At 34.3% G+C, this 72089-nt stretch overlaps 1 protein-coding gene and 3 pseudogenes across 1 annotated transcript; all 4 read left to right on the top strand.

Moving 5' to 3' along the window:
• The first annotated feature begins 24846 nt into the window (after positions 1-24846).
• LOC146906034 (F-box/kelch-repeat protein At3g23880-like) lies at positions 24847-26025 on the top strand (annotated as a pseudogene).
• A 5085-nt stretch (positions 26026-31110) lies between these two features.
• EMB1220 (pre-mRNA processing ribonucleoprotein binding region-containing protein) lies at positions 31111-37839 on the top strand. The gene is made up of 8 exons (XM_085722570.1): positions 31111-31252; positions 31341-31406; positions 31503-31640; positions 33672-34561; positions 34667-34737; positions 35465-35567; positions 35715-35790; positions 37383-37839. Exons 1-8 carry the CDS (start codon positions 31250-31252, stop codon positions 37488-37490), a joined length of 1455 nt encoding a protein of 484 aa, XP_085578696.1. The 5' UTR covers positions 31111-31249; the 3' UTR covers positions 37491-37839.
• A 7551-nt stretch (positions 37840-45390) lies between these two features.
• Positions 45391-45702, top strand: LOC146906032 (feruloyl CoA ortho-hydroxylase F6H1-3 pseudogene; annotated as a pseudogene).
• An 8451-nt stretch (positions 45703-54153) lies between these two features.
• On the top strand, positions 54154-54733 carry LOC146906031 (feruloyl CoA ortho-hydroxylase F6H1-3 pseudogene; annotated as a pseudogene).
• The last annotated feature ends 17356 nt before the right edge of the window (positions 54734-72089 follow it).

Here is a 72089-nt window from a genome sequence, read left to right as displayed (position 1 = left end):
TTGGTGGTTGATCTCGCTCGCCCTTGTTTTAAATCAGTTCAGTAGTTTACCAAAATCCAGGATAAACACACATTAAATTTGTATTTCACATCACGAGGAGACAAGAAAGCAAAAACTAGCAGAAAATAGTTGAACTAATCCATATCACAAGATCATATTCCTTCAATAACGTGTGTTCCTCTATCTTAAAAATATGTTGCTGCAACTGTTGCAACAATGGTGTGAAGATGGAAAGAAATTGGAAGGTTGGAAGATTAAACACCAAGTTATTAAACATTGATCTAGTGTTGTGTGAATTGAAAAAATAGAGTGTGGGGGTCTCACATAAAATAGAACACACACATTAGTAGTGTTTAAATTGTAGTATTTAATTTTAAATACTTGATAATGATGAAAATAATAATTATTATTATTCTTTATTCATGGATATCACTTCCCATAATTTTAGGTTATGTTTGTTGTGATAAGATTGAGAATCCAACTGAATTTCCTATCTTTCCTTCATTAGTTTGTTTCAGCTAATCTTGTGGGTTTTCTTCGTTTTGAACTTATCCGATTAGTTTGTTACTTGAACTAATATGTGGGTTGCTTAATTTTTAAGTTTACTTAATTCTTAAGTTTCTCCAAATTAGTTACAAACTCTCCTTATAAAAGGAGAGCTCACCTAGTTCAAAAATGACACCAAAGAGTTTCATTGAGTTGTCGGAAACTCTTTCTCTCTTCTCCCTTTCTTGACTTATGTTGATGAGTCTTTCTTCTCTTCATCTCCTTTTTCTGTCCCTTCGAAATTAAGAGTGTTCTTAAGACCATAGTCCCTTTTCGGTTTAATGTCCCTTCAGAATTAAGAATGGTCTTAAGTTCATAGTCCATTCGATAATATAAGTCCCTTCGGAATAAAGAGTACTATTAAGATCATAGTCCCTTTTAGAATAATAATGTCCTGTCGAAATTAAGAATGATCCTAACGGTATATAAATATTCTTTCAATATTTTTCTATTTGAGGAGAAATTAAAAAGTGGAAATGGTGGTATCACCATATCTGAGTGGTCGTAGAGCCATATTGATATTTTGGAGAAATTAAAGTTAGAATGGTGCAAACACCATATTTGAGTGGTCTTAGTACCATAACAGAGTGGTAACAATACCATATTGCCGCGTCATTTTTCGGAGGTCAAGCTATTAGGTTAGCATAGACTCACTATTTTTATTTCACGACTGAACTTTTAATTTTTTTGAAAAGGGGAAAAAAGTTCAAACTACTCGATATTTTGAAAAGATTTTAGGTTCAGGGGTTAGTTACATAAAGGGAAGGTATTAACACCCTTTATGTTCGTAGTACTCTACGAGAACCTCTTGATTTTATTGAACTTTTTGTGTTATAAACTTGCTTGCTTTTTTTTTAAAAAAATGGAATTTTGAAATGATTAAAAAAGGAAGACCTAATTATCTACATTTTATTGATTTGAGAGGGCGAGTGTCCTTTGCCTACGTACCCGTGAAGGATCGAAATCACGTAGTTCGGGGTAGAAATTGACGTTTGATTGGTTTTGTGTTTTTTATTAGTTTTGAAAATGTTTTAAAGAGAAAAGCCAAGTGGCAAAAAGTATTTTTTTATATTGAAAGAAAAATGACTTATAGTAGAATTAAAATTGATTTGAAATTTGATTAAGAAAGAAAATAAAAAGAATGCTCGCTTGATTGAGAAATCAAGGTTTATTATGAAAATATTTTTTGTGATTTTTGATTATGTGAATGTTTTTGTTGTTTTTGAATAATAACTAGACTAAAAATAAACTAACGTAGCAATAAAATAAAAGCGTAAGAATTTTGTAGTGACGTTGGATCACCACAAAATCACCTAACCTAATCTATTTTTTTTTTTTTTTGCATTTTTGGATATATAAAGCGGTAAAGAAATAAAACACACACACACACACACACACACACACACACACACACACACCTTTTCTCATTTATATTTACATTGGACCTAAATACATTCTAATTGCTGGAAAATAAATGATAATAATTGAAATACTAAATAAAAAAAATGCTAAAAAGAAATAAAATGCAAGAAAATAAAAGAAAATAAAAGGAAGGGACAACCGAAGGGACAAAATTACCGAAGGGACTTTTCCGAAGGGACAGAAAAAGAGGGAGAAGAAAAGAATAGCTCGTCAACACAAGCTAAATGAGGGAGAAGAGAGAAAAGTTCTTTGACAACTCAAGAGAACTTTTGGTGTGTTTTCAAGTGTGGAATGAGGGCTCTATTTATAGGTGAGGTGGTTGATGAGAATGGAAAAGTGGTTTAATGGCTTTTGATGGGGAGTTGAATGAGACTGATGGTTTTGGAATGTGAAAGTTGACATGAGGAATCTTGGTCATGAAGGGTGGCGCGGCTAAGAAAAAAAATTCTTTTGGACCCTGTACAAATTATTTTTAGACCTATTGGATGGTTTACTAATTAAAATAAAAAAGAAAATAACCTAAAAAGAAAAGTGGACATAAAAAAAATTAAAAAAATGGTAAAATAAAAGATGGAAATAAAAAAAATAAAAAAACTAAAGATAAAAATAAAATAAAATAAAAACTAATAATAATAAAATAAAATAAAATAAAATAAAGGAGAGAAGATGGTCCGATATCGGAAAAAAATGAGGTATTTTAAAATACCCCTCTACCGAAATTTCCTTTGAAAAGTCAGAGACTATTCAGGGTCAAACGGCGTATGAATTTAGGGTCTTAGGTCAAAAATTGGGGTATGACAGATGCCCCTATTTAAGTTTCTTCGTCCGAAGACTTGAAGATGAAATCTTTGGTTTGATGGACCGAAGAGACTTAAATACAAAAGTACACCAATTTTGGACCTAAGATGCTGTGAATTGCTCATGATGAAGTATGAATGCAGGACGGCAAAGACGATACGACTTTGATGAGAAAGAACAATGGGATACCCAAATTCGTTGAAGAAAGGGATCTGACTCCGCTGAGGGGTAGTGTAGTTTCACTGGGGAAAATTATTGTCTACTATCGTATTGATAGTTGTATAAAGACAAAAAAAATGAAAAAGACATCGCCTACTATCTGTAAGATAGTTGTATGAAGACATATGACTTGTGTTACCTTACTACCCGTATGATAGTTGTATGAAGGCAAGATGAAAGAAGACATTGTCTGATACCCGTAAGGTAGTTGTATGAAGACAAATGACATAGATTACCTACTACCCGTATGGTAGTCGTATGAGGGTAAGATGAAAAAAGACATTGTCTACTACCCGTAAGGTAGTCGTATGAAGACAAATGACATAGATTACCGACTACCCGTATGGTAGCCGTATGAAGGTAAGATGAAAAAAGACATTGTCTTCTACCCGTAAGGTAGTCGTATGAAGACAAATGACATAGATTAACTGCTACCCGTATGGTAGCCGTATGAAGGTAGGATGAAAAAAGACATTGTCAACTATCTGTAAGATAGCCGTATGAAGACAAATGACATGGATTATCTACTATCCGTATGATAGCCGTATGAAGGTAAGATGAAAAAGACATTGCCTACTATCTGTAAGAGAGTTGTATGAAGACAAATGACATGAGACATCCTTTGACCAGACACACTGGGGATGACACCTTTGAAATTGATTTGATTAGTGACATCACTTGAACAGCTATGCTGGGGATGACACCATTGAAATTGACTTGATTAGTGACATCACTTGAACAGCTATGCTGAGGATGACACTTGTGAGAGAATGAAAGGTAAACTCAAGCGGTCCGTTGTTTAGGACTAGCAGCTTGAAACAAAGATAAAAAGATATACTCAAGCGGCCCGTTGTATAGGACTGGCAGCTTGGAACAAAACAAAAGATAGACTCAAGCAGTCTGTTGTTTAGGACTGGCAGCTTGAAACAATTGGAGTTTGAGACGAAAGGATATGACCAAACAAGACTTTGGGTGACTGATGCAACCATGTATGAATTGGTATTGTGTAAATGCTATGTATGAATATGTGAAAGTATTAATGTATGAATGTATAAATGTATGAATGTATGAATGTATGAGTACAACTTGTATGACTTTATTCATTGTATGTGATAGATGAACTCGATGAGACTAGACATGACTGGTAAGATGGGAGGCAGACTAACATCGCAGTACAAACACTCGGCAAACTTCCTTGAAGATGATACTATCGTGAACAAATCGAGCACGACATAAGGTAGTAATTGGTGTCTCCAGGGAATAAAGCCTGTTGTTGACCAAAAGTCTGGAAGAAGTCGCCATTTGTAAACCAGCGCAGAGTGTCCTTCCACTGGTATGCCTTAGCAGTCCATTTTTTTTTTGAAAATCCCTAACTTTTGCTTGGACCGCCCTTTCCGGTTTTCAGTCCACCGGGAATGTATTCCTTTTTTGTGCCCCTAATTTTTGCCTGAACCGCTCTTTCGGGTTTTCAGTCCACCGGGAATATATTCCTTTTTTGTGCCCCTAATTTTTTTGCTTGGACCACCCTTTCGGGTTGTCAATCCACCGGGACGCTCTCTATTGCCTAAGCCACCTTTTGAGGTTTTCAACTTAGCGAGCTTTGATTTTTTTTTTGGTAATTTTTGTATTCTTGGACTGTGACAGCATCTTGCTCAAAGCAAAGGTCCCCTCCATAATACTTAGCAATGTTTCTCATCCGGAGTGTAACTGTTCTCGAGGCGGACGTTCATGTACGCTTCACCTACTCACGAGTTCAAAGAGAGTGTGTTTGTTGTTTACACTTTTTAAAAGATGTAAAAAAAAGTTTTGGATTTTGAAAAATTTTGCTTCAAATATTGCCATCAAAAATAGAAGAAATTTTGCAAATAGAATAAATGAGAGTTCCAAATAAATTGGCGCATGCTCAAATTTGATGAATTGAGTGGTGGCCTGCCAATGGCGTGGCCCCACGGATCTTTGAAAAATTTGGAAAATGGTAAATATATGGGAAGGTACATTGAACACAATAACCGTTATACTCCCTGACAACTTTGAATTGCCCCTGTTCCGAGTCTTTGATCTGCAGATGCTTTGAATCAGAGGTCTTTTGATAGCTGGATGCCCCATGCTTCGAATTGGAGGTTCTTTGATAGCAGGTATACCCCATGCTTCGAATTGGAGGTACTTTGACAATAGTTATGCCCCAAGTGGATTGTGCCTGACCGGGTGCAGTTACTTTGTCATGATCCTTAACTTTTGCATAGATTGCCCTTTTGGGTTTTCAATCTATCAGGATAATCATTTTTGTTCATGTCTCTAATTTTTGCCTGGACCGTCCTATCGGGTTTTCAGTCGACCAAGACGCTCATTTTTGCCTAAGCCGCTTTTTAAGATTTGCAACTTACCGAGCTTTTATTTTTTAACAGAGTATTTCTTGACTGCATCGACATACATAGGACGTGTGAGTTTGTCACCATCCATAGTTGTAAAAGTCATCGTACATGGGCCTTTATAATTAGGCGTCCACTTGCCCCTGGAGTCTGGTTGGAAAGCAGTACAAAGTTCCCTTCTTGAAATTCACGAGGACAAACCTTTTTGTTAGTTGCTTGTTTCAAACTTCTTTTGATATATTTGTACAAGGTCGTCATGTGTTTAAATTCGATCAAGCTTGGACTTTAGCAGAACTCCTATTGATGGGACTTCGACCTCCACATGTTGTATATTGGGGAAGGAGGGGGGTTGCCCCTGTTGAAATGTGTTTTGAAACACGACACCTATATAAGGCGATGGTGTTGTCTCATGCCAGTTTGTGTAAGTGATCGCCCTCTTCTGGACAATCTTCTTTGATATTTGTTTGCAGCTTCGACGGCTAAGATGCCCCAGTATGTGTTAGATTTCATTGGGAGTCTCTTCATTCTCTTCTTCAGCTTCGGACACAGGGAACTCAAAGTTGGAAGAGAGTACATGGTTAATGTGTTCAACGGGTTTATTAATGCATGATTTGATTATTGATTTTGACAAGTCAGTATAAATTATGATTATGCAGATATTTGGGAATGATTATTATTTTTTGGTTTTTTTGTATTACCATTTTTCCAGAATAAGCACAAAATAAAAACAAAGTCGGGATAAAAACGACTTTTTTTATCAATGATGGAAATACTTAAAGCAAAGAGCCCTACACAAATTCACTTTCGTCTCGGGCGGGATGAAAGGATTTTCGAAAAGCAGCAAACAAACAACAAACACATTATTTGAACAGATAAGTAGTAGAAGGAACATCAAAAGCGACCCAATTGCGGTTATCCACTCCATGTGTCACAATATAGTCCGGCAGTGGATTAACGTGCACGTCCGAATTCAATCTTGGAAAAGCAAGATATTGGCTTCAATCAGCTTCTGGACTTCAATCTTCAAAGAGAAATAGTTCTCGATGTCATAGCTGGGTGCACCTTGATGGAAGGCACATGAGAGGTCAGGTTGTTACCAAACCGGCAACTCGTTAGGCACCCGAGGAGGTGCTCTAGTTTGGACAAGGTTCTTCAGGAGCAAGATGGGAAGCAGCTCTGCATATATCATTGGGATTGGGTCAAACTGCATCCTTGGAGCCTGTTGTTGAGGCTGCTGTTCATGTTGGCGTTCAGGCCTTTGTTGGAACTGCGGCGGATTCTGAGAAGCTACCAGTGAAACCACCCGGGTACTCAGTCTCTCTAACTCGTCCTGGAGTGTTGTTACCTATTCACAAATGCTTGTGGATTTGTTGTTCAACCCGATACGTTCACTCATTTTGTTTGCACGAGTGTTGTAGGTGCGAGTTGGCTTTGGACTAGGACAGTCGGACCACTTTTTGAAACGGGTCGACCTTTTACGGAAAGAAAATTTGTGTAAGACTCGGAATATGAATGCAAAATGATGGATTATGCTTATGCAAAAATGGACACATTTTATTTAATCGAAGGACTTGTTAAAGTGATTGTAAACATCATAAGGAACATTGTTTCATTTGATAATTTGAAAAAAAAAAACAGTTTCCTTAAATAGCAAAGGTAAAGTCAAGAAAAAAGACCCCAACAAAAGCTAAGGTCTAGTTAAGACTTTTGAAGATGTATTCCTTGGTGTCCCTCTTTATAAGGTCCACACCTCTGATGTTTACAAGAACTTATCTAAGTCCTTCGATTTTAATGAATTTTTTTGTTATGGATGAATGCATGTATGCATGATTATGCTACACAAACGGTGAAAACATGGTGAGGTTAGGTCCATAATGATGGTGAGGTATGGTTTCATATGTACCTGTATCACAGGTTCTACCAAGTTCTCAAAGTCTACAACCACTTCCAAACATTATCGGATTACGGGACTACTCCCAGTCCAACAACATTCGTAGGAAAGTCTCGTTTGAGTGTAGTATCGCGTATCAACCAATTCAAGACTACTCTTGATTAGCCACCGCACTACGTCCTAAAAGGCCAAGATGGGTTGAAGGTAACTAAAGGCCCTCAACTTCGACGATCACTTGAAAATAACAATGCCAATCACGACTACTCATGTTGACATAATATTACTTCCAAGATACCTCCATTGAGTGGGGTTATCACATGTACCATATCCCGAAACTTACTCTCGGTATGGGACTTTGATTATACCACCATCCTATCTTATGTTTCCCTCAAGTCCGGGTGTAGGACTTATCTCACCACTCACGTTTAAGAAAGGAGAAAGAAGAAGGAAGAACACATACATACACGAATTTCCATCTTTTATTTTTTTTGATTTTTTTGGATTTTTTGAGCAAGTTTAAAGCACAAAATTTTAAACAAAGCCAAGTTAGGCTTAACCCTCTTAAGGCATGTCCCCAGTGAAGTCGCCATTTATGTCGCGTCATTTTTCGCAGGTCAAGCTATTAGGTTAGCATAGACTCATTATTTTTATTTCACGACTGAACTTTTAATTTTTTGAAAAGGGGAAAAAGTTCAAACTACCCCATATTTTGAAAAGATTTTAGGTTCGGGGGTTAGTTACATAAAGGGAAGGTATTAGCACCCTTTATGTTCGTAGTACTCTACGAGAACCTCTTGATTTTATTTAACTTTTTGTGTTATAAACTTGCTTGCATTTTTTTTAAAAAATGGAATTTTGAAATGATTAAAAAAGGAAGACCTAATTATCTACATTTTATTGATTTTGAGAGGACGAGTGTCCTTTGCCTACGTACCCGTGAAGGATCAAAATCACGTAATTCGGGGTAGAAATTGACGTTTCATTGGTTTTGTGTTTTTTATTAGTTTTGAAAAAGTTTTAAAGAGAAGAGCCAAGTGGCAAAAAATATTTGTTTGTATTTTTTATATTGAAAGAAAAATGACTCAAAGTAGAATTAAAATTGATTTGAAATTTGATTAAGAAAGAAAATAAAAAGAACGCTCGCTTGATTGAGAAATCAAGGTTTATTATGAAAATATTTTTTGTGATTTTTGATTATGTGAATGTTTTTGTTGTTTTTGAATAATAACTAGACTAAAAATAAACTAACGTAGCAATAAAATAAAAGCGTGAGAATTTTGTAGCGGCGTTGGATCTCCACAAAATCTCCTAACCTAATCTAATTTTTTTTTTTGCATTTTTTTATATATAAAGCGGTAAAGAAATAAAAGACACACACACACACACACACACACACACACACACACACACACTTTTTCTCATTTATATTTACATTGGACCTAAAGAGAAATGATAACTAAACACAATTTTTTAGACACAATACAGACACCACCGTATAATTATACGGTATTTTCCTTTTTTTTTTCTTTCTTTCTTCCCTCTCCATCTTCCCCTCCCTTCTTCTGCAACTATTCTCTCTCAGTCCTGCATCTCTCTTCATTTCAACTTTTCCTCTCCAACAGAGAGATACGTCAGAGAGATGGAAAACAGAACAGATCTTGGACGGCGGCGGCTGAAAGGATCTTGGAAGGCGTGATCAAATCTCCGGCGACGTGAGAGAGAAGATGATGTCGCCGGTAGGGTAAGATCTAGATCTGAGAGAGACGGTGGTCAGTGCCGGACGACCGCCGCGGCGAGGAGGAGGGTGAAAACAACGGCGGTTGTGAGAAAGATGGTGAAGGAGGACGTTGGTTGTGAGAACGACCGCGGTTGTGAGAAAGACGACGGAGGAAGACGTTGGTTGTAAAAACGACGACGGAGGACGGTGGTGCGGTAGTGAAAGAATGGTGGGAGAATGTGCTTTGTTTAGACGCAGAGAAGGGAAGAAGAATAGAGATGTGGTGTATTTACAACAATGCCCCTGCTTTAATGTTAAAAAGTCTAAATTACCCATGGTGTCTGTATTGTGTCTAAAAAAGTGTGTTCAGTTATCAATGCTCGGACCTAAATACATTCTAATTGCTGGAAAATAAATGATAATAATGGAAATGCTTAATAAAAAAATGCTAAAAAGAAATAAAATGCAAGAAAATAAAAGGAAGGGACAACGGAAGGGACAAAATTACAGAAGGGGCTTTTCCGAAGGGACAGAAAAAGAGGGAGAAGAAAATAATAGCTCGTCAACACAATCTAAATGAGGGAGAAGAGAAAAAAGTTCTTTGACAACTCAAGAGAACTTTTGGTGTGTTTTGAAGTGTGGAATGAGGGCTCTATTTATAGGTGAGGAGGTTGATGAGAATGGAAAAGTGGTTTAATGGCTTTTGATGGGGAGTTGAATGAGATTGATGGTTTTGGAATGTGAAAGTTGACATGAGGAATCTTGGCCATGAAGGGTGGCGCAGCTAAGAAAGAAAATTCTTTTGGACCCCGTACAAATTATTTTTAGACCTATTGGATGCTTGACTAATTAAAATAAAAAAGAAAATAACCTAAAAAGAAAAGTGGACATAAAATAAAATTAAAAAAATGGTAAAATAAAAGATGGAAATAATAAAAAAAAAACTAAAGATAAAAATAAAATAAAATAAAAACTATTAATAATAAAATAAAACAAAGGAGAGAAGATGGTCCGATATCGGAACAAAAATGAGGTATTTTAGAATACCCCTCTGCCGAAATTTTCTTTGAAAAGTCAGAGACTATTCAGGGTCAAACGACGTATGAATGTAGGGTCTTAGGTCAAAAATTGGGGTATGACACATATGAAAGTGGTTTCAGTATTAAAGAGTGGTCTTAGTACCATATTTGAGGGTGTAATTCTCGAGCGGTTTTCTACAGTGCAGTAGTTAATCGCACAATTGTAGATGGGCTTGTTTTATCCTGAAGGCGGTGTGGTTGATAGTCTGTCTTGCACAATTTTGGGCAGTGCCACAAAACGTCTTAAAGAGAGCGACCTGGTCGTGACTCAACCTATTAAGAACTTCGGTAGATAATAGAATTTGGAAATCCAAATACAACAGTTTGGAAATCCAAAAACAACAATTTTAAGACTTTTAAATCTGCTATGCCTATCAAAGAAGTTACTTATTGAGTTTAAGTTGTCCCTAAACATATTAAGAATAAATCAAGCTATAGAAATACATCTTATAACTGAACACGACGAAGTGCTTGTTGTAATCAACTAACACTGTGGAATATCTCTTTTTGGTATAGTGTGGAGTTAGTTGTGGGTATCTATAACTGTCCATGGACATCAACGTGGAATAATCCCAAATTCCCTAAGTTTCATGGACGCTGTTATCTTTTGTGTTAAGGGAATGATAATGGAGCAAGATCATTTGAAATAAGCATACGGTTTTAATGATTTTGGTTCACACGTGCTACTTTAAGATTTGTCTTGAAGTGAAAATTGAATCTATGGACAAATTATAGCCACTTCACTTGAAAACGGTAACGATAAAATTATGCTTCTAAAAATAATGAGAGTTCAAGGCTCCAAACATAGAAAGGAATCTGAATTTTAGAATTACTATTGTAACACCCTACTTCTATTAAGCGGTAAAATGCGCGAATATACAAATATATTCTAGAAATAGATGTTACGTCTTCCAAAGTAAAACATACATGCATAAAGATCATGTTACATCACATAGCAGCGGAACACATATATAATCCATAACAACAACAAATCTCAGAATAAAGATACAAAAATAACATCCTCCAATCTCACATACAATAATATCTCAAATCTCAACATAATAATGTCTCAACACCAAAACTACACAATCAAATAGAAATCCAACGTGCAAGAACTACCCTAGATCAGAACCCTAATCTAGACACTGCACATAAAAAGAGGAACTCCGCTCCTCGGCAACATCAAGCATATAGTCTAAGCATCCTGCACTCCATCTACCCGTCCATACGGAAAGGTAGGTGGTAAACCACTGATGGTTAGCATTACATCATCATAATCCATATAAGATTAAACAAGAACATTGGAAATGAAAGATATACTCAAGAACGAAGGACAACAAATCATACATGTATTCACAAGTATTCACAACACTTATATCATTCAATATCATCATTCCAAGTTCGTATCAACAAGTGTATCATACATGTATCACATATACATAACCATCCCTCCTAGAACACTAGCATCACATGATTATTATCCCTCATCACTTACATTTCAAGCTATCACATTATTAACATGGCATAGCAAGTATATCCAATTTCTAAACAAATCATCGATATAAGTTCATCAATTATCAATCAATGGAAGGATTACTCACCTTATTCTCCACTAAGCATACTTAATTCAAAAGTATAATTCATCATTTCAAAGTTATAAGCAAGCAATCATCATTATCAAAGAAATCATCACATCTTATGTATATACATATACATTTCTCACCTCATCGTTATTATCAAATTAATTATCATCTAATAGGTTCACCAAGTGTATAAGCACGAACAAGTAAGACATGCAATTAGAGCATAGTTCGATTATTCACAATCATCAACAAAATTCACAAATGTACATATACACCAATCCACACAATCACAACATTCACCAAATTTCACCAATCCACAAATTCACCAAGTCATATATTCAATTATGACACAACTCATCAATTATTCAAATGCATGCAATGTTCTAGACTCTTCTAGACGCATGCGGTACCAAATCACCTCAAGGTCGTCACCTTCGATGCAACAAAAACACCGTAATCACCTCAATTGGATATAAAATCCGCCACCATCAGTCATGAATGCATGAACATATGACTCGACTCAATGCATGTTCACACAAACAATAATCACCTCACCATCACCATCAGTTTACGTACATGCATTCACCAACAAGATCACCATCAATATTAGCATGTATGAATTCACCACCAACAATCAACATTTAACATGTTCAATAAATAACATAACATAAACATGTTCATCACCATTCAATTAGTATATATATGCATCGACAACAATTCACCACCACTTGACATATATACAATCACCAACAACATCCACAATTCAATCAACATATAGTTGTCACATATATACATCATCAATCATCTCTACATAAATCAACATATAGTTGCCACGTCTCCACATAATTCCTTACAATCCAAATAAAGGAACAAATACAACATATGTTCACAAACATCATATTCATCACTCAACAACCATTCATACATCATCTCATAATCATATTAATCTATTCATAAAGGGTTCATAAGCAATTGGCTCTCAAAAATCATTTTCTACCAAGTTCGTCTCCAAAAATCACAACATTGAAAATAATTGAGCACCTAAGCCAAAACCAAGTAAACGAGCTCAATTGCCTATGCCATGTATCCTCACAAGTCATACATATGTGCAGTAGAGGTTACTTAAGCATTTCATCGGCCAAATACGATGAATTCATAAAAATCACAAAGTTCGTCTCACCGAAACACTTTTCAAGAAATTTTCTATTTTCTAAGCAAAACAAGTTAAATCCCTCACATCATAGTTTAAATACTACTAAACACCTTAATTGAACTCATAAAACATAAGTTTGAAGTTTGGAACCAATCCATAAGGTTTGGGTCGACTTAAGAGTAGTTATGCGGAATTTTTGTAAAATTTCACCAAGACCACCTTGGAGTATTTTCATCATAACTCAAAAACCAAAAATCATTTTCAAGTCAAACCAAAGCCTCTGGAAAGCTAACAAAATTATCTACAACTTTCATGTTTACACTGAAAGCCAATTCAAAACAGAAACGTGCGAAAAAGACGCAAGAACGCGAAATAGGGGATGCTGCCACTGTGCAGCTTGCAACTGCGAGTAAATTACTCGCCATTGCGAGTTGTGAAAGTTAGCTATCGGGAAAAACCTCATTTTCACCCCAAAACCCCAATTTTGACTTCCCAATACCCAAATTTGATCCCAAGGTTTGTCTAAACATTTCTAAACATGAAAAGACACTCAAAATCATATAAAATTTGCCCCAAAACATTCTCTTAACAAAAATCATCATTTGACCCATTTCTCATCAAAACTTCAAAAACAACAGAAATTCATAGCAAACTCCTCAAATATGATTACCCAAGGTTTTAATCATCAACAACATCTCTCAACAACATCAGCAACCAACTATCATGAATTCATCACAACAACACCTCATATCACCATTTTTGGACAAAAATGCAAAGCATACATATAACCACAATTTAAGCATGTAATTTCATCATCAACCACTCAATTAACATTCAATTTACACACTCAAACATTGCATCAAAACATGAACACGAATTTACAATCAATTAGGTTCAATTCATCAATTTCACAAATGGGTAAAAATGAAAAGTTATGAATTATGGTTGAATTCTAACCCTCTTATCTCTAGCGCCAAGAATCTCTAACTCAAGCTTCAATTTAGCTCCTAGATAATGAATCCCTCTTGCCTCTAACCCTTGTTCTTGTTCTTCCCTCTAGCCTCTATCTCTTCTCTTCTCAAATGAAAAATGTTTGTGAAAGAACCCTACTCCTCTACTAACATTAGTTTATATAGGCTCACTTAATTCGGCTTATCTCACAAACCTTAATGGGCCTAACCCATTTCTATTTCAACCTCAAAAATGTTACTACTCACTTAACGGTAAAATATAACACTAACGGTCACTTAACGTTAAATAAAATAATTACTACACCCCTTAGTAACTTAGTAAAATAATACTCTCGCTAAGCACTACTAATAACCTTCAGCAAAAATTACAAAATTACCCCTACTCTCAAAATGACCAAAATGCCCCTAAGTCCAAAATGACTAAAATACCCCTCTAATACCGAATTCTATGATTCCCAACCAAAAATACACACAGAGGCAATAATCACATAAGAGCACATATAACACAATTAAAAATAATAAAAATAAATCTAGTCGAAAAATCGGGCTGTTACACAAATTTAAAGAGAGATTTGTGTACCATGCATTTTTAAGGGAAAAGACTGCGCCTTTGATGGTATGATCAAAATTAAATTCTCCTTCTATTTTATAAGTTGTGTGATTTTAATATTTGACACATCAAAACTTTTCATGTGAACAAGTGTTTAATTTTAAACTTGAGTAACTTGGACTTAATTCCAACGTTATATGATTAGACAATTTTATTTATTGCAGTCAAGATATATGAACCAAAAGTTCATATAAATCAGAATTCAGAGGATATGAACCTCTAAACATAATAAATTATGATATGTGCGAACATGATGGCGCATAAACTAGAAATGATAAAATGATAAGAGAAAAATTGATACGCTTGATATGTGCAATTTTTATAATTGAAATTTATAGAGTACCAAAGTCTAAGAACGAAAAATTCTAAGTAAGAAATTTTTGAAGAAAAGACAATCTAACTTGTCTTATTTTTGAACTTGGAATTGTCTGGACTATATTTAGATTCTGGACTCCAAGAGAGTTGAACTCACTAGTAGAGCCTATGAATGTGAATTCATTAGGTATGCTATAAGCAACTAAACATGTATGTTTATGTCCTAAATGTTAAAGTGATCATAGAATTAAAAGATGCCGATTTCTATGAAAATATTTACCCCTTTAAATAAAGAATAGTGGGTCGGGGGCACTAGTGGGGGCTCTAATGGGAGCACGAGATTAGTGGGGGCAAAATAAATTCCATTTTAAAAATTAAGAACTAGTGGGGGCACTATATCTGATCACATTCCAGTAATCAGAAATAGTTATGAAAACATCAAACGAGATGTTATAGAACCTCAAAGAGGTAAGAAAGCTATAATTGCTAAAGAGTATGAATCTTATGGTTAGCCTTAAAGAAGCTATACCCTTAATGGATGCTGAATTATGGCTAGAAGCAATAAACTATGAAATGGATTTTCTAGAGTCTAACGAAACATGACACTTAGTTGACTTGACTCATGGTTGCAAACCAATCGGTTGTATTTGGATTTGGAAAAGGAAACTAAAACCTCATGGGACGGTTGATGAATACAAGACTCTCCTTGTAGTCAAAGATTTAAGAAAAGGAGAAAAATATAGACCTCTTCGATACTCATTCACTAGTCACTAGAATCATATCCGTAAGAGTACTAGTCCCTTTAGCCGTCGTTCATAACTCGATAGTACTCCAAATGGATGTGAAAGTTGCCTTTTTTATGGTGAATTAGAAGAAGAAATCTATATGAAACTACCTGAATGTGTTTTGCGATTCATGGACAAGAAAACAAAGTCTGTAAGTTAGATAATTCTTTGTAAGGTCTAAAATAAACTCCTAAGGAATGACATGAAAAATTTGACATTCTAATGCTATCGAATGAGTATAAAGTGAATGAAAGTGACAAATAGTATTTGCACGATCATATGTCTCTATGAAGACGACTTGCTCATATTTGGTTTAAAGATTCATGTGAAATCATTGTTTATCAACAACATTGATAAGAAAGACCTGGACAAAGTTGAAGTAATTCTTGATTTCAAGATTACTAGATCAGAAAAGAGAACATTTTTTGACAAATCTCACAAAGTTGAGAAGATCTTAAGGAAATGTAATTATTTGACTGTAAACTTGCAATCATATATTATGATCCAAGTGTAAGAACACTTGAGATGGAGTTAGAAAAACAGAATATGCGAGCATCATTGGCAGTACTCAGTTATGCCACTGAATGTATTAGACCCGACATTGCCGATGTCGTGAAACTCTTGTGCAAGTTTACTAGTAGACGGATAAGAAACATCGCCATGCTATTGAAAGAGTCATGAGGTGCCTTAAGAAGACAATGACTCTAGGATTACTTCATGAGGAGTAACCTATTGTACTTAAATGGTACAAGATATAAAATAGAACATCCTTCAGATGAGTATTTAGCGACCAGTGACTGCACATTGAGCATCACTGGAGTTGTTTGTTAAAACAAATGATATTGACTCAGTTCACTATGGATTGAATCTGAGATGAGAACACTAGAGAAAACTAGTGAAGAAGCAAGTTGATAAGATGGTTGTTAGTTGAGATCCCTTAGTGGGTAAAACCGTTGCCAAAAGTGTTAGTTCATTGTGATAGTCTGCAGCTATTACAAAAATTGAGAATCGTTAGTATAATGGAAAGAGACGATAATTAAGGCATGAACACATAAAGGGTTAGAGAGCTAGCTACTCTCAAAAGGAACGGTTAAAGTAAATCATGTACGTACTGATAAAGAATTAGTCAATCCTTTGACGAAAGGAATTAATAAAAAGAAAGTCCTAAACACATCCAATAGGATGGAACTAATGCCCAAAGGTCACAAGTGATGGTAACTCGACCTACATGACTGGAGATCCCAAGAAATAGGTTCAATGGGTAATAACAAGTCATGAGTGATAGAATATGCTATGATAAAAGTATGAAAGCATGATTCCTGCAGCGACAGAAGGATGAGATAATAGAAACTCTTAATGAGATCTATACTTTATGTTGAGTGGTGTACATAGCTACATGAGTACTCTTGATAGACTCGCCTATACGAATGTGGAACAGAGGCCGGTTCCTATGGTATTCAGGGCAGAATACCTAGAGCGTTCGTTAAAACTGGGATATGTAATGCCCTATTTCTATTAAAGTGATAAAACACACGAATATAACAAATATTCAAGAAATAGACGCTACGTCTCAACAAAAAATCCAAAATCCAAACATACATGTATGTATATATATATATATATATATATATATATATATATATATATATATATATATCTCAATAGTCACATCGGATATAAATCAAATAACTCCAACATATACATGCCATGATCAAATAATACCTCAACTAAAAATCCTCCAAGTCCGACAAGTGGACAACATCAACAAGATAAAATAAAAACCAACAAGGCATAAAAGACTCTACGACCTAATTAGAGCCTAAAACTACGACGCCAGGCGATAACGGAGAAAGCTCCCGCTATCCAAGCACTCACCTCAAAGCAACTACTCCTGCACAACGTCTTCCCATCCATACAAACAGGTAGGCGACAAAAACCACTGGAGGTAAGCTTTACATTAATCATAATCAACAAATAATAATTGGAATGAATAAAACAATTCAATCTTCAAATAGTTTGCATAAACAATTAACCTCCAGGTATACATTCATACCTCCAATCCAAGTATCACAATAAGCACCCATCAAATGCACATATCACCAACAAACATTATTCACGTTCACAACATGACTTCATATCATTATGCAATGCGTTTAAACTCGACACATATATGCATGCGGTACCGTAACAACAGTCATTAGATGCCAACCGCACATCTATGTAAGAGTACTCCTCCTCTTACATAAAAAGAGTACACCTCCTCTTACAACAACTATGTAAAAGTACACCTCCTTTTACATTTCAACATATGTCTCAATATGATATGATGCATGGACATACAACAACGACCCGATAATGCACAACTTCAACATAACAACGACAATGTAAAAGTACACCTCCAATTACATTGACTATCTCAACGATAATTGCATTATCAAGTATACATGTCCACACATTCAACTATCACAATTCACATAAGAGTCATCATCACACACATCATCATAACTTACCAAATATCATAACAATTCCATATACTCTCATAAACCAAGTAAAATGGAACAACACATCATTTCATGATAAACACCATATTCAATCGTCCACGATCATCCACATATCATCAATTAATCATATAAAATCATCCACGAAAGATTTATAATGCAATTGGTTTAAAAGAACCATTTTCAACAAGTTCGTCTATAGGTATCCCATTTTCAAAATAATTGAAGTATTGAACCAAAATCAAACAAACAAGATCCAATGCCTCAACTAAGTATTCCCTTAGGCTACATATAAGTACAATAGGGTATACTTGGCGTTTCACCGGCTAAACACGACGAAATCATCCAAATCGTAAAGTTCGTCTCACTTTATCATTTTCACAAAAGAATGCAATTTTCAAAGCAAAACATGTTAAGACTTGATGAAACCAATCACAACCATTTTTAAAAAATCATATAAACATTATACAACCTTAATCCTACTTCATTTTTTTGGATAAAACGAGTTTTCGGAAAATCGGCGTTCTTGGACCATTTTTCAAAAGTTTAAGTTCAATTCACAAACCAAGTCCAATTCAATTCAATGAAGTTCTAGTAGGATTAAATGTATAAACAGAGGTTAAACAAGTCAAAAGAAACGTTTTAGAAAGCTCAGATTGGTCCCCAAGTACACGAAACAAAAATTCAAAAGTGGCTGAACCTGTGCAGGTTCGCTTGAGCGAAGGTCTGGTTCGCTTAAGCGAACTGAAGTCAGAACCTACATGTTGGTTTGCTTATGCGTTCGCTTGGCGTTCGCTTAAGCGAACTATCATAGTTCTGCAGCAAAAATGTTACAGGTTCCACCCCTTTTCACCCCAAAATCCCAATTTTGAATCATTCCAAACCCCAAAACTTAATCCCAAAGATGTTTATAGGTCATATATACTTCAAAACACTTAAACATGTATACAACTTACAATCACAACATCAATTCATCAAAATTCACCAATTCACCAAAACTCTCACAATTTTCAACAACAACAAATCTCCTCATAAATTCACCAATTCATGATACATCAACCACACATCTAACAACAACAACAATAACATATGATCATGAATTTATCCACAATTTAACAACTACCACATCATTCATCATCAATTTCATTCAAGAACATGTCCTATGCATATAAACCCATTTTGACATACAAATTCAACAACAACAACACAATTACCATCCAATTCATGTACATAATCATGTCATTAAAATTAAGCACGAATTTCTACATCTAAAAATCAAATTAACCACTTAACCACAATTATGCAAAGAATTAGGGTAGGAATTAAACTACTAGATTATGATTAAAGACTAACCCCCTTAGCTTAATTCTTCACAATCACCAACTAAGGCTTCACTTTAACTCCCAAAGCTGGAATCTCTAGCTCCCTCTAGCCTTCTCTAGATCTCCTCTTCAAACCCTTATCTTCTCTCTATATCTATCTCTTCCCAATTGTGAAAATGTTGGTAAAACCCTATTTCTCTACAAACTAGATTTTATATAGGTTCCACCTAATTGGGCTCAACTCACAAGTTCTAATGGGCCTAACCCATTTCTATTCTAACCCAAAATGTTACTACTCACTTAACGGTAAAATGTAATACTAACGGTCACCTACCGGTAATAAAATAAATTACCACAACTCTCTAGCACTTAGTAAAATAACAACCCACACTAAGCACTAAAAATAATTCTCAACGAAATTACTAAATTACCCCTACTCACAAAATGACCAAAATAACCCTAAGTCCAAAATGACTAAAATACCCTTCTAACACCGAATTCTACAATCCCAACCAAAATACACACAGAGGCAATTAATCACATATGAGCACATATAACACACATAAATAAATAATAAAATAAATCTAGCGAAAAATCGGGCTGTTACAGGATACACGTGCATGGCCATAAACACATGGGCTTTTAGAATACACCTTATGAAAAGGTTTGTGTGCGGGTTCTATGTCTGAGATAGAGTTCAATGTTGTAAGCAACTCTTGTAAATCGGAATATTATCCGCTATGCAAAAGTTCAAGTTGTATCCGACACCTTTGTTTATTAGCAACCTTATAGAAACGTTTTGACGTTATTATTGAAACCATTTTTTAAATTCAAGTGGGGGGATTGTTGGAACAATGGTGTGAAGATGGAAAGAAATTGGAAGGTTGGAAGATTAAACACCAAGTTATTAAACTTTTATCTAGTATTGTGTGAATTGAAAAAATAGAGTGTGGGGGTTTCACATAAAATAGAACACACACATTAGTAGTGTCTAAATTGTGGTATTTAATTTTAAATACCTGATAATGATGAAAATAATAATTATTTTTTGAAGGAATGAAAATAATAATTATTATTATTCTTTATTCATGGATATCACTTCCCATAATTTTAGGTTATGTTTGTTGTGATAAGATTGAAAATCCAACTGAATTTCCTATCTTTCCTTCATTAGTTTGTTTCAGCTAATCTTGTGGGTTTGTTTCTTTTTGAACTTATCCGATTAGTTTGTTACTTGAATTGATATGTGGGTTGCTTAATTTTTAAGTTTACTTAATTCTTAAGTTTCTCCAAATTAGTTACAATCTCTCCCTATAAAAGGAGAGCTCACCTAGTTCAAAAATGACACCAAAGAGTTTCATTGAGTTGTCGGGAACTCTTTTTGTCTTCTCCCTTTCTTGACTTGTGTTGACGAGTCTTTCTTCTCTTCATCTCCTTTTTCTGTCCCTTCGGAATTAAGAGTGTTCTTAAGACCATAGTCCCTTTTCGGTTTAATGTCCTTTTGGAATTAAGAATGGTCTTAAGTTCATAGTCCCTTCGAAATAAAGAGTACTATTAAGATCATAGTCCCTTTTGGAATAATAATGTCCCGTCGAAATTAATAATGATCTTAACGGTATATAAATATTCTTTCAATATTTTTCTATTTGAGGAGAAATTAAAAAGTGGAAATGGTGGTATCACCATATCTGAGTGGTCGTAGAGCCATATTGATATTTTGGAGAAATTAAAGTTAGAATGGTGGAAACACCATATTTGAGTGGTCTTAGTACCATAACAGAGTGGTAACAATACCATATGAAAGTGGTTTCAGTATTAAAGAGTGGTCTTACTACCTTATTCGAAGGTGTAATTCTCGAACGGTTTTCTATAGTGCAGTAGTTAATCGCACAGTTGTAGCTGGACTTGTTTTATCCTGGATGCGGTGTGGTTGATAGTCTGTCTTGCACAATTTTGGGCAGTGCCACGAAACGTCTTAAAGAGAGCGACCTGTACGTGACTCAACCTAGTAACAACTTCGGTAGATAATAGAATTTGAAAATCCAAATACAACAGTTTGGAAATCCAAAAACAACAGCAACATATGATCTACTCCAACCATCATACATAAATTATTATTGGCTTCAACGATAGAAACCATGTAATGAAAGTTTCAAAAACTTCATGAAAAATCAAAACGATCACTAAAATTGTCTTCGCTAAGGCCACCTGAAAGTAAATAAAATAAAATATAAGTACATTAATAGATTTCTCTGTATTCTATCTCATCTTACATTCAAAATATCCAAAATAAAACCCATAATCCATTCATGCTCCAAGCTCCTCCAACTTATTACACTTGATAATAAACAATGTCAGATGAGAAATATTATATCATTGAGTTGATATCCAAAATAAACAATGTGAAATGAGAAAAATAGTTGATACCAAAAAAAAAAAAAAAGAAACAGAGGAATCTAAAGCCAAGGAAAGAAAATGTTGATACCAAAAGCTAAGAAAATAGGCTAATAAAAAGAGAGAAAATAGGCTTATACTTATGAAATGAATCTAGGAAGATACTTGATAATACTAAGACTTAGGACACCAATTATTATAGCACGATCGGGTGTCAATTGAGACACTATAAAGCTATATTAATTTGGGACCGCGAAGACACTAATTGATGTATCACTAACAAATACCAATTGAGACATGTAATGTTAGATTAAACTCTAACTTTAAATATACCAATTGATGTATCACTAACATATATCAATTGAAACACGCTAAGACTATACTAAAAACTAAACTAGGACACTAAGACATAGGGATGGCAAAACGGGTCTGACCCGCCGGGCCGGCCCGTTTGGCCCGCTATTTTTGGCGGGCTGAGTCGAAGTTTTGAACTCGCTTTCTATAGTTGGCTCGGCTTGTCTCGCCTCGTTAAAATACGGGGCGGGGCGGGCCGGCCCGCTTAACTCGTTGGAAATGGGACGTGCATGGGCCGTGGCAGGGCGGCCCGCTTAACTCGTGTTTCAATTTGTTATTTTAAGTCTTATTTTATGTTTTTTGATTTTTTTGGGTTGCTAGATATATTTTGAGACTTATTTTATGCTTTTGGATTTATTTTGGTCGTTGAGTTTATTTATTTTGAAACGTATTTTATAATTTGGTTGTTGGATTTATTTTATTATTTGTTTTATGTTGCGCATTTACCTTATTTTGCTATTAGTTATGATGTTAAATTCGACAATTCGATAATTATCTTGTTTTTCACAAATTTACTTGCTACCTATTCTTTTATATTTTTTTACGATAAAAGCAACATAGTTTTTTTTTTGTAACAATTAAGTTGTAAAAAAAATAAAAAATAAAAAGTTTTTGTTTTGGCGGGCCGGCCCGCAAACTCGCAAGCCCGCCACTAAACGGGGAGGGGTGAGATTTTGGACTCAGTCACAAAATTTGACTCGTCTCATCTCGTTTTTAGCGGGGTTAGACGGGACATGCCTAAATGGGGCGGGCCGGCCTGCTTTGCCATCCCTACTAAGACATTAATTGACATACCACCATCAGCTACCAATTGAGCAGAGACCCAAAACAAAACAAAAAATGTACAAAAGAAACTGACACAACAAGAAGTAAGCACTTCAAGTGAAGAAATAAGTACACAGACAATAATGAAATCTACCCGAGAAAAGTTAAGGGGGCCGTTTGGATTAGCTTATTTTAGAGCTTATATAGAACAGCTTATGCAAATAAATAAGTCTTTATGTATTATTTATAAGTTTTTAAGGTAGTTTATGAAAAAACAATTTATGAGGATATGATTTTCGTTAGTGAGAGCTAATAAATTAAAATAAAAGCTTATTTATTTACATAAATTATTTTTCATAAACTATTTTTCGTAGGTGCGTCTCCCTAAGGGCGTCGTCTTGACAAGCTTCTAGAAACATCTAGAATGCTCCAGAGTGACTTAGGGTCCAAGCTGCTTGGGGCTTAAGTCACCAAAATACAAACCCACGAAGGGTTATAAATACCCCTATTGAGATCATTTTCAAGGCATCACATAAACATTGTAAACCCTATATTTTATTATTATACTTTTGCAGGTACAAAAATGCTTCCGATTATATTGTTTGCAGAAAGATTCAAGATACTAAAAGAGCAACTGAAAATTTCAACTAGAAAGGAATTAGATTTGAGTTTAATTGTAGATTGATTTTTCCGGTATGTGAGGTAGAAGAAGAGAAATTCTAATATGGTCACATGACCAAATAAAAAGTGTTTGGTCACATACACATAAAGAAATATTTTTTTAATAGTAAAGAGGAAATTGATAATAAAAAAAATGATTGAATATTTTAAGGACCATCTTTTCATGTGTGTGTCTCCAAATACTATTGATTTGGTCTTGTGACAATGGAAGAATATTTGGACCGAAAGGTATAATAAAAAGCTGACACACGTAACCTTCAATTTTTTTTTATATTATTTACACCATAAGCCCCAACAATAATTAACTAAAAGTGACTGGTTGTAGCAAGTTATTTATTGATGTCCTTCCATGGTCCTTTTCATTTGGGGTCATATTAAGGGCTTCGCCAACACTTATATAATGTTTTTTTTTTTTTTTTACAGGTAGTAATGTTATATTTTAGGTTCTTGTTAACGAATGTTTGTAGGACACTTTTTAAAAATTTTAAAAAGAGAAATTATTCCATAAAAACAAGTTAAATTAGGCATGGCAATGGGGCGGGGTGGGGACGGGTTTTACCTTCCCCGTCCCCATACCCGATTTGAATATACTTACCCGTTACCCTACCCATACCCAACGGGGATGAGAAATTGAATCTCATCCCCGTCCCCGACGGGTTCGGGTATCCCCGCCCCATCCCCGTCCCCGCATTGAATAATTTTTTAATAAAAAATATAAGTTTTTTTTCCATCCCCAAAAGCAACGTTGTAATACATTATCCAACAATACGCCCATTTTAACATTTGTTAGACAGATTGATTCAATTGATCCTTTAAATATCAACGGTAGTTTTTATTGAAATGACAATTATCAAACAAAATAACATGACATATCATCATAAAGTAATTTTTTACATTTGGGATGGGTTTGGGTGTGGGTACCTATATACCCGTTACCCGTCCCATACCCGTTTTTTGAAATCGGGGAAAACCCATACCCATACCCAAACCCAGTCAAAACGGGGAAAACCCGTCAAATTGGGTTTGGTTCGGGCGGATAACCGCAGGTATGGGTTTTGTTGCCATGCCTAAGTTAAATGTTTCAATTTACAATGCATTGATTAAATAAATTTACAAAAAAAGTTACATTTTAAAGGTTTTAAAGAGTGCCCTGGGACATTTGTTAACATTTCCCTGTATTTTTCCTTAAAAAAAAAAAAAACATTTCCCTATATTTTATTATTATATAGGGTCTGATTTTTACCAAAATTATAATTGCTAAAATAAAATCATATACGATCTTTTAAAAGTACTTCACCTTTTTGTACTTTGCTGAAGAATCAAATATTTTCTCCCAACACGTTAGGGTTCCAATCGTATATCTCTGCGGCTGTCATGAAAACCGAACCACCAAAGTCGCGGCGTCGTAGCCGTCAATCCAATCCCTCTCATTCAGCAATCCTCCCGGACGACCTTATCTTTGAAATCCTATCCTGGCTTTCGGTGAAACCATTGATGAAGTTGAAGTGTGTTAGTAAGTCATGGAACACTCTAATATCTGATTCTAAATTCGCAAAAATCCACCTTCATCGATCTGCACGACACTCACACTCTTATGTAGTCACTCACGCTTCCTATCAGAAAGGTGATTACAGTTTCATACCTTTTTCCGTTGGTGATTTACTTGAAAACCGTTCGTTCACCCCTCCTGAGGATCCTTACTATCAACTAATCGACAAGGACTGTCGTCATGTTGTTGGTTCCTGCAATGGATTGGTCTGCTTGCTCGGTTATTCTCCCGCTGAGATGTGGTTCCGTTTCTGGAATCCTGCCACCAGAAAAATATCTGATAAATTAGGGTATTTTCATGATGATGTCATGTATCCATTGAAATTTTGGACGTTTACAATGGGTTATGATAATTCAAGTGACGCTTATAAGGTTGTGGCCTTACAATATTGTAGTCACTTGACAACGAGGGTGCGAGTTCTTACTTTCGGAAATAATATTTGGCGAAATGTTCAAAGTTTCCCTGCAAGGGTTCTTCACTTTTCTTATGATAACAGGGAGTTCCGTGGTGTACATTTAAATTGCACTGTTAATTGGTTGGCAGTTATTATTGACGACGGTAATCATGCAAAATATGTGATTATTTCGCTTGATCTAGCTACAGAGACACACACACAATTGCTGCCTCCTCCAAGTACTCCAAATACGTCGTTACAAGATGTACCGCCTGGTGTTTGTTTCTTGATGGATTCCCTTTGTTTTTACCATGATTTAAAGAAAATTGATTTTGTTATATGGAAGATGACAAAATTTGGAGATGAAAAGTCATGGACCCAATTCCTTAAATTTAGCTATCGCAATTTTAAGATGAACTTCAAATCTGGTTTCTCGTGTTTCAACCTTTATGAGAATGATGATACATTGGTATTTGCACACGACGACCCAAAAAACCGAGCAATTTTCTACAATTGGAGAAATAATTGGGTAGCGAAAGCTAGAGTACACGAAAACATACGTTGGTTCTCTATAAACAATTATGTTGAAAGCTTGGTTTCAATTTGTTAGTAAGTCCTTATATCGTGATATTCTTATTTGAATTTGTGTTGATTCACATACTCTTGTTTCGGTTTTGTGTTTATTTACTTTACTTCAAAATTTGTTGTAAATATCATATGATGAATCAATTGTCTGACCTGAATTCCAAGTTTAGTACTCATTTCTGTAACTATGTGTTATTCTCTTGCCAACCAAGAATGCTTTTGGAGTTATAGATCTACAAAGTCAACTTCAAGCAAATCCAACATTATTGATGTTGCATGTCAAGATGGTAGAATGAAGGAGGCTTATTGCAGCTACATTATCATTAGTTATGGTATTATTGTTTTATACAAGACATTATTGGTCCTCTTGATGTCTATTAGCGTTTTAATTAGTTTGTAGCAATTATATTGGAATATTTGTAGCAACTTATTTGCTTTATATGAGTGAGTTGAGTATAGTCTTTCCATGACCATTTGAGTATGATATCAATATATGGTTAAGTTTCACAGTACTGAGTGAGTATGATATCAATATGTCTTGGTGATACTTTTACTAAACTGTAAAATAATAATCTTAATTGATAATAAAAGAAAGTTTCGTATTCTTCAAAAAAAAAAATATATTTCGTCATGTGTGTATATGGTTTCTAGACAAGGTGTTATATTGTATATAACTATCCTTACATGTAGCATGAATGCACAAGTTTGGTTGTGTACTTATTGAGAATTGCATAATGTAAGGCTCCTATACTGGATTTGGAGACATACTTAGTGAGTTTAGCATTAGTGATCATGTGGGAGGAATGTATCCAAATCCAGTACAGATCCTACTTTCTTTCAGCTCATTGTGAAATTTGTGAAAAAGCTACTAGAAATAGCTTTGCATTTTGAGGTTAAAAATAAGTTTATTAACCATTGATGATAGAATATTGTTCATTTTGGAAAAGCTCATAGGAATAATTTTTATAAGATGCAATTATTCATATTGTCCATGCAACGAGTCGGGGTTGAATTTAGTATTTTGTATAACGTCGTTGCATGTCTAACACTCTTTTACATTATATTGACTTATATTGAATAGGACATAAGGAATTTCAAATTCTAAATTTGTCCATAAATTTAACTTTAAGAAAATAGAAAAAATCATCATAAAATGTATTATTTTGGCCAAATATTATATTATGGTTCTCTATGTTAAATGATTATAACAAGTTAGCTGTTAACTTTTTTTTTTTTTTTTTATAAATTTGTCCTTTAAGTCAAAATATATGCACTATTATCCTATTTCTATCAAACTAAGTTAAAAAGTGTTTATGTGGATGTTTAATGTTAAGTAGGTATGTCATAATTCATCGCTATCAAAATTAGGGTTCATATGTGTGTTATTCAATCTCGATTTGAAACAAAATTGATCAATTACTTGATTTATAATATTGTTGATGAGATACTTATTTGTAAAGTTATTGCTTGAATATTATAGAATAAGAATAAGAAAATGTGAACAACAATGCATTGGTCCAAGTGACTAATTAATCCCCTTAAGCATGTAGTAAGGGGTTCGTTTTTTGACTCATGCATATGAAAAAAATACGGTTGGGGGGAGAGAACTCACCTTATGTGCCATACACAGGTTCCCCAAGAGAGATTAGTAAAAGAAATATATGTAAGTAATCATGTTTGATGTCATAAACATTTTTGAACCTACCATCTCAATGTTAAATAGTCCCATAAAGCACTGTTTAAGGAAGTTGGCTGAAAAACCGGTGGCAGTGTAAATATTCTATGACTTAAAAAATTAAGGGTGAAGACCCATTATGGTCCTTGACAAATTCTGTAGGGCTCAAACTAGTCCTCAACAAATAAAAAGACCCTATCGAGTTCCTTACAAAATTAAACCGAGACAATATGTAATCTTTAATTCTATTTTCTATAGGGCGTGAATACCATGCATACACAATTTTAGTTATCCTTAATTATATGTTTAACGCGAACAACGCCGGGTAATTACACTAGTTATATGTATAGATAATAGATATTTTGCACTTTCATATTGTAACAAATTATACTTATCTTTTTCAATGATACCAACAATATAACAAATGGTTAATATGTTTTTGGTCCTTATAAATATATCAATTTTTCGTTTTAATCCCTTTAAAAAATTTCTTCGACTTTTAGTCGCTATAATATTTTCAATCACCACTGTTGGTCCCTATTTTTAAGTCAACTCATATGCAATCTTTTTATTTTTTAATTAAATTGTGCAGAAATGTGTATAAGTATTATAAAAATCTCTCAAAAAAATTAGAATTTTTTTACCAAATCATGAATTAAATATAAATTTTTACCAAAAATATAAAATTCATATTTAATTCATGTTTTGTTAAAAATTCTAATTTCTTTTGGAGAGATATTTATAATATTATAAACTTTTCTACAAAATTTTATTTCAAAATATGAATTCTACATGTGAGTTTACTTAAAATGAAAGACAAAAAATGAATATGAAAAACTTTTGCGGACTAAAAATTGAAATTTTTTTTAGAAAGATTAAAATAAAAAGTTTTATAGGCAACAAAAACATATCTAACCTTACAACAAATATACGATAGAATTGAAAGGAGAAATAGTCGGCACAAAACGGTCTTAATATATGTGAGGGTTAATAGTCCTTGTGAACTTAGCTCAGTTGGTAAGGACAATGCATAAAATATGCAAAGTCCGTGGTTCAAACCCCGGGCATCACCCAAAAAAAAAAAATATGTAAGGGTTAATAGGCCTTTACACCTTATAATATAGGCCACTTTTGGTTTTGCCCCTTGTAAATTATTATTTTTAGATTCGGTCCTTGTAAAAAAAAATTGTTTCGGAATACCCCCCTAGCGCCACGTCATCAGAAAAAGGCGAGTCATCGTGCCACATCAGCGAAAATGCACAGTCATATGGTCTAGAAGGGTATTTCAAAACAATTTTTTTTACAAAGATGGAATTTTATTTTTATTTTTTTACAGGAGCCAAAACCAAAAATGTTTTGTATACAGTAGTGTAATGCTCTATTAACCCTATATGTAATTAAAATTGGACCGAACATTAAACCGGTGTAGATAGGGATTCGAGGTTTAAAAGTTCAACCAGGGTTGTACCGGGTTCGAACCGGTTGTCAATAATTAATATAATTTTGTTGTTTTTCTTAAATATTATGCCAAATAAATACAAGTATTAAAATGAAAATATAATTTTAATAGATAAACAATTAAATTTAAATGATTCTCCTAAGAAAAGTACCAGTACTCGTGAAGAATATATATATATATATATATATATATAAGGAATGTTATTGACAATCTCTTTCACACTCTCTCTTAAACACTCTCTTAACCATTGGTCCATGTCATCATTTTTTTAAAACCCATTATCTGCTAACCTGCTCTACAGGTTTGGATTAACACACACCTTTTTTTTATATTCTAAATTAGACAAAAAAAAAATCACTCCTCCTTCATTTTCTGGAACGATCACCGATTCCTTCATTTTCTGGAACCATCACCAATTCCAACAACCTTGTTTTCCAATTCCATAAATTTCTTAATTTCATTTCAATAATTTTTTATAAATTCACACCCATTTTTAAGATCGTTTATCAGATTCACATGAAACCCAAACAAGATGCAGATTTCCATCACCAACACTTGTTGTCTTACCACAACTACGCCGGCAATATCATGCTCACCACCGTCGCTGGAGGGTTCTCGCCGGCAATATCTGTCTCGATCTCTCTCGATCCAGTTCCTATGGGGCGAAATCAATCATTAGTTATTGTCGCTGGAGGAAGCAAGCCTCTGTCGTTGCCGTGGAACATGCCGCCGCCACCGGCGGCTTCGCCATCGAAAAGTCCATTGATTTTTGCTGTACTTGATGATTTAGAAGGCTTTGCGCTGAATTGTAACTATGAATGAGTACTGATTAGTTGTTTTTCCCATTTTTATTAAAAAAGATTAAAGACTTTTGATATTTTTTTTATGTGAAACAAGACATTTGATTTTTTAATGGAACCGGTTGCCAGTTTCAAGAATTATCAATACTAGCGACGTGGACCAATGATAATGGGAGTGTGCAAGAGAGAGTGCTCAAGCAACTGTGCTTAGCATTCCTCACACACACATATATATATATATATATATATATATATAGGGGAATGCTATAACACACCCACTCACTTTTGTGAAGGTGTGTTTTAGCATTGAACACCTTTAAAGTTTGGACAAAGAACTCCTATTTCTCCTTTTCAAAAACAAATAAGCTGAAGGGCAATTATGTAATTTAACAATTTAATTGCAATTTTAATTTATTTATCTTTTATTCCACCTCTTCTCCCCCAATCTATTTTACGCCATTACTGTTGTGCTCAAAGCTACACGCGCATATGCCGGCAATTCATTTTTTTTTATTTCAAAAACATGATGCAGTTTTCAAATTGATTCAAAAGGCCGAAACAAATGGAAGTCATTGGAACCGCCGGTGTCTTATAAGTCGACTATGGAGAATTCGTCATATCACAAATATGTTGTTTTTCATTTCTCTCACGGTGCCGAGGCTGAAGCTGATAGAAGTTGCATTTTCACGACATGAAGGAAGACAATAGAAATGGGGGATGGGACTGTGAAGAGAGGAGGAAACAAAAATGGGTAGTAAGGAGCACAAGAGAGACTGAGTTGAAAACTATAAAAAATAAGAATTAATTTGCAATGGTGTGAACTGTCTAGATCAGGAGGAGAAGGAGAGGTGGAGTAGAAATAATTAAAATTACAATTAAATTGGTGAATTCCATAATTGCCCTTCAGCTTATTTGTTTTTCAAAAGGAGAAATAGGGTTTTTTGTCCAAACTTTAAAGGTGTTCAATGCTAAAACACACCTTCATAAAAGTGAGTGGGTGTGTTATAGCATTCCCCATATATATATATATATATATATATATATATATATATATATATATATATATATATATATATATATTGTCCAAATCAATACTGGATAGACGAATTATACTTAAAAATAGTTTTGTTTTTTATTTTTGAGGAGAATAAATATTTTACCGACACCCCATTATTCATTCATTCACATTCCCAACCCTATTCTCCAAATCAAATTCTCGCTCGCGTCTCTCTCTCTCTCTCTCTCTCTCTCTCTCTCTCTACTTTCATACGATTTTCACTAAACAACTTCGATTCCAACCCCTCTCTCATACAACATGGTACTTTTCCTCTTTCTTCTAAATTCTTTCTAAATTCATTCAATTGATTTTCCGCACAAACCTAACATTTTTCCAATTTTTGTTGCAGGCTACTCTCGCTGATACTTTTCTTGCTGATCTTGATGAACTCTCCGATAACGAAGCCGAAATTCCAGTGAGTATAGTTTCTTTTTATTTTTTATTTTAAATAATGATTTTGTTTTTTGTGTGTGGTTAAATTGATGTGTAATGTGGTTGGTTTTTATCTTAGGCTGATAATGATGCCGATACCGCGGATATGGATGAAGATGTTGATGGTGATCTTGCTGACTTAGAAAATCTTAATTACGATGATTTGGATAGTGTTTCTAAGTTGCAACAAACTCAGAGATACGTCGATGTTATGCAGGTTTGTTTCATGTTTGTTTGATTTTTAATTGCTTGTTGTAACTGCAAATGTTGTGAACTTTGTCAGTGTCTGATCTGATTGAATGCGTGTGTTATCATTGCTAAAGCATAAAAAGTAGGGTAAATTCCTAGAGAGAATGAGAAACCTAACCAATTTAGCAAATTACAATGTATAAAAAGATCTGCATATGTTTCAAAAGAAGAGTTGTTGAGCATTGGACTTCTTTCCTATATAAAAAAATTCAAATATCTTCATCAATAATGTGAATCACTTATGTGCTTATGAAGCACGGATAGAGACACGGACACGGGACACGACACAACTAATAATTTGAAAAAATCACATAATTTAGTGTAATTACAAGTGTCGGTGCCAGACACGACATGTGTCCGACACCAGGACACGCCTAATCCAAGGAGTGTCCGTGCTTCATAGCTTATGTGTCACCGTAAAACCGTGATCTAGTTTCAAAATTATCACTTAAGTTGTGTCTGGTTGGGAGAATGCTTTTGGCAAGTCTTCAAATATAGTTCTTGATTCTATTTGCTGGAAGTAGAATTTACCAAATTTTATCTCTTCTAGATCCTTTCCATTGTTAAGGAATAAGGATATAATGACATGGTGCTAGACATCACAGCCCACAGTATGCCAATACTTTTGGGGAGTTGAGAATGTGTATCTATAAAATAAAATGACTTATTCAACTTCTATTTCAGTAAATCAACATGCACCATGTTTTTTTAACAAAAACGTATGGGTATTTTTATCTCCCCTCCATTGAATCAAAGGGCCCCTAATTGAATGCGTGTCAGTGTCTGATTGAATGCGTGTCTGATGTCTGACATGTGTCAGTGTCTGACGGCACATATGATTTACATTCACTTACTCCCTCCGTTATTTTTATAAGCAAAATTGACCATTTCACACTTTTTAAGGAATGTGATCATTGTTATTTAATTTAAACTAAAATAGCAAATTTGCCCTCATGACAATTCTTGTTTTCCAACCTACTCATGTTCTTTCATTAAATAAAGTGCCTATTTTTACATTTTTCATGTTATTTCATTAAAGAATGGCGTTGCAGAATGTGTCCAGCCTCCCCATCTTTCTCTAGTGAGTCTTCAACAATGCGATTTAGTAGATCCTCAGAATCTGATTCAATTCCCAAACTAAATGATGGTCCTTCTATAGCCATTTTCTTAGATGTTCCTTCTATAGCCATTTATTTTAATTATGCAGAAGAATAGAACCACTAAAACAACCTTTTTATAAGAAAGCATTTGGGGGCTTGTGGAATTAATTGCTTCGTGAAGTTACAGAGGGAGAGGGAGTATTCAAAGAGGCACTTCATATTTCAAAAAGCTACTTCAATTAATACAGTTGTGGAAAATTGTAGTGTGTGGAAAACTGCACGTATGCAAATTAGAGAATTAAACCAAGGGCATATTTGGTATACTATATTTAAATATGAGGAAAAAAGTCAATTTTGCTTATATTTTGTTACAACTAAGATAGTTGAATTTTGCTTATATTTTGACATGGAGGGAGTAATTTATTTCCTAAAATTATTACCTGTGTTGACGTGTCACTGTGTTTGTGTCGATGTTTCAATTCAACTAAGGCTTTGTTTTGGAGTTTGGAGAGTGGAGCAGAGGGAAAAATAGAGAAATCTTTCACCTTTTTTGAACTAGTGTTTTTGTTGATAATGATAAATGTATGCTTATGATTAATATATTCCTTCCTTATTTTTTTCAAAGGCCTCTCTTCCCGTCCTAAATTCCCAAACACACCCTTAGGGGGCTATGCTTGTGAATACGTTGGCATGAGTTCTGACTGAGGTGCCGAAACGAAACAGAATTTTTTTTATGCTTTGGAGCAAATTAGGTTTGAGTGCTTGTAGAATTTGAAAACAAACACATTTAAGCTTTGCATTGGATGTAACTAAAACTTTTTACTTTTTAAGTTTTAACGTCCTCCATTGTTTGTTTGTTTGTTTGTTGTTTTTAAATGCTTCTAATTTGTCTATGGCAGAAAGTGGAAGAAGCCCTTAAAAAGGGTTCAGATGTCTCTCAGGGATTAGATTTAGAAGATGATCCGGAATACCAATTAATTGTGGAGTGCAATGCGTTGTCGGTTGACATCGAGAATGAAATCGTCATTATTCATAATTTTATTCGCGACAAGTATCGGTTGAAATTTCCAGAGCTTGAGTCACTAGTACATCATCCAATTGATTATGCACGTGTTGTTAAGAAGATAGGAAATGAAATGGATCTGACCCTTGTTGATTTAGAAGGGCTTTTACCCTCAGCCATTATCATGGTTGTCTCAGTTACAGCGTCGACTACGACTGGCAAGCCACTTCCAGAAGAAGTCCTTAGTAAGACAGTTGAGGCTTGTGATCGAGCACTTGCTCTTGATTCAGCGAAGAAGAAAGTTCTTGATTTTGTAGAAAGTAGAATGGGTTACATTGCGCCTAATGTTTCAGCTATAGTTGGGAGTGCTGTCGCGGCTAAACTCATGGGAACGGCTGGTGGCCTATCAGCACTTGCAAAGATGCCTGCTTGTAATGTTCAGCTTCTAGGAGCCAAGAAAAAAAATCTCGCCGGGTTCTCCACTGCAACATCACAATTTCATGTTGGTTACATCGAGCAAACCGAAATATTTCAGACTACCCCACCTTCTTTCAGGATGCGAGCATGCCGACTCGTGGCTGCAAAGTCTACACTTGCAGCACGTGTAGACTCAATACGTGGCGACCCATCTGGGAAAACTGGAAGATCTCTCAGGGACGAGATCCATAAAAAAATTGAGAAGTGGCAAGAACCCCCTCCTGCTAAGCAACCCAAACCACTTCCAGTGCCTGATTCTGAGCCTAAAAAGAAGAGAGGTGGTCGCAGACTTAGGAAGATGAAGGAGAGGTTAGCATAAATTTTGTAGTACTTTTTCTTAGGTTGCGGGGTTAAGGGTATATTTCTTTTTGGCCTTTTTTGTAATTCTTGATCTGTTGATTCTTATGCCATCAGGTATGCAATAACGGACATGAGGAAGTTAGCTAATAGGATGCAATTTGGAATTCCTGAAGAGAGCTCTTTAGGTAATTTTACCTAATTTCACTTTTCCCTGATCTGATTTACATTTGTAGTGCAATACTTTGCATTTTTTGTATGCACATATTTATGTTTTTTTTTTTTTTTTTTGCACTAAAATTAAGGAAATAATGATTAGATAGAAGAGGAGAAAAGAGGAGTATCAGTAATGCGACGTTGAATAATTGTGTTATCATGACAGCGAACTCCATGTTAGGCAGGACTATGTGGGACCTTGTGATTCCTATTAATTATTACTCCTGTTATTCTAATTATATTAATAATTAACGCAGTTTAAAGAAATTGTCATAATTCTAATTTCTATTCAAATGTTTCAAACAGGAAGAATATAAATTTTTTGCCAATTTTTAGGTTGGTTTGTAAATACGAACAACCAACTGTGAAATATAATGCATATATTAGAAAAATGGCCTGCAACATGTTGAAAACAACAATTTTGGGATTAGAAGTACAAGGGTAAAACTGTTACAAACCTTGGGCAGAATATTCTGATACTGCATGCATATTCAATTCCAATAATCTAAGTCACACTAGTGTGACCAGGATTATAACCAAACCTCCCTCCCAACATAATAAGACTCCTAATACCTAATTTTATACAGACAGAATGAAATCCTTTGGAAGTGAACTTCATCTCTTTTTGTTTGTTATTCTTTTCGTATGCAATAATGTCATTTTCTCCTTATTTATATATTTTTATGTTCCGTGTTATAGGTGACGGTCTGGGCGAGGGTTATGGAATGCTTGGTCAGGCTGGCAGTGGCAAGCTTCGTGTGTCAGCAGGTCAAAGCAAACTTGCTGCAAAAGTTGCTAAGAAGTGAGTCCTTTCTTAGTGCTTTTAGTTCTACATATTCTATTAAGTCCTGGTTAATTGATTGTGTGGCAAGATTCTGAATCATGATTCCTGTCTCAGTTATCTTACTAAACAAAATGATTATTCTAATTAACTATTTTCATTTGTCAGATTCAAGGAAAAGAGTTATGGTAGCAGTGGTGCTACATCTGGTTTAACCTCAAGTCTTGCATTTACTCCAGTGCAGGTTAGTTTCACTTATTACTGTTTCTTTAGATTTTCTCCTGCTCTTTAGCTGCATAAATAGTGTCGGAATTGATGTGAAGCAAATTTAGGAACAGAATATGTGGATTACTTCGCTACTGCTAATGTGGTAGATTATAATACAACTGAGGTGAGGCTACTTTGATGATTCAGTGAATTGCCTAGATAAATACCACAACATCATGCATAACTAATGCTATACCTGTGCCTTATGGTGGAGGTCAAGCCCCCATTGCGTAGAGTATCACCATCTTTTGGGACAAATAATAACATAAGTTTCTCATGCCCTCAAATTGTTGTATCAATGGCATGATATGATAATGATGACTAAAAGGATGCCTACCAACACATGTGATTTCTCTCTGTCTAGGAACATCTTGGGTATGTGATGCCTTAGTTGTAGTGTTTTAGAATTACAAGTTGCTCATTGACCAACATCCAGACCGGACCCTGTCCTTTTAGAAGCCATTTTATGATGATTCTATTCCGTGCCTTGAGAATAGAGGCACAATTGTCAAACTATAGAGTTAACTCATAGAATCGCATGAGTTTATGAATCTATGCATCAAAGTCACTCTTTCCAACAAGTTGCATTCAAGCACAGTTGTTTATATGAGTTGCAAACTTGTGAGGCCATCAAAATAATTAGAAGTGGAAAAGAATATGATAGGAGATCTTTTGTTAAAAGTATCTATGTTAGGAAGAATAGACCGAACAGTGGGGAGGGGAATGTAACAGACTAGTGATCAGCTGACATTTCTAACTAACCAGCAGTTTTTTGTAATAATTAGGAAGGAATAGAAAGTGAGAAGTTTTGTTATATTGTTATAAGTACTGAACTGGGAGAGGTTTCATGAGTCTCTCAAATTACCCTCGTATTTTTCTTCCTCTGGATCACACTGACCCTGATGGAATTTCTCAATAAAGATCATCACTCTTATCTATTTTTGTCTTTCACTATTTGATACCTAGTTGAACCTTATCAAGTTACAGTGCACATGAGTGACATAATGAGCAGGCTTTCCTAGAAATTAGTATCTAGCTTTTGCAAGAATGTCTTCTTGCATCGTGTTTGTCTTCGGCTAAACTGTTTTGTTTTGTCCATTTTTGCTTTGAGAAGACTTTTACATCTCTCTGCTTCTTCAACCAATACAACATATCTCCTTCTTCCACCCTCCATTTGGTATTTTGTTACGAAAAAATTATAGAAACCCAAGATACAAATGATCTTTTTCTTCCAATTATACCCTACCCTCATGTTATTGAGATTTGAGAGTAGGTTGGATAAATAAATGAGAAATCGTAAAGCATTTTTAATGATTAGAGTAAGGGTATTTTGTTACAATACACATCAATCAAGTTTTTAATATATGTGCACATTCCTTAAACGACCAAGGTTTGGGAGCAACAGGAGAACTATATCAATTAATGTATATATAAAAAACTTGAATGATATTATCATGAATGATGAAAATTTGGGTTTGAACTCAAAATGCTTTTAGCAGAGTAACTTAATTAGTCATGCTTTTATTATCATCTTGCATTCTTGTTAATTATTAATTTATGTATTTTCAGGGGATTGAGCTCTCAAATCCACTGGCTCATGCACACCAACTTGGTAGTGGAACTCAAAGCACCTACTTCTCTGAAACAGGAACGTTTTCAAAGATCCAGAAGAATTGAACCATGCACGAACCAATCGGAGTTCTTGTTCTGTCGCCTGAATTGGTGAACATACCAGTAAATTGTTAATGCTGGAGGATATTACTTGATAGGTCTATGGTAGATTTTTGTAGCATAGACATATATGCCGTTGATTATGTATGAAACTGGTTTCCTCTTCAGGGATCCCAGTGGTTGACGTGACGATCCCTTTGTACATGACTTTTACAATGCCTTGAGGTTTTATTCTTAGTTGCGGAGAAATGATAATCAATCTATACCATTTTCATGAGATAGGTTCAGAACAAAAAAAGAGAGCTGTTGATGTAGACCAAGCTTTCGTGGCAATGAAGACCAAGTTTCTTTTTTGAAGGGCAGTAGAATGCATTGAGTAAACCATGCATGAAGCGATTTAGACATTACCAAAAAAGAAACTTGGTCTTAAGTATCATTTGAAAATACAGTAGAATGCATTGAGTATAACTTGGTCTCAAGTACTCCCCATTGAGTATAACTTAGTCTTAAGTACTCCCCAGTTCCCATTGATTGTATACATGTATAATTTTTTGGCTTAATTATTGATTTGGTCCCTTGAGTTATTTGTTGGTTACATTTTGGTCTCATAAGTTATTAATGTTACAATTTGGTCACTTAAGTCAGTATATGTTAGCCAAATAAATCCTCACCGTCAGTCTTTTGCCAATACGTTAAATAGGCACATGTGAACGGTGACGTGACAACTTGCAATGTGTATCCACCTTAGACATTGGGTTAACGGTTCTGACGGTGGGGATTTATTTGATTGACGGAAGATGACTTAAAGGGATCAAATTGTAACGTTAATAACTTATGAGACTAAAATGTAACTAACAAATAACTTAAGAGATCACATCAGTAATTAAGCCTAATTTTTTTACACTGCTATTTTCAAATTGAATTCATATACATATACTTGATTGGATTCATAAAACTATTATAAAAGGATAAGTTTTTGTAATTTTGATGGTAAAAATCCAAAATCGCTTGGATGAAATGAAGTTTTTTTTTTTTTTTACCTGCTTAAAATTCATAGAGGATATCTGGTTCACATTAAAACCCAAGTGCATTTCACATTTTTGCATATCTTTACTTTTTTTTAATCAATGGATTATATAACCACAAACAAGCGGTCCCAATAGTACAAGGCGTGCCAAAAAGAATACTAAAGATACACAATGTCAGTTAGGCCAAACAAAAAACAATTAACCGATGTCCAGACATGTAAATGGGCTCGACCACCATCTTTGAGTGCTAAATACAAACGTGGCTTTTTTAGCTTTCAGCCATCCTAAAGACAAATATTTAATTTTATCCAACAACATGGGAGTTACAGAATCATTAAACAGTCGGTTATTACGTTGATGGGATAGGTTCAAATTGAATTCTACATTACTCAGACACAAGAAGCCAAATAAGCTGAAGAAAAGAACGCCTAGCTTTTCCGCCACCTGTTGAATGAATAAACTGCAAAAAGAATGATCAGACATAATGTGAGAGTCCACCCCCGAAAATCCAATCCAATCCTGCACTAACGGCCATAAAGATGCAAAAGTAGTGCACGTTAAGAATAAATGATGCACCGTTTCTATAAGATCACACCCGGAGACACAAACAGACCTCGGAAGAGATGACACCTCTATTCATCAAATTTGATTTAATAGGCAATCATTCACGAAGCAGCCTCCACACAAAAACTGAGACCTATGTTTCTTTACTTAGATTGAAATTAAAACAAGTTTTCTTGGACATCGTAATTTATCGGTTTTTTAATTTTTTGGAAGAGCTAAATTATGTTGCTAGCGGCTCATGTTCGTGATTAATTTTAAAATATTATTATTACTATTTGCATGATTAATTTATATATATTTTAACTTTTAAGAACAATTTTCAGTCAATAAAATTTTCTAATAATAATTTCTGTATAGATATAAAATCCGTTTTGTGTTTCATGTTTGGATGGTAAACATTAATTTAATAGATTTTTTTTTAAAGATCAATTTAATATATTTATTTGCATGATTAATTTATATATATATTTTAATTTTTAAGAACAATTTTCAGTCAATAAAATTTTCTAATAACAATTTCTGTATAGATATAAAATCAGTTTCGTGTTTCATGTTTGGATGGTAAACATTAATTTAATAGATTTTTTTTAAAGATCAATTTAATATATTTATTTGCATGATTAATTTATATATATTTTAATTTTTAAGAACAATTTTCAGTCAATAAAAATTTCTAATAAAAATTTCTGTATAGATATAAAATCAGTTTCGTGTTTCATGTTTGGATGGTAAACATTAATTTAATAGATTTTTTTTAAAGATCAATTTAATATATTTATTTGCATGATTAATTTATATATTTTAATTTTTAAGAACAATTTTCAGTCAATAAAAATTTCTAATAAAAATTTCTGTTTAAGCTTCCTCCTCCTTGAATCTTATGATTTATACTTCTCGTCTATCAGGATTATCAAACCTCCTAATAAGCTGACTCAGTTGAAACTTCGTTTAGTAGATTGTAGGTTTTCTTTTTTGTGCTTTTATTTCTTAGTCATGTAACCAAAAAAAAAGTAAAGGAAAAAACTAACAATTGATTTCAAAAACACATTCACGTGCATATAATACTCTAAATAATCGGAGTGAACTTATTTACATAATAAAAAGATGGATTAATTAAGTAAATTGTCTTTATTTCTTAAAAAAAAAGTAAATAGTTTTTATAAATATTCATAATTTCGTTTTTTGTTCCTATAAAATAAAACTACAGTTTTAGTCCCTTTAAAAAATTTCATTAGTACTTGTTCAAAAAAAAATAAAAAATCTCATCAGTATTTTTAGTCATTGTAAAATTTTCCTTCAACATTTTTAGTCTCGTAAAAGAAACTATGTCAATTTTTGGTCTCTAAAAGGCTAAAGAAAAATATCACATAAACTAAAAAGTATGATTTTATTTTGTAGGACTAAAAATAAAATTATAATATTTAGAGTTGTCAAAAAAAAAAAATATTTAGAGATGATTTACTTGATTAACTTTAAAATGTAAAAATATTGTATTGTCAAAGTTGTTAGTTCTTTTCTACCATAAAAAAGTTCTCAGTTCTGACTGGTAAAAAATAATTTAATAGTTAAGATATTTTTCTTGGACAAATAATTGATAAATGGTCTTTTGTGCACCTCTTAATTTTCTTTTGTTGCTAGAAGCACCTCTTAATTTAATGTGCACAAAGAAAATGCTGAAATTATAAATTTTTTAGAGGCAGCCCGTGTTTCTTTCTATCATATTTAAGTAATTTTTTTTTTTATCATATGTGATCAGAAGGTTGAAAGTAAAATTGTTATAATTTTTATACTCCGTATAACACGGTATAAGATCAAATTCCAACGTCACGTGTTTTGCCTTTAAAAAAAAAGACCATAACTTGTTTTTTTGTTTTTTTATATTTAAAAAACAACATAGCGCATGGGTGCAAATTAAATGACAACTTTGATTTCCTGGTGAGCTTAACTCAGTTGGTATGGACAATGCATAAAATATGCAAGGTCCAGGGGTTCAAATCCCAGCCACCACAAAAAAAAATGTCAACTTTGATAAATAGAGAATCAGAAAAATACTCCATCATTATTAAAAATAAAAATAAAAATATTCCCTCCATCCTAAATAAACACATATTACATAGTTCGTCCTTGTTAAGAAAATTTGGTATTCATAAAAAAATATAGTGTAGTTAATGTTTCAATATTTTTTTTTTCCAAGCAAAAGTAATGCTTTAAGCATTACATCATGATATATAAACAAAAAGAGTAGATACAAAAAAGAGGGGGAACTAGGTCAAAACCCTCTCAGAAATAAACAAACCTATAGTTAGGCATGCCTAGTCTATTAGTAATATAATTTTTCCTAATGCAGTCAGGGAGTGAAGGGAACCAAACAAATGAAGATAGAGCTAAACCAACATTAGCCATACTATATGCACATGAGTTCCCTTCTCTATACACATGTGATCAAAAAATTCATTTGCTTAATGTTATCCAAACAGTTGAGTCATCTGTTCCTGAGGGACCAGGGAACCATCTCCTTGTTTTTGAAAGCCAAAGTGACAAGTTTGGAATCAGTTTCAAGCACAAATTAGTCCAGTTCTTCTCAATAGCAATATCAATTGCAGTGATTGCACCAAGGATTTCTGCATTGATGGCTGAGTTTGTGTTTAAGTTTTGAGCAAAAGCACCCAAAAACAAGCTGTTATGATCTCTAAACACCCTCCACAAGAAGCTCTAAGGGGGTTTCTGGTTAGGGCACCATCAGTGTTGACCTTTATCCAATTTCGAATTGGAGGGTTTCAGATAATTTCCTTGATCAAAGGTGCCTTAAGGGGATGAATGTTAACTTTAAGAGCTTTCAAGAGGACAAATTCAGTCATGTCAACTGCCGAGGTGAGATTGGTCTTGTTACCTGTCAGAGAAACCTCAACAATTATAGAATTAATAACAGATTTCAAAAGAATTTTTTTATCTTGGAATCTGGTTTGATTTCTGATGAACCAGATATAATTGAGGATGTTAATAATCACAGCTTTGATCACCAGTTTGCATTATGGAGTCCAATTTCTATCACATATTTTCCAAATGTCTTCAAGAGAGGAAAGGAAAACTGGAAAGTAGTTTTAAGCAAGCCAGCGAACCAGCACCAAATTTTCACTGCTATAGGACACTGGAAGAATAAATGGAAGGTTGATTCAGGAGCTTTAGCGCAAGTATTACAAATAGAGGCAATGGAGCAACCTCTATTCATTAAGTGCTCATCTGTGGGGAGTCTATCATGCATTAGTCTCCAAGCAAGCATAGACTTTGAAGGAGGGGTATCTGGAGACCAAATTGTTTTGGCCCAATGAAACTGCTGAGCAGCCGGAGTTTTGTGAAGAAAAGCATCTTTGAAAGAAAGAATTCCAGAGATATTAGAGGTCCAAATTCTCTTATCTTCTGCACAAATTTTGGGTATTGTTACTTGCTTAACCAGCTGCTTAATTTCTTGAAAAATGACACTGACAGAGTCAGGAATATTCCATTGATAGTCTTGAATAAAATCACACACTTTAGCTTGAAGGTTGTCTGAGATAAAAGTAGGGAGATTGAAAGAGTCTGCTAAGGGTTGACCACACCAATTATCCCTCCAAAAGTTGATTAAAGTGCCATTTCCCAAATTCCAACTAGAATTTTGTAAAACAACTTCATTTTAAGCTTTGATGCTGCTCCAAAGAGAAGAATAAATGTTGTACCTGATGAAGTTTCTTACTTTGAGAACTCTATTCTTTAGAATATCAGCCCAAGGTTCAGAAGAGTTGTGTAATTCCCAACAAAATTTGAGGTTCGATGCTTCATCGAGAGAGATAAGCGACCTGATGCCAAGGCCACCTTCCCTAATAGGCTTGCAAACTTTATGCCAAGCTACAGTCACCATTTTTCAATTTTCAATATTCCCAGACCATATGAAATTTCTAATGCATATTTCAATGTCTTCCAAAAGAGAGATAGGCCAAGAATAGACAGAAATACTATGAATGAGCATACCTTGAATGACTGATTTCACTAGTTGGACTCTTCCGGCAATTGAAAGAAGAGAGGCTTTCCATTTTGAAAATTTGAGTTTAATTTTATTAGCTATTGGTTGTAAAAGAGAAACTTTTGGCTGTCCTTTGAAAATGGGAACCCCCCCTAAGTAGTTGAAAGGTAAGGAGCCAATATTGAAACCCAGCAGATTAACAATGGAATTTAACCTGTTAAAAGGAATGAAATCTGTGTAAATATATGATTATGCTTGATTCACATGTTGATCTGAGCAGGCAGTATAATCAATAAATAATTGCTTGAGATTTTGGATGCAAGACATCTTGGCATTGCAGAAGATCATCACATCATTTGCATATAAAGTATGAGAAGGGAATTTTTTATTGCTTGAAGCAGATATGAGGTCAAGCTTACCATCAAGAACCAATTTAGATATGCCTCTGCTCAAACATCCTCATCTAAACAAAAGAGAACAACGGACAAGGGATCCCCCTGTCTCACTCTCTTTTGCATTGAAAGAAACCATTCTGCTTACCATTGACTGAGATGGATAATCTAGCTGATTCAAGTATTTCTTTAATCCAACCACATAAAGTAGAGTTAAAACCAAAAGCTTGTAAAACATGTAAAATAAACGACCATTCTAGAGTGTCAAAAGCCTTGGCTATGTCAATCTTGAAGACAATGCTTCCTCCAAAAGCTTTCTTATGTAACAAGTTGATTGCTTTTGAGGTCAAACAAATGCAATCCTTTATGTGTCTCCCCTTAATGAAGCCTCTCTACTCCTTTGAAGTGATGTGAGGCATTATTAGAGCAAGCCTATCAGCTAGAATTTTGGATATAATCTTGAACTTGAAATTGGCTAGAGCAATAGATGTATTTAAAACACACACACTCATATATATATATATATATATAAAGTAACATACAGTAATTTGCAAAACCCTCATTTTTTTTTGACGTTTTTACAAGACTAACAATTTTACAAGACGCTCATAGATCCCCAACCCCATGTTAAAATCATAACAATGAAAAGATATTTACCTTGATCAGAAAATAATCACTGGTTGAACAATCAAATGAAAGGAATCATTAGCATGAAAGGATTTGTGACCTTTAGAAAACCACTACTTCATCTTCCTCTTTCGCCATTGGTTTGTCTTCGTCTCAAGTCTCAAAATTAGCATAATCACTAGCATAAAAGGATTTGTGACCTTTAGAAAACCACTACTTCATCTTCCTCTTTAGCATAATCACTGGTTGAACAATCAAATGAAAGGAATCATTAGCATAAAAGGATTTGTGACCTTTAGAAAACCACTACTTCGTCTTCCTCTTTCGCCACTGGTTTGTCTTCGTCTCAAGTCTCAAAATTTAGAGCAAGCGTTTTGTGGTTCCTTTATATTTATGATGTTTCTTTGTGTTTGAGTATCACATCAATGGCGGTTTTTCTTGATTATTGATTTTGACTAACAAAATGCATGGAAAAGACTTCCTTGACACAACATTATGAAATTAAAAGTCCAATATAAAACTTTTATTTAGGGAACCAATATGAACTCAAAAATTAAGTTAAGATAAAAAAAACGTAATTTAAGATACTAATATTTATTTTTACTAATGGATACTACATAATTGAATTGAAGAATTTGTCAAAATCAAATAAATAAAGTCTAGTATAGTTAGTGTTGGTGAAATTTTCAAACACTTTGTTGCTACATCTATGAAACACAAAAGAAATGTTAATCCATCAAACAAAATATTGGTCTAAGTCATAAACTAAGTTGCTCTCTATATGACGTTTCACGGCTCTGTTTAAATGGTGCAACAGTGCTTCCCACCTTGTAGTTTCTAATATAAAACAATCCTCTAAAACTTACAAATAAGCACTCTTTGCACATAGAGAATCAATCGGTAATCATAAAAATTGAATATGAAAATATAAAAAAAAAATATTTTCTGTGTTTCTTTGATGTATCCTTTCTTTCTTTTTGTTTTTTTTTTTGGTGCAAAGAAAGGTCGAAATCCCTAGAAGAAACTGCGAAATTGCACATATATTCACACATGCAAACTCCGGAGATATTATCAAAAAATAGTCTAGGAAGCTCACTAGGAAGGCATCTCCACATTAGTTAGTATTAATTAAAAGAATCTAAGGAGATATGTGTGTCTATAGACTATTAGTGTTAAATAAAGCACATGGTCGTAAAAATAGTTTGTTACATAAATACTTGATGTAGTAACATAAATACTTGATGTACTTTGATACAACTTAAGGGAAAATCATTTCTTACAATCCCCATCATTAAATCATGTCCACCACTCCCACAAATCTCATTGATTTTTTGGTTAACCAAGCCAATGGTGTAAAAAGTCTTGGTGATCTAAATCTCCCTAGTATTCCTCACCAATATATTCAACCTGTTGAAGCTAGAATAGACAAATGCAAAATTATCCCCCAAGACTCAAAGATATCAATACCCATCATTGATTTCACAAACTGGGATGACCTAGAAGTTCAAGATTCCATTTTCAGTGCTGCAACTAAATGGGGTTTCTTCCAAATTGTGAATCATGGGATACCTATTAATGTTCTTGATGATCTCAAAAGCTTCTGTCCATAGGTTCTTTGAATTACCAGTTGAGGAGAAGAAATCATTGAAAGAGAATTCACCACATGATGTTGTGAGGTTGGCAACTAGTTTTAGCTTTCATGCTGAGTCTGTATTGGAGTGGAAGGACAACTTGCATCTTGTGTATACTTCAGAGGATAAAATTCATGCATATTGGCCTCCTGTATGCAAGTAAGAAATATACTTATCCATGGTTATTTTCTACCCTTATGTGCTAGAAAAATATGAAAAAGGTTTAAGTGGTTAAAGAACTCCACCTAATGACGAATTATTTATGAGAGATTAAGTTTGAATCTTGGATGTAACAATTATTAACTAGACTTTAATTAACTCCAGACTTAACTCCGAATTATTAAAGTCCATTTCTCCTCGGAACTGGATGGTTAATATAGAAGAAAAAAAGAGTAAAATATGAAATAGATAATAAATTTGATTTATTAAAGAAACAAAATATAAGGTTTAACTTATACAATTGAAATTAAAGAACAAAAGCAGTAGAAGACATGCTATAACAATCACATTAGAGTAAAATACATGTTTTTCATCTAACGATTAAGCACTTTGAACGTGATTAAATGGAACGGTTATGGTCGTTATCGTTTCACTTTGAATACATGCATGCACCAAATTGTCAAGATTAATTTATTCAACTATTTGAAGCACATTAGTTTTCGTGGTTCAAATATTTGTTTTGTGTTTTGTTTTTTTTTTTTGGTCACGAGTGTTTTGTTATTTATTAGTGACAAATATGTCTCATGTGTTTCTTTAAATATACACACACACATACATAAAAATGACAATTATTTACCCCGTGTTTTTGTTTACCTATTTATAAAATAATTTGTCCTCCCATCAAAAAAGAAAAATTGTCCTATATCTTTCATTTTAGTTAGTGACAGATATTCATCTCGTACATTTTTTAGTATCAATGATAGATGTGTCCCATGTTTTTCTTTATACTTATCATTGACAATTATATCTCATGTGTTTTTATGTATCAATAAAAAATATTTATCACATATTTTTTATATCAAATGCACAAACATTTGTTTCACACTTTTTTATGCCAGTAATAAATATTTCTCCTCTATTTTTTTTATACTTACCAGTGATAAATATTTGTCTCATGTTTTTTATGTATGAATGACAAATAATTGTTTCAATACTTTTTGTAATTATTGATATTGATGACTAATACATGTCCAGAGTTTTTTAAATATTAATGAGTGAGAAATAATTGTTTTGTATTTTATTTTGATGGACTAAACATAGCCAGTGATGCCTGTTTGTGTAAACTAACGTTGAAATGTTCAAATTGATTAATTCGTTATTTTGATAAAATAAAAAGTGAAACATTATATTTTTTTCTAATTCATTTGTTGTTAAAAATGTAGCACTAGATTTCCAAAATAATGAATTAGGTGTCACAATTTAAAAGTAAAGGAAAAATGGTTGAGTCGCGACAACTAATTATCACAAGTTCCTTAAAAAAAAACTAATTATCACAAGTTTTTTTTTAAGTAGTATAGTGGTTAGAAAGTCACCTCTAAAGGTGAATAAGTGGAATGTCCGAGTTTGAACTCCGAACCATGCATATATTATGCAATATTTCTATCAACTGAGCTAAATTTACCAAGACTCATTAGTGTATTATAGTTATTTTCATTTTTATCTATCAGAAAATATTAAATTTCACTAATTTATTTATTAGTGACAAACATTTGTTCCATGTATAAATTTTATGTTCCAATAACTTCATAAGTGATTGTTTCTAGGAAAACAACTTGAATAAAATTTGACTCTGAAAAATATAATTAGTGTATTATAATTATTCTCATTTTTATTTTGACGTTATTAAAGATCACTAATTGTAGTTAAAATCTTTTGTCATAAAAATGTGTCCTATGTATGGTTTTATAACTGTAGAATTTTATAATTATTCTTATTTTTGTTAAGAAAATATATAAATAATATTAAACTTGAATAATTGATCAATGACAAACAAAAATGTGTCCAACAAATTCTTTACATTTGCAAAAAAAGATAACATTAAAAAACTGAAGTGTAAAAAAGTTAGCCAATATCATCACGGCTTCCGAGCTCTACTTTCCTCCAAATTCAACAACTCTCAGGTGGAGTTTGCTAGGCGACAAGCAAACGTGGTTGCTCATACTCTCGCAGAAGAGGCCACGTTTCACCCTAGTCCCGTTGTTTATTTTTATATACCCTCTTGTATTGAGACTTTGATTATTAATGAAATGCTATAAGCATTTTTGTTTTAAAAAAAATGTAAACACTAGTTTCAATTACTTTTTAGTCACAATTATTTGTCATGTGTATGGTTTTTAATAAATTATAATTAGTATATTTGTAAAAATATTCAAAAAGTCACACTAATTAATGAGTGTATTGGTTTTGATGTTTTTCGGTTTTTCTTCTTATAATAAGGACCGAAGTACAATTGAAATTAAAGAACATAAGCAGTGGAAGACATGTTATAACAATCTCATTAGAATAAAATACATGTTTTTCATCTAACGATTAAGCACTTTGAACGCGATTAAATGGAACGGTTATGGTCATTATCGTTTCACTTTGAATACATGCATGCACCAGGCAAAAGTTATTATGCATAAGGATTTCCTTATGCATGGTGCATAAGCAAATCAGAACCATTAGATCAAGGACAGGTGTTATAATCTGGTGCTTCAGCTCAAATATATCACAACCGGCCGATATTGCACACGTGTTCTAATCTTGAGCTTCAGATGCTACAGTGTTTCGTCCCTAACAAGATCGCTTTTCTCACCGTTTCCGTCGCCGGCGCCGTTTCACGATCACGATTCTCACCGTTTCTTGCCGTTCCGACGTGATTCTCACCCTTGCTCGCTTCTCCGACGTTATTTTCACCCTTCTCTCCGACGTGATTCACCCTTGATTCGTGCGATTCAGAAATTCACCCTTGTATTTTATTTTGATGAGTGAGAAATATTAATGAGTGATGCGTGTTACTAAAAATTGACATTGAATTGTTCAAATTGATTAATTTGTGCTTTAGATAAAATAAAAAGTGAAACATTATGTTTTTTCTAACTCATTTGTTGTTAAAAATGTAGCACTGAATTTCCAAAAAAAAAATGAATTAGGTGTCACAATTTAAAAGTAAAGAAAAAAGGGTTGAGTCACGAATTAAGTGACAACTAATTATCACAAGTTCCTTAAAAAAAGAACTAATTATCACAAGTTTTTTTTTTTTAAAGTAGCACAGTTGGTTAGAAAGTCACCACTAAAGATGAATAAGTGAGGTGTTCGGGTTTGAACTCTGGACCATATATTATGCAATGTTCCTATCAATTGAGCTAAATTCACTGGGACTCATTTTAGTATATTATAGTTATTTTCATTTTTATATATCAGAAATATTAAATTTCACTAATTGATTAGTGACAAACATTTGTTTCATGTATAAGTTTTATGTTCCAATGACTTCATAGTGATAGTTTCCGGGAAAAAAACTTGAATAAAATTTAACTAAAATATAATTAGTGTATTATAATTATTCTAATTTTTATTTCGACGTTATTAAAGATCACTAGTTGTAACTAAATCTTTTGTCATAAAAATGTGTCTTATGTATGGTTTTATAATGACTAAAATTAGTATTTTATAATTATTCTTATTTTTGTTAAGAAAATATATAAATAATATTAAATTTGAATAATTGATCAATGACATTAAAAGATAACATTTCTTATGCATGTGTCCAACAATTTCTTTAGCGACTCATCTGAAAAAAAAAGATAACATTAAAAAACTGACGTGTAAAAAAGTTATAATTAGTATATCTTATGCCGACGATATTAAAAAAAACTAGTTTCAATTATTTTTTAGTCACAAATATTTGTCATGTGTATGGTTTTTAATAAATTATAATTAGTATATATTAATTATTCTCATTAATATTAAGAAGATATAAAAAATTAATTAATTGATTAGTGACAAATAATTAATCTGTGTAAGAATTGTACGCTTCAACTACACTTTTTGTCATTCATTTTGAGAAAAACAACATGAAAACAATAAAGTGTTTAAAAATAATAATTGATGTGTTATAATTGTTCTGTTTTTTATGTTGAAGATATTAGAAAAGCATTTTTTGGAAATAATTCTTTAGTATACATGTTTCTTTTCTGCATGATTTCTATAATATAAAAATAATATATTTTCATTATCCTCGTTTCTATTTAGAAGACATAAAAATATATTTAACTAATTGATTAGTGATAAACAGTTGTCTCGTGTATGAATTGTACACCCCAACAATACTCTTTAGTGTCTTATTTTGAGAAAAATAATGTTGAAGAAAATAACGAAGTCACGTACCAAAAAGAAGGGATATGAAAATTTATCACTTTTTAGGAGGAATGTAAATATGTACGAGTTCTTTTACAACAATTAGTATATCATAATTATTCTCAATTTTTTTTTAACAAGTAAAAATGAATTATATTAACACCAAAAGAGACACCTCATTAGTACAAGATGTGTCAAAGAAGATGATTAAAGTTTACAACCGAGACCTGCTCACAAAATAAAATAGGCCAAATTAGCCGATATCCAAACAAACAAGCGGACACGACCACCATCTTTGATGGCCAAACACAAAATTAGCTTTAACGACATTAAACCACCAAAAGGAATGAAATTTAACTTTATATAACAACTGGTCTATTGAATTTTCTTTGTGGTTGAAGAGTCTATTATTTCTTTCATTCCACAAAACCCAAACACAAGGGAATCAATTAAGTTGCATAAACGAACGTCTCACGGTTAAACCACCTGTTGACTCACGGTTAAACCACCTGTTGAAAAAGTAAATTGAACAAAATGGTCATGAATGCAATTCGGCTAAGCCATAGAAACCCCAATCTAAGATCGGACTAGAGACCAAAGAGCCCTGAAGTTATTGCAAGAAAGGAACACATGCCAGCCGATTCGGTTTCACCATAACCATTTCTCATTTTTATTTAAAAGATGTATAAAAATCAAATTAACTCATTATAGTGACAAACAAATTCTCACATATGAATTATAAATTTCAACAATATTTTTATCGAGTAATTTGCAGAAAATAACGCGAAAACAATGTAGTGGTAACTTTTCACTTTTTAAAATCAATAAATATGTTTGCTCAAAAAAAATCTAATGAATGTTTTTTTAAAAGAAAAAAACAGGTTTAAAAAAATTAATGGGGCTAGTGTTATAATTTTAATGGTCATTGGGTTTCCTAAGTCTATAGTAGATTAAATAAACTATTTAGATTAAACTTGGTTTCGAGTTCTATCTTTAAATAAATAATCTAACTATTTAAATAACTTACTTTATAAAAATATATTATTTAATAGTCAGAAGTTTTTTTTTTTTTGGTTACAAGCCAGATGTAATATCCCGCCTGACAGTATCGAGATATTACCAGTCGACTGTGTCAGATGAATCTAATTCATGGAGAGAAAGTTAATGGTTAATATTTTATGACATGTCAGTATAATACCGATAAAGTATCAGTGTTGTATTAAACACGCTTAAGGCAAGGGCAATATGGTAATTTCAAGTGGGGAAGGATATTTATGTGGTTTTATCCCAAAAATATCTCATTTCTCTCATTTCTTTCTCTTTCTAAGTTGGGAAAACTCTCTCACGCACATCACCTTCCTTCTCCACCAAATCATTCAAATCTTCTTTCCTCCATGGCAAGTGAAATAAAAAGGGCTCTCTCATGGTCTCTTGTACAAGTAGAAGCTTGGTTATGGATTGATTTTCCTTTTCCACCTCTCATGAAGATAAACCCATCTCTTTTCCTCTTCACCAATCTTCCATGGAACTTCATCCTCTCATGGTAAGCTTCTAAACTTGTTCCTTTATGATCATTTAAGATTAATGAGGTATGGTTTATGTTTGATTTCTTCTATTTCTTCTCTTGAAGAAGTGATTGGAAACCTAGGGTTTGATTGGTGATTGAGTGAGGGTGATGTTTGGAGCATGGCTTTGAGCTTGACAAGGTGTCTTAGTTTGCAAGAGAGACATCAAGAAAGTAATGGTTTGAGCAAAGGAAGCAAGAGGGACAAAGCTAGGGTTTTGGCATGTTTGGGCTTGGCTCATAGTGATGTTTCAAGAACTTGTTTTAGGTGAGTTCCATAGATAGATTTCCCACCCGTTGGGATTATGTTATGTCATGTTAGTATATTATGAGAACTATGAAATTCTAGGGTTTTATGTATATGGTTAATTGCCCCTTTTTATGCCATGCATGCTAAATATGTTTTATACTTGTCATATGAATGTTTTACAAGTTTACTATGGCCTCTAGTGTCATGTTATGCATATGGATGTTTGGTTTTGAGGTTTTTGGGTCAAAAACACCAATTATGCAGGTGCTGGACTGTCATAACTCGCCTCGCGAGTAAGCTACTCGCCACGGCGAGTATGAATGTCGATTGGGGGGTGCTGCTCGCCCCAAGCTCGCCTCGCGAGCAAAACAACTCGCCACGGCGAGTGATACTACTCGCCTCACGAGTAAGTCTGGGCACAAGAGCACAGCTTGCTTGCCTCAGGCCCTGTTGTTATCCTTTGAGATGGTGTTACCCATTCAATCTTTTATAAAAACAGACCCCTCAAACCAAGGTTTTATATGATGATTTTTAAAAGAGTTTTCTTACGAAATGAGGCAAGTATTTAATAGGTTTAGCAATGCATGGTACATGAAAAATTGGCATGTATGATATGGTATGAGTTGGGGTAGCAAGTTATAAATTAAGCAAGGGAAAAACTAGAGCCTTGACATAGTTGTCAAGAACTAGCAAGTTAGCAAGAATCCCTAGAATGTTCATACGCGAAGTATATATCTTCGCACATGATTAAGAATAAGATTGCAAGTATGTTAAGACATGGATTGATTAGTTAATCTCTCCACTAAGACTAAGTATGTACAAATATGAACATTTACCGCTAATCGGATCGATTAAGGTTCCGAGGTAAACATGTATGCATGATTAGGTTTAACCTATACGCACGACAAGACTATGATTATTAAGTAGGTGGCATGTCTCTTGCTATCCACATCAAGGGGATACAAGAGGTTCTCGATCTAAGGGGAACGATTCAAGCCGTAAGGGACCCGCATGTCACTGAAATTAACAAGACGTAGGTGCTCGTGTCTCTTGTTATCCACGCCAGGGGGATACGGGAGGTTCTCGACCTAAGGGGAACGGTTCAAGCCGCAAGGGACCCGCACGACACCGAGGGAGTCCGATGTACGTACATCGGTCATGTATGGGATTTATCTTGGGGTTACTCCACCCGGGACTATCCGTAAAATGAATCAAGATAATAATTGTTTGTTCAACGCTAACCTAATGAATGAACTTAGATACGTTTATGCATGATATGAATACGATTATGTTCCTTATGATTATGTTATGGCATGTAGTATGATTCATGCAAGACCATGTTAAGGACAAGAGCATTAGATGTTATATGACAAGTATAAGGCATGGAATAGAGCAAGATCAGAATGTCACACGGATGACGATCTTAGGTTTCCCCTAATCGTCCGGTTTAGAATCATGTTATGATATGTTAAGCTTAGGCCTTGATACGTAGATCGTATACTTGGCAATGCGGTTTTAGATACCCCTTGACCGCCATGACATGTGTAGGAAGTGAAACCTATAACAAGTAAGATAAGATTAAGACGGCTCTAGTATGCACTACCGTCTAAGTATGCAAGTCCCCACACACGTATAATCAACCGTCAGGTTGTAATGTAGACACGTGGTGACCGTAGGTTTCCCCTTGAGGTTGCCCATAGCTTAGGATTTAGGGGAACTCACTGAGACATTATGTCTCATCCCAATCCTTATTTGTTTCAGATGAGCGGGATGTTATGCAAGCTTGAAGTCGGATGGATATTCAGCAAGGGTGCGTTCGTGTCACTGCAGGATGCTTTGGATTTTTAAGGAAGACATTATATATATATATATGGTTGAGATGTTTATGTTATTTATGTACGAACGCAATTTGTTGTATAATATTCATTCGTATGTAATTTATGTTGTAAATTTTAATGTATCCAGTACTAATATTAACACACGTGCTAGACTTTCTAGATACGTCTGGTATGGGTGTTACACCAGAAGTTTATATAAACTACTTTTTATTGTGCGTAAAAAACTTTAAAAGATTAACAAATTTATGATTGAACACAAATTACAAAATCTAATATGATCATAATATTAATTAAAATTTATTTTTATTAACTAGGTGTGTAAGCCAATTTGGTGGTTTGTAACCTAGGTACATACAATGATATAAGTGCTTGCAATTTCTTTTGAATATGTGATAATTAATATTGATATAAGTCTTCATTGAGTATCATTTTTGCAGGGACCAAGCCCTAGAATATATGAAATGTGCTGAAGCTTTTATTAGAAAATTGCTAAAAGTGCTTCTTAAGAAACTGAATGTGAAGAAGGAGTTGAACAAAGAAAGAGAACACACCTTAATGGATGCAATGATACTAGGCTTCAATTACTACCCAGCTTGTCCTGAACCTCAACTAGCATCAGGGCCATGTCCTCACTCTGATATATCATCTATCACTGTTCTTCTACAAGATGATATTGGTGGACTTTATGTAAGAGACAAAGATAGTGATGGTTGGATCAATGTTCCTCCTGTTAATGGAGCATTGGTGATCAATATTGGGGATGTGCTACAAATAATGAGCAATGAATGCTACAAAAGTGTAGAGCATAGAGTGGTTGTTGATAGTAGAAACAAGACTAGGATCTCAGTGCCAATCTTTGTCAGTCCAGCACATGAGGCTATCATTGGTCCTTTGCCAGAAATGTTGCAGAATGGAGATGAACAATTATATAAACAAATTGTGTTCTCTGAATATTTAAACTATTTCTTCAGCAAAGCTCATGATGGGAAGAAAACTATTGAATTTGCAAAGATATGATTTTTGTCCATCCTTGAAGAGAAAAATGTTGTTCCCACGTCAAAGGATTCTAGGAAACACCGCAAAAATACCAAAATAACCTCATCGGCAGTTAATTATCGATGGATTTTAACCGACAGTAGTTAACTGCCGATAGAAATTGGGGTTAAATTTGTCATTTTATGGTGTTTCTTAGCTTTGTTTGTAATGTATACAACAATTTTCCCTTGAAGATTGGTTGAAATGGAAATGTGTTCCACAAAATTCATGTAGACTTGATAATTTAGTGGGATCTATTTAAATTTCAACCGATATGATGATTGTGTGAAAAAGTGTGTTAGATGAGTGTGTTGATAGCATTACTTTAAACGTGTGCTTGAATCTAGGTAATTTTTTTCTATTTGAATTCTTATTGAAGAAAGTGCAACTACTTGCACATGATTATATAGAGACAATTAGATACATCATATAACATAGCTTAAATAAAACATGTTTGGACTAAATTGTTTGTTTTTTGGTCAATGGACTAACTTGTTTTATTATTATTTTCTTAATAAAAAGTTGACAACAGTTACAATGATGAAAGAAAACTATGCAAACCCCTTTAGGTTAATATGGTTTTACAAAGGTGTTTATGTAGCCCTCAACTTCATTATCTATGATCTTAACAAAGTGGATTGCATGCCTTTTCCTGTGCCCAACTCTTCCTATCGGGATGGGTTTCAGTTCAAATTTTTGGGAGTTTTGTTCCTTGGGCGCCAATAGTTTGATGGCCAGAACATGGGGCCACAAATCGATTCATGTGTGCACAAGTAGTAAAGATCTCACTGATTATGGTGTTTTTGTGATTAAAGTGTGCTGAAAAGGTTTTTGTTGTGGGGTAGGAGCCTTCATCTGGTGTCAATCCTTGAGTTAAGGCTGACAATTTGTTGCCTTTTTTTAATGTCAGAGACTTGTGCTTATGGGTACTGATATGTTTTCTTTTGTCGTATTCTGCAGATTTTCTTTCCTTTTATGGATCAATTTTCGGTTTCAATTAGGGTTTGAAGTGTGGATATAGCTTTTGGAGTGAGATTGGAGCTCTCTCTGGTGTCAATCGTTTTGTGAAGGCAGACAGATTGTTGTTTTTTCCTTGAGTGTCAGATACTTGGGCTTATGTGTACTGATTTCTCATCTTTTGTCATCTTCTGCATTTTTCTTTCCTTTTATGGATCAGATTTATGGCTTCAATTAGGGTTTTGATGTGCATATGTCAATTTCCTCTTATGCCCTTGCGTGGTTGCTATAAATAGGGTTTGTTTGTCACTTCCCCATCACATCTTCATTATTTCAAACCCATTGTATCCATTGTGTTTTCAAGTTCTGTTGCGTTGAAGTTGTGGTAATGGTGAGCCCCTTTGATTTGATTTCAGCTGTTGTGCCTGGTAAGGACTCTTGGAGGTTGAAGGTCCGAGTGGCCATAATTTGGGAGGTCCCAACCTTTCTGAAGCCTGAGCAGACCAACTCACTTGAGATGGTGCTCATTGATGAAAAGGTATTGTTGTTTATGTTGTGTAGTTTTTGGAGTTTTGATATCGAGACATGTTGCTGTCCTTTTTCATGTTGTAGTGTTTCTGTATTTGGTATTGTCTGGATCCAGTATGCAGTTCTGTCTTTGTTTGTTTTGCCTAATGAGTTATTTGGTGACCCAAGGCTGCACCATACATGCAAGTGTGAGGAAGCAGTTGCTGTATGTGTTCCAACAGAAACTAAAAGAAGGGGATCTATACAAAATGTCCTATTTCTCTGTTGCTCCGAGTGTTGGGTCATATCGTCCAACACTTCATCCTTACAAGTTGTTTTTCCAAATGAAGACCAAGGTTCAGGCAAGTGAGAGTTCACAGATTCCACAATATGGATTATGTGTGCGCAAGATTGGGGAGGTTTGTGGGCATACTGTTGATTACAGCCATTTGGTTGGTGAGTATTGAATTTAAATTATAACTGATGCTTTTAGTTTTATTGTCGTGTGGTTTTATGTTGGTTGAGTCTGGTTCTTTAATGTGTTGTAGACATCATTGGTGTTATGACTGGGATTTCTCTGAGAGGGAGTAAGTTCGGGATGGCAAGGTGACCAAGATGATTGTGATTGAATTGACTGATGACAGGTTGAGTTTTATTTGTCAGTGTTTTTTGTGAAGAGGTTGTCGTTGTTTGTATTATTTTATATTATCGTTCAGTTGTCTCATGGATTGGTTATTTGTCATGTGGTTGTGTTGTTTAGCGGCAAGGTTGAGTGTGCATTGTTTGGCTCATATATTGACCTTTTGCTCAAGCTCATGGGAAAATCTGCGAATGGGATGCCTGTTGTTGTACTTCAGTTTGTTAAGGTTAAGATATTCCGAGGTATGGTAGTCATTGTTTGTTTGTTACTTATGACCGTCAATCCTTTGTAGTGGTTTTGGTGAATCTTTGGTAATTTTTTGTAGACAAGGTGTCCCTCTAGAACGTGTTGAATGCCACCAGGATTCTTATCAACCCTGACATTGATGAAGTTGTTAAGTTTAAGGAGGGGTATGTGTCTCTTTGCTGCATACATGTGTTTATTTATTCCTGTCATTTGTTTATTGTTGTATTTGATGAATTTTGTGTTTGTGTTTTGTGTAGGATTGATGTGCATGGCATTGAGCAAACAGCCTCGGATCCGGTGATTGGTCCAAGAATTCGACCGTCCCTTGAAGAAGAGTTTCTGGTTGCTAATCATAGGGTGGGCTTGGCTGAGTTGAACGATGTTGTTGACGATGGGAATTATGTTGTCGGTGCCATTGTTGATGGTTTGGTTGAGGGGGATGATTGGTGGTATCCTGCGTGTAGGTGCCATAGGGGTGTTACACCCGACTCTGGTGCTTACTACTGCAAGGATTGTGTGAAGCACGTGTTTCAGATGGTACCTAGGTAATGTTAATGTTATCTTAATAATTAAAGACTTTGTGTGTACGAAATGTTTATGTCTACATGTTATGTCGATATTCTTACGTATAAGGTGAAGATCCTTGTCGGTGATGGTGATGGGTCTGCTGTGTTTGTTGGGTAAACAGTGTACTGACTTGGTGTCGGCTGCCAAGGTATTCTTAAAAAAAAATGCACGTGTTTGCGCAATGTCTTGCAATTTTGTTATGGATTTTCGTGTTGGTGGTTGTTTATTATTTCCAAAATGCATAGGCCGAAAATGCTGGGTTTTATCCTGATGAACTTCTGAAGCTGAAGGGCATGTATCTGCTATTCAAGGTTGAAAAATCATCAGCTGCGAGTGTCCTCTTTAATGGTTCATATAGGGTTAGGAGGATTTGTTCCGATGCTGCTGTTATAGAGTCGTTCACTGCTCAAGCTGCTGTATGTGTGGATGATCAGGTTGGTTCTACTTAATGTTTTATTGCATTTTTAATATGGTTGTTGCATCTTGCACCTAGTCTTGATGGTTTGTGTCTAAAAATATTGTTTATGTCTGCAGTCCAAAACTGTACCCAACGCATCTGATGTGAATGGGGTGGTTGGGGGCGCTGGATGTGAGGATGATGGTTCTAGTGTTGCTGATATGGAGTCGTCCGCTGCACAGGCTGTGGTATGTGTCGAGGGTCAGGTTGGTTCTGCATTTTATTTTCTTTCGTTTTAAAGTGGTTTTGTATCTTGCACCTGGTCTTGATTATTTTTTTAAAAATATTGTTTATGTCTACAGTCAAAGGTTGTACCCGGCCCATCTGATGTGAATGGGGTGATTGAGATTGCTGATGACTCGAAGTGTGAGGATGATTATGTTGATTGCGTTGAAGAAACTCAGGCAGAGGAGTTTGCTGCCATTGTGCTTGAGAGTCCAATCTCCCCTCGTGGCTTTGGCCGTATGGTTGATTGTCCTCCCAATGCTAAGGTTCATATTCGGTACATGTTGTGTTTAGATATGTGCTAGGTTAGGGTTGTATGTTTGTCTTATGGTTGCTTGTGATTGCACCAGGTTGGTGGTGACGTTGCTTCGGTTGATTGCACGATTAGTTTGGGCGATGATGACCAGACCATTCCAAGTGATCTTCTCTCTGTGTCTGATGTTTTGGTGGACATGTTTCCAACCAATTCGGTAAAGGATAATCTGAATGTTGCATTCGAAGAGGTTGCTGTTCTCGAGGCTTCTTTGCCTACGAAGAGTGCTAAATTTGGAGCTGAATGAGGTCATGGCTGGAGCGAAGCAGTTGGTGACAGTTTAGGGAATGGAGTTTGCATTGGTCCGATATATGATATTTGTACTACTGATTTGTGTTTGCTAAGAATAAGTGGCTTCCTATGTGTTGGAAGTGTTGTTGTGTGTTTGATAGGGTATCTTTCATGTATGTTGGTATACATATGTTGTGTGTGAAATTTGATGTTTCCATTAACTTTTCTATGACATTTTCAATATGTAATTTGATTGAAAAGGGTATTGTAATGTATTATGGTGTGACGCCAACAGTGTTCAGGTTGTTTGGCTATAACTTAATGATAATTTGTGTTTGTGTTGTGTGTTATTTTGTCTTAACCATTGTTTGTTGTAACTATGTAATTTTTACTCATTTGGCTTGTGATAGATTATCTTGTGGGGTGGGCTTAATTCACTCTGAATGTCTTTTTCTTCGGATTGTGATGAGATAATCCCTATTGGAACTGATACGAGATTATTAATAATACTTTGATACCAAAACCAAATCTTGGCAAATAATTCTACATGACATATGAGTGATATATGGTTGAACATCTGTGTGAAAGAAAAGGTTCACGGACAGTGCAAAAAGGTTCACATACAGTGCACTTAACATACAGACACATGGGTAGATATGGTTTAACATCTGTGTGAATAAACTATACTTAGCATACATGACATATGAGTGAGATATGGTTATGAGTGAAGTTGTCATTAGTTGAAATGGAATTTGGTTATGAAAGTGATCAGCGTGGAGTGGGTTATGCCTGTGATGTGGAACTGTGTGGTGTATGTATGAAGAATGGTGTTATTGTACATGCATGTGAAGGCTTTGGCCATCTTATGCTGGTAGAAACTTCAACTGTATGTTTAATTCATTCCATTTGTCTTATTTTAACGTATAGTTTACTTACTTTAGTTGCTTTATTTTAATCTCTTGGTGATTTTTTTGAACGTAGTTTGTGCAGTTTGATTTTGTCCATTGATAACAAAATGTAAACAAAATAGTATCCATATTTGATTGTTTTTTGGGTTAATATGTGTTTACCCCCCTGTAATATAGGTCATTTCCGGTTTTCCCCCTGTAAAATATTTTTTTTGAATTTCATCCTTGAAATTTGAAAATATTTTGGTTTTAGACCTTCATTGAATATTTCACCCCCTGTAATTTGAGCAAATTTAGGTTTACCCCTCTTGTAATTTGAAAAAAATTTGGTTTACCCCCCTGTTCATTTGAGCAAATTTCGGTTTACCCCCTGCCATATCTTTGATTTTGTACTGTCAAAACTCATGAAGGTCCAAAACCAAAAATCTTCAAATTACGAGGACGAAATCCAAAAAATATATTTTACAGAGGGTAAAACCGGAAATGGCCTATATTACAGGGGGGTAAACACATATTAACCCTTGTTTTTTTTTTATAGTAATATCTGATTTAAATTCATCATTGACATGCATGGTACTGTGTATATATACGTCTACATTGACATGTACATGCATCTATATAAACTCACGTGGGCACCCATATTGCAATGTTTAGGGGGAAATATTGGAACAATGATTACGAATGAGAATTCATAAAAGGAAAGAAACTGATGCGCAGGAGCTCTATAACTGAATAATGTTCTTCAGCCTTTGCAGAATGAATGAAAAAGTTGAGAAGCATTGTATAAATGTATACCCAGTTTTATTCCCTTTATGCTACACTCCAGAGTTGTTTATCATAGGTTGTTTGGTTGTCAGAGATGCCTCTTATGTTGCCTGATTTTTGTTTCTTTGAGTATAATTTTTTTTTTTATGAATTTCCTGTTTTTTGTGTGAATCTCTTTTCCTCTCCACATACCCATGGCCTCTATATATATGACATTATGTTTGTTTCATGGCCATCAGGTGCAGAGCACGTTGCAACCTTGATTGGTATTGTGCTCTTGTTTTATTTCTTCTGCTCCAATTTTTTAGGATGAGTAGGCTTGCTGATTTTGTTGGAGATCAGACAATAATCAAATTTAATGATTTCTGTTTGTTGGATGAGGAAGGAGTATCCATTGTTCTTGCTTGCTACATTGGAGTTGAAGAGGGTGTTGATATGTGGTTTCCTAAGAATGCTACTCGCTTTAATCCCAAGTTTAGACTCAAGATAAAGGTTGGTAACAATGAGAAGCAAACTACTTTCCTTCTTTGTGATTGTGTAGCCACCATGGTTGCGTGGGATACATGTAATATATTGGTGTCCTTGGTAGGTTTTGTGCAGTTCACATTGTAGATTGTTGTTATTTTCATGTGTTTTTTTTATTTTAATGATATGTTTGGCGAAAAATATATTATATCTTTTTTTTTTTTGCTAGGATGATGGAACTTCTTTGTATCCCAATGAATTGGATGATTTAACTGGTGAGATCCTTCTTTTCAAAGTGAAACAAGATTAGGAAGGAAGGTTTTGATTCTGGTATGACCTACGATGTTGAGGATGTTTTCGCTGATCCCTGCTTGATCGATATGTGGTTAGATGCCAATGAAGGAGTTTACGGCAGGGCTGTTGGAGAAGTTGTCGATGAGGAGGTCAAACGATGGATTAAGAAGAGGTATAAGGAACCTCTTGCAATTGATGATGGTATGGAGTCACTTCCTCGGTTGATGTATGGGAATGTTGATTATGATGAATGCTTTTGTTTTTGGAGCATGCCTCATTGCCTGCGGAGTTGTGTTTGGGATGATTGTTTTCGTGTAACCCCTATTTTACGGTGTTTTGAGTGTTTAATCATTGTGGTTGAGTTATATTGGACCATATTTTCTAGATTTATCGTTTGTTGGCTAGGGTCTGTATGGTTGGAATAATTTCGTAGTAGCCATATTTCTATAATCGGTTTACTTGCTGGGTTCAATCACTATCTACTTTTGTTGTTAAGATGTAACATTAAAATTCTAATTTTATTGGTGTCAAGTTTCCTATGAATTACAATTATGTAGGATGGTGGAAGGTGTAATGTAATTTTTACATGTACTAAAATTATGGTTAATTATAGATAATTTGGAATTTCTAATCCCTTCCATCTTTTAAGGAAGGTACCCTCAACAAGTATAATGGTAGACTTTATGTAATATTTCTTCACTGAGAATATATTTTTGATTTACTCACTGATTGTTTTTACTTTTCTCTCTATTTTCTCCAAGTTTCATCCCCCATGCAGTCAGATCATCCAAGAGTGTATTCTACCATTCTTTCTGCATACAGAGTTACCTCTATTTTATTTGTAATAATTATATTTCTAATTATGACATGAATTGGTTTTTTTTTCCACCAAAATGGCGGTTTTTGGCGTATGTGTTTTGTATTTTGACTGGATTGTCTTTTGTGCCAGTGTACTATTGTCTTAATGTGTAAAGGGTTATTTTGTTTGATGTTGTAACTTGGGTTAAGTTTGTTTTCTACTGCACAAGGTGACTTTTATTTGTCATATAACCTGACACAGTGGACCACAACATTACTTGGTATAGAGGAGTTTGTTTATTCATGTGACAGAGTGTAGATTGTGAAACTGACTATATGTGCTTTATGTAGAGCCCTTTTTTCATCAGTTATGACTTTATGTGTATTGCAATTAATGTAGCTGCTTTTCTTTTCGTGTGTAAGTTCGACTATGGGGCAGATATAAGCTTAAATCTTAATCAAAACTGCAGTTTACAGACAGACATATGTTTTTTAGTGAATTCATTGCCTTATTTAGGAAATCCCTTGTGTGGTCACCTTTAGCTCTATTTGGTCAGTGTTGAGTCACTTCATGTGGTGTGGTGTGGTGTGGTGACTCATCACCTATCACAGTTAAGCCTTCAAATGCATGTATCCATTTTTAAAGAGTATGTGTGCGCATGTGATTGTAGTTTTTGGTATAAAGAAATGAGAAAGGGTATTTGGATGGAAGTTGAACTAATGGTAATAAGTCTAATATAAGTTTAATAAGTCTATAAGTACAACTGATACGGGTACTGTATTGACCACATTCTGTTTAATATAATAATGCTAATAATAATAACTACCAATGACAAGTAATGACCATTAAACTGATTGTTATTATAGATGGATAAAATGGAAATGAATAATTTATATGCAGCAAACACTATATTTTGGTGAAACTTTATCCTCTGGTCATGTTGTCTGCAAGCTATAATATATAATATATAATAAGTACTAAAGACTATAATTGGTAATCTAATATATTAAACTGTATAGTTGGTTTTCCCTTGGTTGCACGTGTGGGGTGACTACTATATTTTTTTACTAAAGTTGACATGCCTTCAAGTTTTATATTATTTGAATTTTTGAATTCCTTTTTTTCCCTCTCAGCTCATATGCACATCTATATATGTGTGCTTTTGCTTGGCTTTGAATGATGTGTGCTGCCTTAGTGTTCATGCCTTGGTTATTTTTCATAAGATGGGAGAGTTATTGGAATTTGTGGGGGAGAAGGGGATATCCAGTTTTTCTAACTTTCTTTCTTCAACTGAAAAAGGTGTTGATGTGGTCATCGACTGCTACCTTGGTGTTGTCGAGGGAGTGGACATGTGGTTTCCACATGATAGTTTAGAGGAGTATCCAAGGTTTTTGTGTTTGATTGACTATCTTTTTATGATTGCATCCTGTTCCATGATCCCATTATATGTCAATTAGAAGCCTTTAGGGTGCTAATCACAAAGTTTGTTGTTGCTGTAGGTTTAGGCTAGAGATTAGTGTTGGCGATTTGGTGTCTGAAGTTATTTTTGTTCTCATTGATGATGTTGTCAGGAAAGTTGCATGTGAGACTTGCAAGCTACTTCTCACCTTGGTTATAGACTTCACTCTTTGAAAGATATTTGCAGTTTTTGTCAATCTACCACTATATGGTTGCCCTGTTTGTCTCCATGTATAATGTTCAGTTCCGTGTGCTTTTGCAGAATGAGGTTCCAACTTTATATCCCAATGAAGCAGAGGATTTGTTTGGTGATCCACTTCTTTTCAAGTTTATGAAGAAGAAGGAAGGATTCCCTGACGTAATGGAATATGAGGTCACTGGGGTTCTCAATCACCCCTCTCTGTTGAAGATATTTTGCAATCCAGATCATCCAGCTTATGGTGGTTCTCAAACTGCTGTGAGTGTGCTTGTCCTGGGTGAGGCTGTTGCTGCAGGTGGATGCGTAGGGCATCCCCCAAATTTGCGTGGTGCTGGAATGTTAGGGACAGTTGGACTTTGTAGGTTAATTATGGCTGGAAGTTTGCGCTATCATGATAGTGTTAGGTCCTCTAAGGTGCTGATTCCATAACAAAATGAGTTCAACCGAATTGTTCGCAACAAGACGGTGTCGGAGCTTCTAGCAACTGCCGAGCATGGATTGTTTGTGGTGTGTGCCAAGATTGTTGGATGTTTCCACGCTGACAAGTGGTGGTTTCCTATATGTGATTGTGGTCGGTTGATGAAAGCGTTAGGGGGTAGTATCGATGTGTTCATTGCTATCGAACCACGTTCAAAGTGACTGCACAATATGTTATTATTTTCTTTAGTTGATTTTTTCGTCCCTACCAGCTTTTATGATTGCCAAGGTGTTTTGTATTAAATTATGTGTAGTTGTAGGTTGCGCGTTGTTGTAGAGGATGAGACCGGAGTGGCAAGCTTCGAGAAGTTTGAGTATCTGCTTCTGGGTATCCCTGCCCTGAATTATAACCAAGAGGTCATGTGTTATATGTTATGTGGCAATTGTATTCCAGCCCTGTTATGTCCTGGTGTAGGTCCACATTAGTTATGTATTAAGGTGTTTCTCTATTCCATTTGCAGGGCTGAAGTTTGCTTTGAGTCAGGCAGGGTTGCAAATTATCAAGCAGAACACTATTATTTTCATTGTTAAGAAGGGTCCTCATCCTATCAAGTTGGACCAGGATGTGATTGAGGTTGTTCGCTTAAACGATGATGATGAGGTTATCGAACTCTGCCACACTTATGGGAAAAACTACACCCCTGTTAAGGTTTGTTATAATTCAGATTAGTGGGTTTGTATGTTCATAATTCTATCAATGTTCATAATTCAGATTAGCAATGATGATGAGGTTATCGAACTCTGTCAATGTTTTTACGGTTAAAATGTCATGTTCATTTCAATGCATGTTTAAGCCATCCTTTGCTGATGTGACGCCTTCTCCGCAATTGCGCATCGAATGTGGTCCATCAGACGCGCATGGTGCTGCCTATGGAAAAGAGGCCAATGTTGCATTCGTTAAAGGACCTCCTGAAGTTGGATTTGCTGCTCCATTTGTGCATGCGGAAGTTGGACTTGCTGGATCATATGTACTTTCATCTGTGCGTGCTGAACCATCTGTTCATGCTAAACCATCTGTTAAAGCTGAGCCTGTAGGGGATGGACAGGGTCACGGTCTACCGCCTCTTTCATCCCTCTAAGTTCATGCAGATGTTACAATGAAGGCGTATTATGAGTCGTGCTTCTGTTGGTTTATTTGAATTTGTGAGTTAGAGATTGGACAATAGAGGACTTATGTCATTTGTACTATAAAGATTGTATTTTGGGATCTAAACTTATGACAGACCTGTTTCTTCTACCCATTTGGATTTTATGGAAATTGTTACGTCTTTATTACAGGTGCAAATTTTAATTAGCTTAAGTTACTATAGTGTGATTTCCCACTCAACTTTCAAAGAGTATGGTATTAAATACTAAAATTTCAAACTATACAGTTAACTTTTAAAAACCTATGTGTAGTGAAATAACTAAATAACATATTTTCAATGTGAAGATGGTTAATGTGTATGCCATGGTAAGTATAGCAGGGTGTTGTAGGCCACAAACTACTTGCTATTAGAATATTAGAGAAGTGATCACGACACAGTATTTGGATTGCTAAAACTGGATTAAAGCACCGACATTGCTTTGTTATGGCTGTGATTTTTGTAAAGTTGGTGTGCTTGACAGACAAAGAAGATGATTGGCATAAGCTATCAGTTCTCACTGTCACCATACGTATTTTACTCATCGGGATGTATTCAGTTGGGTCTTCTGCTTTCAGATTATAGTTATGCCAGTTTTTTTTTTTGTTTTTTTATAATCAAAAGGTATGCATGCCTATAGATTAAAGTTGATCAGGTTTTTCAATCTGAGTATATCATTTGACCGAAAACTTTAAAATTGGATATTTGAACTTATGAATATTCTTTAATGAGTTATTGTTGGAGTTCTAAAATAGACGAGGAGATAACTTATATAATTTGTGGTCATGTATGTATTAGACGTATGAGTTCTTATATCTTGGGCCCGTTTGTTTTAAATTCAAAAACAATGGACTTTCATTTGTATTTCTAGAAATAGATTTTTTTTGAAATTTAGTAAAAAATAGTAGAAGTTATTTCAAACTCATTTAGTATAAGTTGTCCTCTTGAGCTTAGCTCAACTGGTTGGGACAATGCATAAAATATGTAAGGTCCGGGGTTCAAACCCTGACCACTACCAAAAAAACTCATTTAGTATAAGTTAAAAAAGAGATTTGACATTCGCTAACTTAAATATTCATTGTTCGAGATTTTACATACTAAAAATTACATATTTTTTCAAAATGACATTTTTCAAAGATGGTTTTTATGAAAAGCTATTTGAAATAGCTTTTTTTTACGAGATTTTTTCAAAATTTAGTATCCAATTTTTTTTTTTTAACAAAATGATAAAATACTTAGAATGACATTTTAAGATAAGCTATTCAAACGAATTTTTCATTTGAACCTTTCCTTGAAAATTTCGTTGTCAAAAAATTATAACAAAAACATATTACACTACAAAAATCTATTTTGAAAAAAGCTATAACAAACGGGCCGCTTATTTGAAATAATATTTTGATTCAATATTTGTAGTTGTGGCTGTTATTTTGTGTGGTTGTAATGGTCTTTCGTCGCGGTCGGGTTAACGTTTCGTCGTAATTTTTGCATGTCGATATTACCTGGACTAATCTGGCATCATTGCTCTCTATTCGGACATTAATGTATCTTGGAGTAATTATATGTGCCGGTGTCATGTTAGTGTCATTTGGTTAAATGTGTATTATTCCTTATTTATTTACTTCTCTTATGTCTAGCCATCTTAGTTTAGCTATTGGATTATATATATAAATTATGTCTGATAGGTCAGTGTCATCCAATTATATGGTTACCCATATAATTAAGAAGTGATAAGTCACACTCAATCATTACAATGTTAACTGTCTCCTTCACTATGTTTGTGGATTTGCCATGGCTAAAAAGACTGAGTTGTACTTATCAGCGTTGTCTTGTAATGGTTAGCTATTGTCATTGTTAAGTTAAATAGATAAATGGATGTTATTTATAAATCTGCAAGTGGATATTATTTATATTAGGTCATGTAGATATATTATAAAATTCATTGTATATTATATACTTATATTCCATACATCTAAGCATAATATGTTGCTCCTGCCAGATGGCTTGTGAGGTGGTCTGTCGTTTATAGGCAGGTGAATCTTACTCCCATGGCCAACAAGGTCAACCAAGCCAATGCTGTAAAAGGTCTTGCTGATCTAAATCATGGATACATGCAACATATAATAGATTTTTTTGAAAATCTATTTTGAAAAAAGCTATAACAAACGGGCCCCTTATTTGAAATAATATTTTGATTCTATATTTGTAGTTGTGGCTGTTATTTTGTGTGGTTGTAATGGTCTTTCGTCGCGGTCGGGTTAACGTTTCGTCGTAATTTTTGCGTGTCGATATTACCTGGACTAATCTGGCATCATTGCTCTCTATTCGGACATTAATGTATCTTGGAGTAATTATATGCGCCGGTGTCATGTTAGTGCATTTGGTTAAATGTGTATTATTCCTTATTTATTTACTTCTCTTATGTCTAGCCATCTTAGTTTAGCTATTGGATTATATATATAAATTATGTCTGATAGGTCAGTGTCATCCAATTATATGGTTTACCCATACAATTAAGAAGTGATAACTCACACTCAATCATTACAATGTTAACTGTCTCCTTCACTATGTTTGTGGATTTGCCCTGGCTAAAAAGAGACTGATTTGTACTTATCAGCATTGTCTTGTAATGGTTAGCTATTGTCATTGTTAAGTTAAATAGATAAATGGATGTTATTTATAAATCTGCAAGTGGATATTATTTATATTAGGTCATGTAGATATATTATAAAATTCATTGTATATTATATACTTATATTCCATACATCTAAGCATTATATGTTGCTCCTGCCAGATGGCTTGTGAGGTGGTCTGTCGTTTATAGGCAGGTGAATCTTACTCCCATGGCCAACAAGATTTAATGTTTATTTGACTGACCTATCATGAGGCAGTATGTGTTTTTCCTCTCATCCTTTAACCAAGAGTCTGACAGTTTATCAGTTAATGGTTTGTTTCTTTTCAACCTTCACCAAAAGCCGACAAAATATGCATCGAATTTCTTCTTTCCCCATTTTACTGGATTGGATCATGCTGCAATTACCTTGGATTGGTTACTATAAATTGAGTGAAGTCCATGCTTTCTAATGGCAATAAAACAATCCATATATATTTGTCTCTTTTGCTCCAAGTATCAAAAACTTCAAGTGACTATCCTATGTATATTTGAACTAATAGTGTGAGGTGTTGATCACAGATTGGGTTATATGGAGAATGAATAATTGAATTAAGTCTTTGCAATGAATGTAACATGTTAATATTATTCTGAGTGATCTTTTTATCTGTTATATTCAAATGGAGGGTGGTTACGGTCCTGATCGAGCGCTGATTTATAGGCAGAGGAGGCTGGAGAGAAGGCAGAAGTTGGATAGACGCAGGAGAGGTTCACCCATACGCCGTGTTGTTAAACTAGGAGGTTGGTTTCCTAAACTAGTATGTTTTTTTCTGTTAATTTTTTTGTTTCGTCGTTTACACGTTGGAGGTAATTAGGTATTGAATATGGTTGCTGTTTTGATCTTCAGATGCGATGCAAGGCAGACATGGTGATGTTTCTCTTGATCTCAATAGACAATCTTCTCAAAATCCTTCTTTAAGTGAGACCATCATGCCACTGTGTTTTGTTGTTGTTGAAAATTCGCATCAGTTGTATCAAAAGTGCATCTATAACGAACTCATACAGGAGAAATATTCGGTATTGGTTTAGTCAGTATTCTTCCAGTTGATTAAGCCAATTAATAAGGGCAATATCATATCTCTCTGTGCTGAGCCAAAATTTTCGACCACATCAGCATTATATGTGTTTATTGGTACAAGGATCATACTAAATAGGCCACGAATATATATATATATATATATATATATATATATATATATATATATATATAGTTTCATTGTATGTATCCTTCACAATTATATATTACGTATATATGGGCCATGAATCCATGTATATCTTTTTACTATTATAGCCATATTCAATTTCCATTTATTTTATTTTGATTCCAATCTATTCATTCATCAATTTGTAGAATGAGGTATGCACAAAGTGTATTTAGTAGGTTTTGTAGCCTGAATTGTTTTGCCTATTTTAATTAGCAATTAGCATTCAGTGGTCGATGGACACAACTTTGCAGACTTTTTCCCAATGATATGGATAGAGTCAATGTAATAGTACACAAGGTTTAATTTATGGGGTTCAATAGAATAAAATTATGGTAAAATAGGTGGAAATTTGTTAAGTTATAAGGTGCAATTGAGCCACTTTGCTATTGGGTGGTCGTGCCAATGTGTGTGCACTATATGAACATTGTAGTAGAATATGTTGGATTAATTAATTGATAATTATTTAATTAATCAATTATGTATTGAAAATAGGTGGAAATCTCTTTTATTTTTTAAGCATGTTATTATGGTTCAATTCTCACCTCAATCCCATCGTTTTGATTTGTTCTTTGGTTAAACGCACCAGGTCATGTAGCGTTGCCCCCCAAAGACCGTAACGAGATTGAAATGGATGACGAGAACCAGACTATGATGGAATTGCTTTTTTGAGTGAAAATCAAGGTGAACTATTTATCGACGAGTTTTTTTTTTTTGTTTTCTTCTTTTTTTTTATACAAAAATTACTTGCACTCTCTTATTCTTTAGTCTTGGTATAACTTAAAGGTAATGTCAATTTTTTTTTTGTAATTTTTATAGAGTACTTGGATATTTGTGACATGACTACCGTTTGTCAAGATTGTGGGCGCTGTGCAACGCCCTAATTCTATTAAAGCAATAAAACATGCGAATATAGCAAATATTCAAGAATTAGACGCTACGTCTCAACTAAACAACGACTTGAATATATATATAATCTCAACAGTCACAGCGGACATATAAATCATACATCTCCATATCAAATCAATACATATGACATGGTCAAATACATCATCATAAGAAAATTCTCCAACCTCAACAATCAGTACACCTCAAATAAATAAAATAAGTCCAACATAACTAAAAGACACTGACTTAACCTAATCAGAGCCCTAAACTATAACTCCAAAATGATAGCGGAGGCTAACTCCAGCTATCCAAGCACCAACTCACCAAAAGCAACTATTCCTGCACAGCGTCTACCCATCCATACAGACAGGTAGGCGGCAAAACCACTGGGGGTAAGCATTACATTAATCATAATCAACAAATAATAAACATAGCATTCAAGGATTCATACATATCACATATACATAACCATCCCTCCTAGAATACTAGCATCACATGATTATCCCCCATCACTTACACTTCAAACTATCACATTATTATCATAGCATAACAGACATATTTAATCTTTAATCAAGTCATAAACAAGAGTTCATCATTTATCAACATCCATCAAATGAAAATATTACTCACCTCATTACTCATCTAGCATGCTTAATTCAACAAGTATAATCCATCATTTCAAAGTTATAAGCAAGCAATCATCATTATCAAGGAATCACCACATCATAGGTATATACATATACAATTCTCACCTCATCGTTATTATCAGAACAATTATCATCAATTGATTCACCAAGTGTATAAGCACAATCAAGTAAGGGATTTGCTAGAACACACCCACTAGTTTTTATGTGGGAGTGTTTTAGCAAGCTACACCTTAAGGTGTATTTAACTACTTTTTAGTTATAACTTGCTAAAACACACCTTCTAAAAAATAAGTGGGTGTATCCTAGCAAATGCCTATAGGAGTTGCTAACATACACCCCCTTATTTTTTAGAATGTGTGTTTTAACAACATTCACCTTAAGGTGTATTTAACAACTTTTTAGTTATATTTTTGCTAAAACACACCTTAATAAAATCTAGTGGGTGTATCCTAGCAAACCCCATCAAGTAATACATGCAATTAAAGCGTAATTCAATTATTCACAACCATCAACAAAATTCATCAATGTACATATACACTAATCCACGCAATCACAACATTCACCAAATTCCACCAATGCACAATTTCACCAAGTCACATATTCAATTATGACACGACTCATCAACTATTCAAGTGCATGCAATGTTCTAGACTTTTCTAGATGCATGTGGTACCAAATCACCTCAAGGTCGTCACCTTCGATGCAACAAAAACATCGTATGTAAGAGTACACCTCCTCTTACAATTCACCTCAATTGGATATAAAATCCGCCACCATCAGTCACGAATGCATGAACATATGACTCGACACAATGCATATGTTCACACAAACAATTCACCACATCATCACCATCATTTTGCATACATGCATTCACCAACATTATCACCATCAAAATTAGCATGTATGAATTCACCACCAACAACTAACATTTAACATGTTCAACAAACAACATATCATAAACATGTTCACCACAATTCATTCATCAAATGATCATTACCAACATTTAGTATATATGGAATCGACAACAATTCACCACCACTTAACATATATACAATCATCAACAACATTCACCATTCAATCAACATATAGTTGTCACATATATACATCATCAATCATCTTCACATAATTATATCAACTATCCATAAAGGACTCATTAGGCAATCGGCTCTCAAAATTCATTTTCAATCAAGTTCGTCTCCCAAAATCACAACTTTAGAAATAATTGGGCAATTGAACTAAAACCAAGTAAATAACTTCCAATGCCTCAACTAAGTATACCTCTAGGCCACATGTGCAGTAGA

The sequence above is a fragment of the Medicago sativa genome, chromosome 7 (assembly GCF_051527215.1).
Source record: "Medicago sativa cultivar Bolivia chromosome 7, Bolivia_mono, whole genome shotgun sequence".
Taxonomy (NCBI): Eukaryota; Viridiplantae; Streptophyta; class Magnoliopsida; order Fabales; family Fabaceae; genus Medicago; species Medicago sativa.
This window is presented reverse-complemented; position numbering and strand designations above follow the sequence as displayed.

Excerpts from the sequence above, each read along its gene's own strand:
- EMB1220 (XM_085722570.1), top strand. Across the intron at positions 35,568-35,714 it reads GCTGCAAAAGTTGCTAAGAA|ATTCAAGGAAAAGAGTTATG; the intron begins GTGAGTCCTTTC and ends TTCATTTGTCAG. Across the intron at positions 35,791-37,382 it reads TTGCATTTACTCCAGTGCAG|GGGATTGAGCTCTCAAATCC; the intron begins GTTAGTTTCACT and ends ATGTATTTTCAG.